At 33.5% G+C, this 72,089-nt stretch overlaps 2 pseudogenes; one reads left to right on the forward strand and one right to left on the reverse strand.

The window, feature by feature from the left end:
* The first annotated feature begins 12,656 nt into the window (after positions 1-12,656).
* On the forward strand, positions 12,657-44,678 carry LOC127858568 (prolactin-releasing peptide receptor-like; annotated as a pseudogene).
* Positions 44,679-69,937: 25,259 nt separating this feature from the next.
* LOC127858569 (neuropeptide Y receptor type 6-like) lies at positions 69,938-70,963 on the reverse strand (annotated as a pseudogene).
* Between the last annotated feature and the right edge of the window lie 1,126 nt (positions 70,964-72,089).

The following is a 72,089-nucleotide window of genomic DNA, read 5'->3' on the forward strand; positions in this document are numbered from 1 at the left end:
AATTCCAGAAGCAATTTTTGCACAAAAGTGGTACCTTTTGGTGATCCTGGTTAAGACGATTTATGTACAATAATGCACATGACCTTCGTAGCGACGTTGTTGGAGTTATAGATCACTAGACATTCAATCTTTAAATTAAAGTTGAACAAGCATAGCAAAGTCGCAACATTGCAATTATTGCAATGAGATACAAAAAACGAACGTTTTGAAATTAAAAATCGCCCTCTGTCATTCATGCCTAAAGTGCATCTTATATATACAATGGGTTGGTGTATGTGGACGTTGTTTTCACATATATAGGCGGTTATGTTATTCAATCATCATGGGTGTTAAAAGAGATATGTGCACTTCAACACATTTTGGGAACACATACGTATGTACGCTACCTAATTCAATTGCAATACGAATATCGCATTCACTAACGTATTATTCTTCTACATTCAATCAGGATTGTTTCAACGTGCAAACGAGCAAAATGCGTGTTAATTGTTTCTCTCTCATTTGCAATAGATGAAGAATATGTCTCCACATTCTTGGCACAAGCTTTATTATCGAGTGGAGTTGGTGCTATCTTTCAATATGACCATAATTATAATATAAAAAAGTGAAACTCCAGCTGATGGAGTAGTATTGAATTATTATTATAAACAATTAGTATGTCCTTTATTTAAGGCAAGTGACCGATTGCCCAAACAGTACAAAACAGCACAATACAGCACAACACAAAACAACATAAACACACATACGAATAAAGCTGGGGTCACCGCCTTGGAACGGTCAATGCAAAGCGTTGGGGGTTTAAACCGGTTTTGGAGCACTCAACCTGCAACTTCGCCCAGCAATATTCATAATACATTTAAGTGTAAATAAAATTTATCCTCATAGCATTGTAACTCAAACAAAACAATATTAAAAGGGAACTAAAACGTATTCAATTTAATTACCAGTAAATTACTCAATGGTATTGAAGATACCAGAGCAACAGAGTTACAACTTTTTGAGGAACGATGGAATGCAACTATGATCAAGTGTCAACTACAGTTATAATGTCATTGTCGCCGTAATGACTTCCCGTAAGCATTTTGTTTAATATATATTTTTAAAATGATTTTACTGTTATTGAATCTGCTTGCATATAGGGACTGAACCCATCTAGAAAAAAGGCATTGGAAAACCGCGCATTATTCGCCGTCTCATCAGGATCTGCGCTGTTTGCTTAAAGGAATTTCTGTAAGAAATATTCTAAATATAGAAATAAATATATTAGACATCCCTTATTTTGGAAATAAATTGATCCAACTTAGAAGGATGGGAGAGTACACTAGGCATACATGGGTTAATGTTGTAGACGAATGATGAAGCTTATGTATTCACGATAGCAATAGCATTAAAGACACCTCAAGTGTAGCGTATACATTATCATTTTAATGTATATATACCTGCAGGTATTTTCTATATTAAATATCGGTTTAACATTTTGTTTTATAAATATTACCAGAGCATGAGAACTTGAGAAAAGTTTGAGTTAGTAGGTGAGTATGGCATTTTTATATGTTCTTAGAGACATGTTAATACCACCGTTGAAATGATAAATCGAGAAATAATTCAGAAGCCCTTGTTATTGCAGGAAGCAGCATAGATGCCCTCTGTTTATTGCCCAATAACATTAACATCAGGATACACATTCGTCACATGTTATTGATACACAACATCAATACTTATGGTACATCTTAGAGAAGGTGAATGCTTCATGGGCTGTCCCAAGTTTATATACAAATACACGAGTTTCAGAAGTTAAATTGATGTGATTACGTTTCGTATTATTCTGGATATAAATTTAATAATAAATGCATTAAAACAAATCACATGCATGTAGTTCATCTCAATCAAAATAAAAACTTAGGATATAATTTTGTTATTGCTCTTTGTATTTAACTTAAAAACACGTTACAATAAATTTGTGCAATACATACACAAATAATCACTGATCTTAAAATATCGACAGTTTATCAGATATGTTGGAAAAACATAATACACTGCAAAATAACTAATAATAATGATTCGATTGTTTTTTTTTTTGAAGAAATTATATTATTAATACTATCAAACATGCTGTAAAAAATAATTGCATCGCAGGTAATCAATTTCACGATAGAAGCAGAACAGGCTCTACATTATATAAACATATGTTTCGAATACAAAATATTGATATTAGTCAAGTATTGAAATATCTGAACGAAGGGTGCACACTGATATAAATGCACATCACATCAGTTTTATAAGTAATGCAGTTCCAGCAAAAACAACAATTCCAAAGTAATGTCACATTCGTGTTGCCTGATAACATATATGGCTAAGATCATTTATTCTTAACATGGCCTGTGGTTCACAAACAGGGGATGATGACAGCTGCTTCCTCCCTCGAGAAATTTTCGCATAATGACAAATGGGTTTGGTGAGTAAATTGTACGAGTAAAGAATTTTATTAGAAAATAAGTATGGGTCGCATTTCAGCTATTTAACGAGTGAGCTATAAATGAGAAAGTCCGTGTTCTGAACTGTTATCCCGTCGTGAATTGGATGTTTGAATTTTCGAATATCGTTTAACAGCCCGAAAAGCACCCTGGTTCCATAAATTCTAAAACGCAAGCTTCTATGACGGTTTGTTTTTATCATTCTTATCGTCGTCTTGTTTTTGAATTGGTTGCATACATCGTGATGCGGAATAAGGCAATGCAGACAAACATAGTTATATCGAATCTAGCTATTTAAGACAGTCTGTTGTGCTTGCTTGCTGTCCCTTTCACTCAATTATGTATCGACAAATTATTTTTATCCTATCTAAATGAGTCTTTGTTGCATGCGAACAGTCTGGGCTCGTTTCGAGTGTCAGTTGCATCACGCCTGAAGCTTGATAAATTGATTGCATCATACGACGGTCAAACAAGCAGCAGCAATGAGGGCTGTATTAAGAGTTGCGAGGAACTCAACAATTCATTACCTGGAGGACGAGATTGATATGGTTTCAGGTTGAATGTCTTACGAGGCTATTAGAAAACAGTTAAAGCGAGTATACATAAAATAAACAAACGTAACTGAGAATTTAACAATAAATACCAACGTAGACGCAGGATGTTTAAATAGTGGTGGTGATATACTAAATTGACGTGGACTCGACTAAATAAATAATCACGAGCCAGCGTATATCAAAAGTTTTGACAGTGTTTTGACATTGTTTGACCCCCCCCCTTGATAGATAAGGAAGTTATTATGTAAATGTGTGCTGTTAAAAAATTACATTTCATTATTGTGCACATACATTTGAAAAGATATGTTAGTTTCAATAGGATAAATCTAAATCGTCTAAATCTAAACTTAGCAATAAGTTGGTACTCTTATATTAAAGTAAATGTATTAGTATGTCTGCTCATTGTATCAACGTTTTTTGTGGTGTTTCAATGTCATATTTTTGTATCAGCAAAGAATTATGTCGTGATATCATCTGTAAAATACGCCGTACACGCTTGTTCTATACCGTAACATGTATACAGTTTCTTTTCATAGTAGGTATTATAAATTTGAGAACAACAGCATGAAATACAGTTCGCGCACGGAATCAATGCAATTCATACTATGCGTTAATTGCGACACTCTTAAATACAGGTGTGTACAAAGGTTATAGTAACAGAAGAAAATCCTTCTTAATGGGAACTGTATTGCTTAATAACATTACAACACTATTTATAGTTCTGTAACTTTTATGGGCACGTTTACGAGAATGATGCATTATAAGTGGAAATCTGTCGTTGTTAAATAAAGTGGTTTCATACTCGAACAAGCTTTCGTGCGGAGAAATCAAACACTTAATGTTGTTTTGAAAGGGAGCAGCACTTGGTGCAGTTAAATATTACCAAAGTGATCCGTAGATCAACAAATATAATGAGTCATACGATAAATGGAACACAAATCCATTATATCAAGATGACGTATTTCGCGAAACAACGCCTCAACATATGGGGGTCTTTTTTACACTTTAAGCTTCCATTAAATAATATTGTAAACGCTCATGTCGGTCAGTCTCATAACTGTATTATTGATGATAGAATAAAAATCATAATGAGAAAACACGATCATCATATCAAGGCATAGCTGGAACTAGACTCTTATGTTCATGGTCCAAGACTTATTCACAGTATGAACAATATACAGACAGAAGAGTTTCCTCGAATATCCATCCTTAAAATGTGCAAGCGCCTAGTAATTAGCCATGGCACTTTAATGCCATTTAGCCATTTAAATAGGTTATTGGACAAATTTTGCAAATTTCAGGCAAAATATGAGTGAGTTTTGTGTATTTCGTGTTTTCAAGCAATGAATTATGTGTATTATGCGTTATCAGCCAGAAGTTTCTGATAAGGGAGCATACTGACAAAATGACTGACAAAATGACAAAAAAGTTTATTTTCATAAGTCATTAAATGAAGCTCGCGATGTTAGCATAATCTAATGCGTACATTAATTAGATGTTACAGGTAGGCAAAATGTTTTTGTAAAGCTAATATGGCGTCCCATCGTAGTTTAATTATTATGGCATTACATATTTGACAGTATTTTTACGTTACTATTACAAATAAGAACGGTGTATCAACTTAACTATCTCATAAGGTATAAGTGATGGTTTCTATTAATTGATTATCGATCTGTTTACCAAACGTTTGTCCAAACAAAATTCATGTAGAAATAATTGAATTTAATAGCATGGTATTCTAAGTTGGATCTTGCATGGATTTGGCAGGATTGTTCAAACAGTGTTTTTCAACTCTGTGTAGTGACAATATAATTTCTTTTTACGAGTTCTGAAAAGTAATTAAACCGTTATTCCAATTCATTCTATTTGTACAAATATATATTTCGCTGGATTGTTAAAAAAAATCAGACACACATATTTAATGTTTTCTAAAGTGTACAGTCATCTATTGTACAGTATATCCACGATGTCACCACACGGTACATGTATATGTTCTTTATAATATGAATACTGTCGGAAATGAAGTAATACACATCTACATTACATGTATCTTAGAAATGTATAATCAATTAAGCTATCAAATGTAAGTAAATCCAAACTGTTGCATACGCAGTAAGTATTGAGAGACGCAATTTGAACATACTTAATATACAGCTATGCATTAACGCTGTAGATATAACATTTACTGACTTAAAACGTACGCCGTAAATCGATCAGATAGAAATTTAAAACACACATCGGTAAATGTAAATTTTACTGAAAATACTGAGATCTTGCTTTAAATTTATCATCGTTCTGGGAAAACTTGTCTTAATGTATATGCTTCAAGCGCCATCACCGAGGAAATATGCTGTCCGCACAGGCTTTTGAAGGATACTACTTTTGGTCTGAACTAAAGTTGCGTTAAGAAGGGACTCACAAAAACGAGGAAAGTATCGTCCCTGATCAGCTTTCAAACAGCACAGGTTTATGTGGTCTGTACATGTACACCCTTGCATAAAGAATAGTTTTCCCAGGCCTTTAATTACAAACGTGAGTGTCTATGCTAATTCTATTTCGCTTATTAGAACTACTACGGTATTAAATGAGGGTCTATACTAATTTTGATGCATTACTAGGGTTTAAAGAGGAATTGATTGTAACATGCAACTTGTCCATTATATTAACTTGAATATTCAAAAATAATATGAACATAAACTATTTAATTATGAATGGGTTTGGCGGTAAAATTATAATGTGTAAAATGAATGAAACGATGAAATATCAATACGCTACATGTTTTAATTGTATATAACTGTTACAGCTAACGACTAAGAATCAGGCAATGTATCATATACGCAAAACATTCATGCGGATTTTTTCTTATTTACGTGCAACATTAACATTTGAAACAAAAAGACAGTTTTTTCATCATATACCGAATAAACGCATACGGAAAACAACCTCAAAAATCACGTTAAGAGCATTTACTCATCGGCAGTGACATAACGCAAAACATCATCGGCATCAGTGCATTTATCGCGCTGCCTACTCTAGTTGACAAGAAATCGATAACGTTATGCTCCAATAATTCACATGGACGTTTTAATGGCCGGAAACACTTAACAGGTGAAACCAGAGGCCGCTGTTATGTAATACATTTCCAAGTAATATCAGACAAAATGAGGTGCACGTTATGGGCACGCCAATAAACTATTTCATTACTGAGTACTTCATCGAATGGCTTCAAAAAAGAAATACCACACAGTTGTGTTCTCATTCATGACACAAAAATGAGTGTTAACATTTTAAGTTTCATATGCGGCCGCAACTGCCAGCGCAACCGCGAAGTCAGGTCATTAGCCACGCTCTCCGCTATAAAATAGCCTAATGGTTCGTTGTTTTATTAACGGACAGGGTAAATCCTAACAAGTCTAAGCATATTGCAAAAGACTTTTTACGACGCGGCTAATATTTAAATAAATTAAATGTTGTTTTACTCAAATAAATACAACGAAGTTTTATTGATTGTATGGAAACCGTTTGACCAAATACTTTTGAAGACCCTATAATGTATAATTCAACTATATCATCTAGACTACCTTGCGTTGAGATCATCTGGTGTTTCATGCCAATTCATTTAGCAAAACTGTCATGCATTGATGTAAATCGTGTACTTATTTTATTAAGCTAGTTCGTCCGCTGCAAATACAGCTTCAATTACAATTTCGGAAGTACTGACACTTCCCTGTTTGTTTTTTAATATACGATCTGACAGGATAGGCGAGTAGACCATACTTTGAATAGAAGTTAAATGAACTCCACTGAACGCTAGTCATAATATTTGTAAACATATACAAACAATCAGCATGCAAATACACAATCTGGGTCCCTGCGTTGGACTGCATTGTAAAGTGTTTCACGATTTAACTAAGGCAATTATAAGGTCATTACACTTCGGTCGTGCTTTCCGGAAATACATATTTTAAAACGTGTAATCCGTTGTCATCAGATATAAATACCTTTCTACGAAGCCGTAATTATGTTTAGCCTAATTCTTTTTAGCCTAATTCATTCACTTTAATCACGTTATGTCAATCGCAATTTACCGTGTCTCTCAAGCAGAAAAGCGACATGGTTCGCAAAAAATACAAATTATACTGTCTTGTTTTTGAGCGCATGCTAACAAAATATATAAGGTACAAGTTTGATTTTATCTGAATAAAAGTACACACAAATTGCGTTTGTTGTCCTTAAAAAGCAAACTAAAACAAACAAGAAAAGTAGACCTTTAACCTTAAATGCATGTTATTTATCACATATTCACCTAAGAACAAGTGTTTTCAGTATTGGCAAATGCGGCTTTTGACAGAGCTCCTATTTAAACATGTTTAACAACAATGCTAGATTTACTTACATAGCTATGTTTGGTTTACATACTGACTGCATAACGATCATAACACGCTTTTATTGTCGTCTGCTTTGTATTTCAAGTTGAAGATAGCATGATTTGTTTAAAAGTTCTGTTAGACATTCCAATCATAAAGTATATTGCAGAATTTCAGAATAAATTGGAATTTATATGCATATCGCTTTCCGAGGAATGTATTAAATCCCATTTCAAAGAGGTTGGTTTGTTAAATTGCTTTTCCATTGTTCATGTGTATCCTACGTGATATTACATCAGCGATATTGCAATCGCATCATAGTTCTTCATGCATTTTATCTACATATTTACAGCGATGGTAATGCAAAACCATCTATAACGACGGTAAAATAAACACAGAAATGTCAGGGAAGATATTTTCCCAAACATCCTGTTCATGTACATGTTAATATAATAACGGCTTGATTAGTTAAATTGTCATTTAATATATATACAAAAATACAGAGCATGATAATAGAGCGTTATGAAATATAATACCTAAAATCTGAAAATCATGCTTGATATTCCACTTTTAAATGTTTCTTTTGTGAATGCTTTTCCGATGCTGTTTGCAAATAAATATTTATAAATAATAAATACAGATCGTTAATTGTAAGTTTCTGGTCAGTTTGATAACGGCTGAGGTCACTTTAAAACAGGATTTATTATTTAGAGTCCGTGTTGTTTTTGTGTTTAGTACACAACGACCATAAAATGCGCATTGGACTTATTTGATCGCTATACATAAAATGCTTTTTTTCTTTAGTAAATTCATAAAACATATAACCACATATAACCAATGTGCGGACAGAGCATGATATAAGTTGTTTCTTTCATTGCGATTATGGATCACAGCTATTATTCTAAGTGCATACACATTAAGATATTGTTTCGATGTAATGTGACAACGCTCGTGGTTTGGATAATGAACTGTAGCTTTTCTGTAAAAGTCTCGTATCAAGTTATATTTTTTTCTGCAAAGTCATATATTGATCGACACTGTATTCTCCCATAAGTTATATGTTACGCCTGTATTTGCAAAAACATACATTCTTTTCGGAACAATGTAGATTGATGTTGTAATTACAATTGACATTTTGTCAATACCAAAAGCAGTTTCTTGCACAAACGGGATGCCTTTAGGTGGCCCTTGTTAAACCGGTTTATGCACAAGAATGCACATGACTTTCGTAGCGACGTTGTTGGTGTGGTAGATCACGGTAAAATTAAAGTTGAACATCGCAACATTGAAATCATTGCCATGAGATAAAAAAAACGAAAGTTTTAAATAAAATATCACCATCTGTCATTCATGCCTATAGTGAATCTTATATATTATATGGGTTAGTGTATGTGGACGTTGTTTTGCACATATATAAGTGGGGATGTTATTTAAGCATCATGGGCGTTAAAAGACATATGCGCACTTCAACACATTTTGGGCACACTGACTTTTTTATGGTACTCAATTCAATCGCAATGCGAATTCGCATTCACAATCGTATTAATCTTCTATATTCTATCAAGGGTGTTTCAACGTGCAAACGCGCAAAACAAATAAGTGTTAATTTAGTCTCTCACATTTGCAATAGATGAAGGATATGTCCGAATTTAGAGTGCCTACCAAGAATAAAATCACACATATGCAGTCAATACATTTAAATGAGTTATGTACTTTGCGACCAATAACAATCTTATATGATTTGATTTTGAGGAAATGAAGTTTACAAAAATGTTATTTCTCCTAGAGGTTAGTGTACGGTTATCTTGTGTTTTCGGCTTACCTGGGTAAAATATGTACTGTTAACAGTAGAAGACTCAATTTGGTGCTTATTTTCAGTAAATAAATGGCAAATTAATAATTTTTAACGAACAATTGATGTTTTCGCCCTAAAAGTGGTTTGAACATTTTGTTAATGTTATTTGTAAGCTGTCAGGTAGACATACAATGATGGACTTCACAAGACCATAAAATTGATACATGTACTTCAAAACGTTAAGTGATCAACTAAGTATCAACTATTGTATAATGTAATTACTTATAGTGTATCAAATTACACGAAGAAAGGTGATACAATTCAGTTCGTGTATTTTAATTTTTTAATAATATACACAATTAAATTACTAAAAAATTGTTTACCCCTGCCACCCAAATTCTGTGAACACGCGTGCTTTTGAAACCTCTTGGAATCACAAGCCATTTAAAAAACAGAACGACACATCGTTGTATTAAAATGATATTAAGCGCAGTTTCACTGTTGAATTGAGCTGAACAGAATTAACCGGTTGAAAGAGTTAGTTAAAATGTGGTTACTGACCAATTATCTACAACTCATCTTGCTTGCTACCAGTTGTTTACAAAAATATATATTATATTCGATATATTACATGACGGTCCAGTCCTCTAAGCCGAAATGATCCGTAAAACAAAATTGTGTCTTTGTGTTGTATAAACGAATCTGCACTAAAACTACATTTAGATTCACATCGTACATCGAATATTTTCTGTCGTCAGTTGTCAAAACGAAAGTATGGTAACCGTTGATATTCAAATGCATTAGTTTTCTCTTTCCGGGATATTGTTTTAGTATATTGATGCTGCATTAACAAATATAAGTGTATATGATTAGAAAACATCAAAAATAAACAAAGGTTGCGATAGAAACCTATAAACATAGCATATACTGTTATATGCGCATAATAACACTTTAAATAAAAACAATGGGCAATATGTATCCAGCATGAATTGTATATGCACAGTATACTGTTTTGCCACTGTTCACGGGCTATGCTTGTATATTGTGTACACGATTTGAGCAAAAACAGAACATTTAACTGTGGACCATTTTACCACATCCGCTGGATATTTTGACTCTTCATATTTTTACTTCAGCGTGACATTGATAGTTGTTGATCCACAATCTCGGCACAAGCTTTATAATCGAGTGGAGTTATTGCTATCTTTCAATATTACCATCATGTCATTGTTGCCGTAATGACTTCTCCTTAGCATTTTGTTAATGGATGTGTTTTAAAGGATTTTGCTGCAATTGAATGTGCATGCATAGTGGGACTTAATGTTGTAGACGAATGATGAAGCCTATGTATTCACGATAGCTTTAGCCTTAAATGCACCTCAAGAGTAGCTTATACATTATCATTTAATGTATATCTACCTGCGGGGTTTTTCTTTATTAAATTTCGGTTTAACTTTCTTTTTTTAAATATTACCAGAACTTGTGAAAAGTTAGAGTAAGTGAGTGAGTATGACATTTTATCCGTTGAAATGATAAATCGAGAAATAATTCAGAAGCCCTTGTTATTGCAGGAAGCAGCATAGATGCCCTCTGTTTATTGCCCAATAACATTAACATCAGGATACACATTCTTCACATGTTATTGATACACAACATCAATACTTATGGTACATCTTAGAGAAGGTGAATGCTTCATGGGCTGTTCCAAGTTTATATACCAATACACGAGTTTCAGAAGTTAAATTGATGTGATTACGTTTCGAATTATTCTGGATATAAATATAATAATAAATGCATTAAAACAAAGCACATGCATATAGTTCATCTTAAGCAAAATAAAGACCGAGGATTTAATTCTATAATTTCTCTTTGTTTTTAAATTAAAAACAAGCGTACTTGAAGTGTATGAAGTTTAATCTTGATGTTTTAGCTAGAGCACTTTCATATGGTAAATGTTGAAATGTTGGTGATTGGAAACTGAACGCTTATTACACTTTGTAACACATGTCGCTATTACACAACTATTTAATATGTAAAAAAAGTTTATAATTGTGGCGATGTATCTTTTTCGTTGTATGATTCAATGAGCTTCCTAAAAGGATGATCCCTAATGTCCGGGAAAAATTAAGAACAAGTGTGTTATGCATTTTATCTCTAAACATTCTCGATTATAAAGCAAAATCTAATGGCTATGGTAATGTTGGCTTTCAAAAATTCGCTTGTGCATAATATATTATAAAACAACGAGGACAAGCACATAATGATATCGCGTAGAAGACGCGTGATAATTTGCACTTTCGCGAAAATCCGATTAGAGATTATGCCATTCCTGTTTTGCGTTACCATAAATTTGTGTAATACATACACAAGTTATTATTGATAATTTATCAGACATATTCGTTCGTATTGTTAAATTGGAAAAAACATGATACACTGTAAAATAACTACATTTACAATACTTTAGTACGAACATTAAATTATGATGAAGCTAAACATGCAAATACTATTTGATTGAATACTTGCTTTTTTCGAAGAAATTATATTATTAATAATATCAATTATGCTTTGAAAAATCATTGCATCACATGTTATCGATTTCACGAAAGAAAAAGAACAAGCTCCACATTATTTGAACATATGTTTCGAATACAAAATATTGATATGTGTCCACTATTGAAATATCTGAACGAAAGATTCACACTTATATACATGTGCATCACATCAGTTTCGTAAGTAACGCCGTTCCGGCAAAAACAACAACTCCAAGGTAATGTCACATTCGTGTTGCCTGATAACATGTATGGGTAAGATCATTTATTCTTAACATGGCCTGTGGTTCACAAAAAGTGGATGATGACACCTGCTTCCTTCCTCGAGAAAAGTTCGCATTATGACAAACGGGTTTGGTGAATAAACTGTACGAGTATAGAATTTAATTAGCAAATATCAGTATGGTGTGCATTACAGCTATTTATTGAAGGAGCTAGAAATGAGAAGCTCCGTGTTATGAACTGTTATCCCGTTGAGAATTGGATGTTTGAATTTTCGAATAAACCATAACTATTTTGCATTCTATTTACCTTCGCTGTGAACATTCAGCTAACGATATGTACGAGTAATAATTCAAATAAATTTAATTCCAATTCGTTTCAATCGGAAGCGAGATATATGTTGTATTACTACTCGACATTGCAACTGATACCATTATAATTCGTTTAAATTTATTCCAGAAAAATAGAATTGTAAGTTCACATCAACATAAAAAATGTAGAAAAGCACAATATTACATGTAAAACAGCACCGTTAGTATTTTGTATGATGGATTCATAGAACGCGTTGTTTGAAACAATTCGTTTTTTAATTTTCTTAGTTTTCGGTTACATAAAACTTCACAATTCGGTACCATAATATCGTTGAACAGCGCAAAAAGCATCATGATTCCAGAAATTCGAAAACGCCAGCTTCAATGACGGTTTGTTTTCATCATTACTTACGTCGTCTTGTTTTTAATTTGGTTGCATACATTGTGATGCGTAACAAGGCAATGCGGACAAACATAGTTATATCAAATCTAGCTATTTCAGACATTCTGTTGTGCTTGCTTGCTGTCCTTTTCACTCAATTATGTATTGGCAAAATTGTGTTAGATCCTATATAAATGAGTTAACGAACAATAGATTACATGCGAACAGTATGGGCTCGTTTCGTGCGAGTGTGTCAGTTGTATTACGCCTGAAGCTTGATTAAATGATTGCATCATGCGACTGTCAAACAATCATCGTAGGAAAATAAGAAAGTTATTATGTAAATGTATGCTATTAAAAAAGGACATTTCATTATTGTGTACATACATTTTAAAAAGTTATGTTAGTTTCAATAGGATATATCTAAATCGTCTAAATATAAACTTAGCAAACATAGCTGGTTATTTATTATAACAGAGAAAAGTTAGCGACAAATACATCTTTTAGTATCACATTGAACTCTTATGCTGCAAATCACAATTTTATTCCGTCTTCTAACATTTTTATTTTCCTTATTAAGGAACTCTTATGTTATAGTAAATGTGTAAGTATATCTGCTCATTGTATACAAACATGTATTTTTTTCAAACTATTAATAGTCGTAATTGTTTTACCATGCATTTTATAAGAAAACTTGTGTATTTTTTTCATTATCAAATAATCCAGGGGTCTTCAATGTCATATTTTTGTATCAGCAAAGTATTATGTCGTGATAACATCTGTTAACTACTCCATACACGCTTGTTCTATATTTTAACATGTATAGACTTTCTTTTCATACTAGATATTACAAAATTAAAAACAACAGCATGCAATACAGGTTCCATGATATGGTTCGCTATTAAATAGGTGAGAATAGTTAATTAATAGTTATAATTACTTTTATATTTACTTTTACGTTATATATACCTCGGTTTTACACTTTTTGTCTTTGAAATCAATCCATGGTCCTTGTCATTCTTGCGTCTATGTGTATATCATTATGTAAATATTTAACATGCTATCAATATAAATTATTTATTTGTTTGCATTAAACTGACATTTTATTCGATTATACATGTTTTATAATAAGATGATAATATGATATAACGGACATTCAGTTTTCACTCGGAATGCAATACATACTATTTGTTTACTGCCACACTCTTCAATTCAATACATGTGTGTACAAAGGTTATAGTAACAGAAGAAAATCCTTCTTAATGGGAACTGTATTGCTTAATAACATTACAACACTATTTATCGTTCTGTAACTTGTATGGGCAGGTTTACGAGAATGATGCATTATCAGTGAAAATCTGTTGCTGGTTAATAAAGTTATTTCTTACTCGAACAAGCATTTGTGCGGAGAAATCAAACACTTAATGTCGATTGTTCCTGAAAGAGAGCAACACTCGGTGTAGTTATTCATTTCCATTGTGATATGTAGATCAACAAATATAATGTGTCGTAAGAGAATTAATGAAACACAAATTCATTGTATCAAGATGACTTATAACGAGAAACAACGCTTTAAAATGTGGAGGTCTTTTTTTGACACTTTCGGCTGCCATTAAATAATATTGTAAACGCACATGTCGGTCAGTCACATAACTGCATTATGGGTGATGGAATAAAATAATGAGAAAACATAAGTACTATATCAAGACCTAGTTGGAACTAGACTCTTATGTTTAAGGTCAAAGACTTATTCACAGTATGAACAATATACAGGCATACGAGTTTCTTCGAATATCGATCCTTTAAAAGTGCATATAACTAGCAATGGCACTTAAATGACATTTAGCCATTTAACTATTGGCCATGCACATTTCAGCCAAATGGTGAGTGAGTTGTGTGTATTTCGTTTTTCAAGCAATAAATGGTGTGTATTATGCGTTATATATCAGAGGTTTCTGATAAGGGAGCATACTGTCAAAGTGACGGAAGAAAAGTTTATGTTCATTAGTCATTAAATGAAGCTCAGGATGTTAGGCAAATCTAATTCGCACATTAAGTAGATGTTTCAGGTACATGTAGGCAAAATGTATCCGTAAAGCTCATATGGCTTCCTAACGTAGTTTAATTATTACGGCAATACATAGTTATTACGTTACTATTACAAATAATAACCGTGTATCAACTAAACTATCTCATAAGGCATAAGTGGTGGTTTATATGAATATCAAACTGTTAATCCAACGTTTGTCCACACAAAAGTCTTGTAGAAATAATGTAATGACCAGCTTGTGAGGAGGCGATAAAATGTACAAAAGAAAGCACATGGCGGACTTTATAATGTGAACGTTTTGGTTTAGATGGATTATTTAGAAGAGCAACATTACGTTTCCCTTTAATACCATTCAGTAGGGTATTCCGAGTTGGAACTTGCCTGGATTTGGCAGGGTTTTTCAACAGTGTATTTAATACTCAGTGTAGTGACAATTAAGATTTCTTAAGACGCATTTTGAAAAGTAAATAAACCGTTATTCCAATACATTATATTTGTACATATATTTATTTCGCGGTCTGAATTGTTTAAAGAAAATCCAACACACATATTTAATGTTTTCCAAAGTTAACAATCAGCATTCAATTTGTACAATATGATCCACGATGTTAATTGCCACACAGGGTACATAAATATTTTTTTATAATACGGAACTGTCGGAAATGTAGTAATACACATCGACATTATCTGAGAAATGTATAAGCAATAAATCTATCAAACTTAAGTAAATCTAAACTTTGGCATACGTAGTTAATATTGAGGGACGCAGTTTGAACATACTTTATATACAGTTATGCATCAAAGCATTAGATATAACATTTAATGAGTTAAAAAGTACGCCGTAATTTGATCAGATAGAAATTTAACACAAACATCGGTACATGTAAATTTTAACAACAATACTGAGATCTTGCTTTAAATTTATTATCTTTTTGGGAAAACTTGGATTTATGTATTTGCTTCAAGCGTCATCACAGAGGCAATATGCTGTCCAGGACTTTTGAATGATACCACTTTTGGTCTAAACAAAAGTTGCGTTTAGACGGGACTAACAAAAACGCGGAAAGTATCGTCCCTGATCAACCTTCAAACAGCACAGGTTTATGTGATTCTCCATGTACACCCTTGCATAAAGCCTAGTTTTCCCAGACCGATTATTACAAACGTTATTGTCTGAACTAATTTTGATGAATTACTAGGGTAATCAGAGGAATTGATTATAACATGCAACTTGTCTATTATATTTGCTTGAAAATTAAAAATAATATGAACATAAACTATCTGTTTATGAATGGTTTCGGCTGTAAAATTATTATGTGAAAAACGAATGAAACGATTAAATATCAATACGCTACATGTTTAAGTTGTGTATAACTGTTACAGCTAACAACTAAGAATCAGGCAATATATGATGTACGCAAAACATTAATACGGATTTTTTTCTTATTTACATGCATCATTCACATTTGAAAGAAAAAGAATTATGTTCATCATATACCGATTAAAAGCATACGGAATACAACTTCAAAAATCACGCTAGGAACATTTACTAATCGGCAGAGACATAACGCCATAAATAATCGGCATCAGTGTATTTCTTGCGCTGCCTCCTCTAGTTGACGAGTAATTGAAAGCATCAGGCGTAAAATAATTCACATGGACGATTTAATGACCAGAAACACTTAACACGTGAAACCAGACGCCGCTGTTATGAAGTAATATAAGATAAAAAATAAGGTGCACGTTATTGGCATGCCGATAAACGATTTCGTTACTGTGTACGTCATCGAATGGCTTCTAGAAAAGTAATAGCACAGAGTTGTGTTATCATTCAGGACACACAATGTGTGTTAAAATTTTAAGACAGTAACTTATGGATGCCAATATGGGGTTCGTATCATATGCGGCCACAACAGCCAGCGCAACCGCGAAGTCGGGTCAGTAGCAACGCTGTCCGCTAAAAAGTAACCTAATGTTTCGTGGTTTTATTAAAGCGAGATTATACGATTTTGTCAAATATTTATGAATTTATATAAAATGTGTCAAAAAAACAACTTATTATACATATATTTTTTTATAAATTAAAATAAAAGTTCAGAAGAACATGTGTCGAAAAAAGCGAAATAAGCCAGGTATTTAATTCAGAAATAGAAAATGTCTGTACAGTCGAATTTGCCAGCATGTAAATCATGCATGTACGATGTGAATCTAAATTTCGTTTATTTTTAAATTCCTGCAACGATATCTATTCATACGACACACGGACACTAATTAAAAAGACGAATGCTTCGGTTATTATATGAAAATATTAACGAAATATCTTCGTCACAATCGGCTCGGGGCGCTAATTTGTCTTTGCTGCATTTAATGATATTCTTCTTCAATATATATTTTTTCTTGTCTATTTATGTTATTGTAACATATTTTTATCAATATATTACAATTTAACACGTATGAAAATCGTATAATCTCGCTTTAACGTTCAAGGTAGATCCTTACAAGTCTTATCATATTGCATAAGACTGTCTCACGACGCGGCTCAAATTTTGCAAATTTTGCTCAATTAATGCATGGAAACTATTTAACCAAAGACGTTTGAAGACCATATCATGTTTAATTATAGTATATTGTCTATACTTCGTTGCGTTGATTCAATCTAGTTTTTGATGTCAATTAATCCAGTAAAACTTGTTTTGATGTAAATCATTTACATATTTTATTAAGTTAGTTTTTCCGTTTCAAATACAGCTTCAATTACAATTTCGGAAGTACTGACACTTCCCTGGCAGTAAATGTATACGTGCTGACAAGAATAGCAAGTACAACAAACTTCGAATATAAGTCTCATAAACTCCCAACACCGCATGTCATTGTATTTGTAAACAAATACCAACAACCATCATCACTGCCTTGTAAAGTGTTTAACGATTGAATAGAAGCTCTTATAAGGTCATTATTCTTGGTTCGTGCTGTCCAGAAAGACACATGCACATATTCCGATGTCATTTGAAATAAATAACTTGCTGCGAAGCTGTACTTCTTTAGTGCCTAATTCATTCACTATAAGTACGTTATGTCAATTGCAATGTACTGTGTCTTTCAAGCAAAAAAGCGACATCGTCCGCAAAAACATTTCAATTATAATGTATGGCTTTTAAAGCGCATGCTAACACAATATTACATCTACAAGTTTGATTTTATCTGAATAAGGATACACACAACTTGCGTGTGTGTCCTAAAAAAGCAAACTAAAACAAATTTGAGAAGTAGACCTTTAACCTAAGTTGCATGTTATGTGTTATATATTCAACTAAGATTATGTGTTTTCAGAATTGGCGATTGGGGCTTTTGACAGAGCTCATAAATACACATTTTGAACAACAATACAAGCTTTACTTATATAGCTATGATACATTTACTGCACACAGGTCATAATACGCACTTAGTTTCGTCTGCTTCCAGTTGAAGATAGCATGATGTGTTTAATAGATTGTTTTAGCATTCCACTCATTAAGTGCATCGTAGATTTTCAGTATCAATTGGAATTTTTATGCATATCCATTTCAGAGAAATTTATTCAATCCCGTGGCACAGCGGTTAATTTGTAAAATTGCTTTTCAATTATACGTGTGTATCCTACGTGATAGCACGATATTGCAATCACATCATGGTTCTTCCTGTATTTTATCTAAATTAAGTAATCTATTTTTAGCGACAGTAATGTAAAACCATCCATAACGACGGTAAAATAAACACAGAGATGTCAGGAAAGTGTAGTTCCTCAAAAGTCCTTTTCATGTACATGTATATATAATGACGGCTTAATTAGAAGGTAAAGGTTGCGTCTATACAGCACATGCTGGGATAATTAACCTTTAAAAGTGTAAAGACTTTACACTACCGGCAAGTCAATTGTAACTGTTTAAATACAATGATTACCATTACATTATTGCATTGATATTGAAACGCAGGCAACAATGACCCTTTTTCAAGAATATATTGTCATCGACTGAACACAATAGCAATGTCGCATAATACATAACAGTTACTTATATGTGCATAAAAACGTAGTAATAAAAGCGCATATGCAATATAGACTGGTCAATATTAAAGAACAACAGCGTACTGCTTGATCGTTATAGTATAACGTTATCTTCTCTTTACACGGATATGGACGTTGTAACCAAATTTTCTGAAAAAAAAAGCATTTCAGTTGAAATGTGAAACAATCAGTCTCCACAATAACGTTCGATAAACTTAAGCTTTTACTGACGTTTAATTTTAATATAGTACTGTTAACTTAAAAACAGAATAAATGCACATGAAAAAAGTTTGGTTTGGTAATGATCAATATTGCAGTCGATGCATTTGGCAATTAACACTTGTAATATATCAGGTAAAACTTAAAGAAAATATTTGCGATGCTTGTCGCGCCTCATGTTTTAATACACGATCAAGCAATAATTTATTTGTTATGTTTATTATACATAACCAAGAGCAAAGCATTGAACATAAAGTAAATTGCATTTGCGTTCACCTCCAGCTGGCGGCAAATGTATGTAAGTTGTACACTTAATACAAAAGAGTGCTAGCGCACTATATCGACCCCGTGTGATTATCAGTCAGTCAAATATCCGGACTGGTTGCCTAGTGATAACTAACACATATCTTCATGTGGAAACCGAAGTAATAAGTTCAACATTTATACTATGATGTTATTAATTATTTGAATTCATATTGGCTTTAAGACAATACGGCTGTCTGTAGCTCAATTACAAAGCCAAAATGAATTCAACTTTAGTTATTAATGACACTTTTATAAATTAACTTTATAATATTATTTAGCAAGAAAGGCTTGAATTTCACTTTTGAATTACAGGTTTTTGCTATTAATTGAAGTATGAAGTTTTGAAAAAAAGCATAATATCTGTTCTATACAACTTTTTACCTGTTTATATTCCCATGCAAAATGATTTAAATTCTTTGAAAAATTATGTACACCAAAATACCTTTTAAGAGATATCTTGTTTATTTAAAACGAAAATTGAATATTGTTGCAAGAGGACACAAATGTGCCATGCATTTAATTTAGAAGAATAATTATTTTTTCATTAATATTGTAATATGAAGGTGATTTTACTAATAAAGCATAGGAACACTAGCATTTATACTTAGTATATGAAGAAAGATGCTTCAAGACATTACATGATGCAGGAACACAATTTGACAGGTCGCGAAATTATGCAAAAATTTACCTGAATAACATTCCAGCCACACCGGATCCACTACCATTGTTTTTAATACAACTCAGAAAGACAATAAGGATTGAAAACTTACTTATTGCCACTAGGAATTGCATTTGTAATGTGTAAATCCTCCATGATTTCGAATTAGTTTTGCTTTCGGCGTTCATTGTAGCTGTTGTTTTTTTATGTACAAATGCTCAAATATTGAACCTTACTGTTGTGGTTAAACTGCACTATGGTAATTGTCGAAAATGGGAGCTGAACAGGGACGCTGAATATATAAGGGGCAGAGTGCTTGAAGTAAACTGCAATAGTATATTTCAACGATTTAAACTTTTGCACCAAAACTAAGCATACAACTTCAAAATGGCGTCCACAATTTTCGAAATTTTAGATTTTCATATAAGGCCGAGTTTTTCCTCGTTACTGATTGGCTGAATTTCGTATTGGCCGACCTTTTCCCGTATTTGGCCGTGTTTTTTCCATATTGGCCGACTTTTTCTCGTATATGGAGAGTTTCGAGCTTTATTGGCGAGGCTCGACTCGTATTGGGCGAACAAATTGAACAAATTTTCGTCAAATATTATAAAGTTAATTAATTATATTGGCTATCGGTCGTCTATGACACCATATTTCGTGGTTTCGTCTTTTGATAATATATGTGACCCAATCATGGAGCTATTATTCTGAATTAATTAAAACATTTTAAGACTCCGATATGTTGAGAAGAAAATGCTTCCTGAATAGAGAAGTAAACCATGTCAAGATTTATTAGAACATATATAATAAAAACGGTATGAAGTATTCCGACGTATATATATTTTGCATCTGTATACCGTACATATTCTAAACCACGATCTAAAAATGCCCTGTAAACGGTTTTCAAAAAACGGTAAAGAATAATAAAGAGTCTCAAATAAAAAAACATCCATAGACCACGCTTAGCGAGTAAGGTATTAATTAGTAGAAATAGTGATGTCCTGTCGTTTTCGGGTTATAGACTGTAAGAATGTAGAAGACTATCGTTCTTGCAGTTTAGGTACTTTAAACCGGAAAGGATTGTTTATCTGATGCTGTATGTTAAAGCTGAAGCTGTGATTTGTCTTTTATAGACATAACGTTAATTTCTTTCTTTTCTAAAATCAGTAATAGTCTGATTGAATGTTTACACCAGGAATAGGGTTTCGTGAGGCATGCTATGCTGTTAAAAACACAAAGTTATAGTTAATAACACTTTACTTGAAAATTGCATTACAACAGAACAATGCAGCATTGGTTTTCAGACCATTCACATTTTCTCTGGTTTGATTTGAAATATCAATGACCGAATTAAATGCATACTGTTATATCAGATTCATAGCCTTCGATTCTTCTTAACTAAAAATAAATTTGGCTTCAGAGGGCTTTACAATGGTATATTTGCACAATTTGCACAGTCCATATGTATTTATGCGAATTTTGCTGGATAATTGCGTCTCAAAGCTAATATTGTTAGTAACATCTACCAAATACAAATACCGAGCGACATAAACCGCAAAGATGATGATATTGATGAAAGTGTATTGCTTGAACCTTGAAATTGTAATTGAGTGTAATATGAAACTGAATAATTGACACTTACGTGTAATGCATCATATTTTATGTAAAAAATAACAACAATAACACACGGCCAGAACACACTCGTGTGCAAATGTGTCTTGTACCATATGCAGCCAACCTAGCTCCAGAAAAGCCTGCGCAAACGCGGACGGATTAGCTCCTGACCAGACTAATCGAATGAAGCTAGCCGAATAAAATAAGACTCATTTTCACATGGAACTGCTCACATTTAATAACGACGCCCTTTCTTAATAGAGTTTTCAAAAAAAATCTTGACAAACGACATACCGATTTATATTCATACAAAGCAAGACAATACTTGTATATACTTTTAAACATATATCGCCATGTAAATATAACGCGGTCAAAACAATATTAAGTATTTAAAAAAAAATCAAAGGACATTTTGGCCATACCGCAGCAATAACTTGCATACAGAAAACATCTTTCTCCGATAGCTTCGAAGCCGACTAAAGGACATTTATGCAAATGACCCTCATACACACGTTTTTGTTGCGAAAGATCACACGATATTAAATCTGTTTTCAGAACTATCGGATTTCGCATAAAAATGTCTCTTCGCGTTTTGCAATATATTTCTTTGAACAACACAAATTTGTTTAATTTAGTCACAAATTGAAATTTGAGTAAACACCAAAGATGTTTTTGAATAATTTTCCATGCATAGTTTTGTTAAGATTGATTAAAATACAGAGCATTCTGTTCGTAAAATAATACGAACGTTTGTAATTATTTCACGTGATTCTTGTTTCAAATTTTGCTTTAGTGAAATATTTGCCAATGCTATTCGAAAATTTACGATATTGTATAATTGTATATAGGAGACAATTACTATAAAATTGTATAATTATGTCTTATTCACCACAATACATTAAAATGACAACTGTTTTTGCAAGTTTCAAAACTATTGTACTTAAACTATGGAACAGATTTAGTTAGCTTAAACATACATGATACATGATATAAAGCTCGAAACGAGCATATACGACGATGATCTATGTTTTCGTTTAAATCACCACTAGGTTATCTTGTATTTCTCAGCCAAAGAAATATCATTTTCCTTTGCAGAATATAATGCTAGAAATGTAATTCCTAAACATTTTCAGAAGATAAATCTGAAATCAGTATTAACTTTTTCATTAAGGACAATTTAATTTCTGCAAAATACAGTATATTACCTTTCACAAAATTAAATACTAAAACATTAGAGGTAATAAAACGTGTGCAACCGTCATTGGATGGTCAAATTAGATTCTAAGTATCACTCGTCTTTGATTAACACCTCCGTTTTTGTGAATACTTTCAAAAGCTTACCACGACGATGTCTAATAAAATATCTTAATTGTAAGTTTTATTTCCGGATAATCGAATGCATTTACAACCAACTAGAGCATAACAATTCGCGTCAAAAATCACAACGTTAATAAAATCTTATTAACGATCGTTCGTGGGATAGTTTTTATTTTTTTTTAAATATCAAAGTACGTGTATTTGTAATATATTATTCACAGCAAGATATGTGTTTTGATGACTTACTATTATGTATTTATAAAGCGTATTCATCATCATATAATAGTTATGTTTCGATTGGCTATGGCATAGTTTATATGATGTCAATCAGGTTAAAATGTTTTGGCATCATATTACCTAATCTGCAGGTGATAAAACGATTTACGTTTGTCAATGTTTCAGGTCTTTTTCAAACAGGAATATGATACTCCTCATTTTTGTTGTAAGCACACACATTCCATAAACTTCGCTTTGACATAATATGATCGCTGCACATATATTTCCATTTTTCTAAGCAAAACTAGGAAACATATGACAACGTTAATTTAAATTTAAACTAAGTATAATATTCAATAGTTTTATCCGCAACTATTGTAAACATAAGTACACCTTAAAAAACTACATGCGCTTGTTTGGATGTTGTTTGACCCCTCTCGTGCTTTGAACAATTATCATGGGGTGTTCTGTGCGTTTGTCGTATCGAGCTTTATACGTTTTGCACAATTATATATTGTTATATTGTGAGCAAAAGAAATCTATTTTATGTTTCACGACACGCATGCATTTGCAATACATACATTTTTTCGAACAAATTAGAATGATCATTTTTTTGTCATTTTGTCAATACCAGAAGCAATTTCATACACAAATGGGTGCCTTTTTTCTGATCCTGGCAAAGCCGCCTTCTGTCATCGTTTGCAAATGAACATTATAGCAGCGCTGTTGTTGTGAAATACCATACAATATTTAATCGAAGCATTATAGTTGAACGGCTCAATGTTTAAATCATGACATGAAATATCAGCGTCTGTAAATCTTGGTTAGAGAGCATATATTTTAGTTTATGATTTGTAGTGTGTGAACGTTATTTTTATAGGTGGTGATGAACTTTAAACTAGTCGGATTTTTCTTTAAAACATGTGCGCACTTAAACACAATGGGGGGCAAATAAGCATACACATACAGTTCAAACGCTTTGCGATTGTCACATCCAATATCTCATCGCCCGTATATATGCCACCAGAGGATATAAGAAATGCGAAAACGCGCAAACAAGGATGCATATAAATTGTCTCAATATATCGCGTGTGTAAGTGTTAAGTATGTTTTCTTAACTAAGAATCCGTACTGATAAGAAAAACAAAATATAACCACCACAGTTTAGATTAATTTCGTATTTGTCGGATTAATTTAAAATAAAATAAACAATAAATTATCTGTAAACATGTCTGACCTAATTCACCAAAATATTGTAAGCAACGTACTCACGAAGAGCCTTTGAGATCAAGTTATGACCGTCTTTCATTGCCGTCTTCCATTGTCCTTACCTGTTTGAACATTCAAACTGAATCTACTTCACTTTACGATTTTCACGGACTTGATCATTACGCAATTTTTGTTGCATACTATTATTGTCAATCGGTATGCCATAAAAAGTATAAATATCAACTTAAAAAGGAATTTTATTTACGAAATCTTCTGCTCTAGAAACACAATTCCTAAAATTGAATATAAGATTTTAAAATCGCATATGGATCATATAAAAGTTTGTTCAAATCATAACAGCGCGCGTCTTTTTTTCGACCATGTTTAGATCAAAGAGAATTGTCGATATAATTTCGGAATATTTGTCACTATACATCCATAATAATTATGGGAATTCCTCGTGTTTCTTAATAAATGTTCTTAAATTTAAAAGTGTTTTGCCGAACTTACTTCCAATTTGAATTTTATGAGTTTAGTAGAAACAAACATATTTGTTCCTTATAGTGTTGCAGTGTGAACCAACTAAACTCAATTAAACCCATTCCGTATAACGTCACAAGTTACTAGGATCTAACCAGACCTTTTTTTAATACAGCGCGATATCATTTTAGGATATAATTTTATGTAATATCTATCTGACCGCATGCGTTTATGTATAATAAAACACACAATAAAATGACGTCCTAAATAATTTTTAATATGACTTATAATAATATATAATTTTGCATTTAAAAATTCAGTCAAAAACGTTGCTTCGGAAATGCGTTTCCTAAAGTAAATCAATGACAAACCAAACTAAAACTGCGACCGATTTGTCTGCAAAAAAACACGTTTTTACAAGATGATTTCTGAACTTAATCGTATAACATGTTATAACAAATTATTAAGGACCTGTTTGATCTTACGTGTGAGTCTCTTCCTCTTCGAATGCGTTATTAATATCTTATTTGAAATCAATATGTGTCAAGTCATATACCAAACAATGAAACTCAATGAATAAAATCAAGAACAAATTGTTGTTCTCATTTACTACTTATGTAAAAGAACGCCAACTATTAATATATAATTTTGATTTCTTTAAAAAGACATCCAAAAAAATACAATACGTTTTACAATTAACACATTCAAAAATACATAAAAGAACAAACAACAAAGGACCTACACTACGTCTATTACTGCCATCCACATCGCATCACCGTGATTCAGCCCAGAGTGGACAATTACTATCTCACCACGATACGTTGAACACGGTGATTTCGCCGTGGCGAATTGCGGTGTCAGTCTCGGCGTTATCGGGAAATTGATCTCACGGTGGACCACCACGGTCTAGGTGGTTTGCGGTGAAATACATGTGCGACAACAACATTATACAAATGTACGGTCTGCGATATCGAAATGTACATGTGCATTCACAATGCAGATCGTATAATGTAGTTTTTTTAAACTTTGTATGTACATGTATTACATGTACATGCTACATGTATTACATGTGCATGCACTTCATAATAAAATCACCGAATGTTCAACTCTTTTCTCTCGTGTTTGCCCTCTTTACAAATTAATTGACATGTCTTACATCGAGCGTGAGTATAGTTTGCGTTTCATGCTTCAGGTTTTGTTTCAATTGTTCATGCATGAAGTTTCCCTTGTTGTTCTTAATTAAAGATTTATTTGTTGTTAACCTATCGAAAACCCTTACTCGTTTGTGTACATATATAGCTCGCCAACAATAACATACATACATGTTACATGTACATGTAATTTGATTCCAGACTATTTTTGTGATTTCCTGTTTCTTTTGTTACATGCATTGGATCGAATAAATGTACATGTACAAATTCGAGACATCCGCAGTAAGTTTTAAATTCCGCGATATTTTAATATCATAGTGATGCGAAAAGATCAGTTGTCATGTTGGTGAGTGACGATTGTATACATGTTCTTTGTTCAATAACAAGTTCATTTTCAAACATACACAGTATGTAAAATAACGTAAAAAAAGAAATCGTAATATTATGGTACATATCGATTTACTTATTGTGTTACAATAATGGTGTACATTGAGCAAATACAATGCATATCAAATTTATAAAGTATCGATAAGAAGTGTTGTTAAGAAATCGCGGTTAATTTAACGAGTCATAATTTCACATTTGGCTTTTTTCAAACTGTTATACTCTTTTATTTCAGATACGACCAAGACTATGGTTTTCGGAAAATAATGAACACAGTCACAACACTGACGAGTTTTTTATTATTAATATTATAAACATGCATTAAAATACTGATTATGTTATAAATATGATTTTGTTATACATGTATATGTATGTCTCTTTATTGTACATGTGCCGTATTACAATACGAATAAAACGCTTGTTTTCTTACGAAATTATGATGGAGAATGTGATGTCTACATCCATTTACTATATCGAATAAAATGGAGAATTTGATGTCTACACGAATTTGCTATATCAAAAAAAAAAAAGAAGAATTTGTAGTTTACATGTATTTACACATAACAGAAGAGATGGTATTTGAAAGCATCTTCTCACTTCTGTCAGTATTTTCTATTACAATTAAAACAAATATTAACACTCTCATCTACTCGATAAGACGGCGATATATTTATATAGAATTAGGTTAATTGGTAAATAACGAAACTCTTATTTGACATTCACAGAAACTAATTACCAATTAACAGATCTTTTATAATAAATAAAGTTATTATCAACAATTTTAACAAAAACAAACAATTCTTTAAATAAACAACAAGTAAATCTTCACGCAGTAACTGTAGAAACAAAACGTAAAGTACATCACGCTCGATGTACGACATGTCAAATGAAACGAGGGTAAACAATAGAAAATAATTACGATTGTTAACAATCAAGTTACAATGTATACAAATGTACATACAAACGTAACAAAACATTCTAGAACTTTGCAGAAATTATACGGTCTGCGATATCGAAATATGCATGTTCATTCACATTTACCTGTATTTCACCGCGAACCACCGAGGCCGCCGTGGTCCACCGCGATCACGGTGGTCCACGGTGAGATCGATTTCCCGATAACGCACGCGGTGTTCAGCTACTGTCGGCGCAATCTATCATGATGGAAACACCTTTCGATCGCGGTGATTTTCCACGCTCACGAAAAATTGTCCACGGTGGGAGTGTGGTGGATGGCAGAAGTCGCGCTAGATGTAGTGTACAATCTGTATCTTAAATTAACATACAATTGGGTATATCAATACAGCATGACAAATATATGCATATAATATGTGTAAATTTAAACATATAATAAATGCATTTTCAGGTTCCCAATATTGAGTTCTGAATGAGCTGCCGTTATAAGTTCTAAAGATTCTCACTCACACACAATTCAATAAATGGTTGCCGATATTAGAGCGAAGACGTGTGTAAATGCATAGTATCGTTTCGACACTATTCACGGTATTTGCTCGTACGTCTTCAAACAAAAACAGACAAATGCACTTTGGACCATTTAGCTACATCCGCTGGATACTTAGATTCAATATATGTTGACATAAGCGTTCTAATTGTAGTTCTTCATTGCGATTTATTGCACCATCTTTATAATTATCGACTGTTATAACTTCTAGCTTAATATATATATGACTATCATGCACTTTTCACCGTAATGACTTCCCGTTAACATTTCGCTTAATGTATACGAGGATTTTACTGCTATTGAATATAAATTCATTTTGAGACTAAATTTTGATGATGTTGACCGAAATGGATTTACGAATCCATTTCCCTAACAGACTTATCAAGTCTAGCGCATACATTAGAATGTTAAATGTATACATACTCGTAGGTATTTTCTATATAAAATATCAGTTTACATTTCTTTAAACGTTACTTCAGAAGAATTAGAACTTTAATATTAAGTGATTGTGGCATTTGAATCTGCTCGTACGGATACGTAAATACCACCGCTGGTTTGATAAATCGAGCAGTATTTCAGAAGTCATCGTGCTTGCATAGTTAAATTTATTGCACACAAACTATAATTGCAGGTAACACATTTTTCAAATTTTACTTGTACATAGCATAACTAATTATGGTTCATCTTGAAAAAAGGGAATGCTTCAGAGGTTGTTTAATGGATATATACCTAGACATGATGACAAGAAGTTTCACTGATGTGATAAGGTTTTTTATCTTCTGTATACAAATTAAAATTAAAAACTTTACATAAATCAAACAAATAAAGTACCTGTAAATTATTATAACGATGTATGATGTTCTTTAAGAATATACCTATGTATTTCGCAAAACATGAAGAAGCGTACATGAAGTGTATAATCTTTAATCTTGATTTGCATGCTAGAGCACTTTCCTTTTATCAATATTGAACTATTTATTATTGAAAATCGCCTTATATTTTCTGATGTACGAAAGATGAATTATAGCTCAAAATAAAAACAAATCCCACGCTTTTACAAATTGTTTCATTACTGGTTTTACATAAAAATTTATGTAACATTTAACAGCAGTATTGTTTTCTTTACAGTTATCTGTTGGGACGATCACGAATGTAGAATGTCGGGAAAGAATTCAGATAAGGTGTGGTATGCATTTAATCTGTTAACACCAGTTATCATAAAACATTAGCTTATTATAATGGCTTTCGATTTGCGCTTCAGTTTCACATTATATAGAACTGCGAAAAAAATATTCATAGATGTCGAATCTTGAATAAGGTATGATAAATGCATAAGCATAAGTTAATTAAGTCGGTTAATGCGTATAACATCGGCTTTGAAAACAACGACGATTAAGCAAATATATCAATTACAAAGTAATGATACAATCTTGTTGCGTGATAAAGTTCATGGGTGAGATAATTGTATCTTAACAAGGCATTTTGTTGAAAAAAGAGGATGATGCCACCTGACTCCTCCATCGAGACCACGTCGTAGCATGACAACGGTGCTTGGTGCATACTAAGTACGAGTATAGATTCATTGAGTAAATATTCGGTTCAATCATTTATTAATTGGGTGAGATTGAAATAAGAAAGTCAATGCTCTCGACTGTTTGACCGCCCTAAATTGGATGTAGGAATATGCAAAGAGACCAGCATAATTGAGAATAATATTACCCCTAAATATATTTATTCTTCAGATTATATGTGCGAGTAATAATTCAAATTGTTTTAATTTTAAGCCAGATATATGTCGCCAGATAAATGGAAATAATAAATAATAATAAACTAACAAAGCCGTATATTTCTAAGTTTGTCCCAATAAAACGAACGAACAAAATGTTCGCTTTACCTGATAAGTATGCCAAGTAAGAACCTTTCAACAAAACTGTTTTGCCTTCAGTCATAACCAGTGCCGATAGAATGAAAAGAACACTTAGGAGAAATTTCTTTCCGCTATCTGCGTAGCTTGACGGTGATATGCTTGTTCCAGTTTGATGTATAATCTGTTATATATAATACATGTTTATTTAATTGAGAATACCATATACTACACTAATGCTGACTATCAAGTGTGCTATTGTTAATTAAAATTGTAATGCAAATAAATTTGACTATAACAAAACACCAATACATGCTTAGTCTATTGCGTAAACCATACACTGCACATATACATATATCTCTTACAGTGTGTTTAGTCCCAGTAGGTTTCTTTATTTTCTAACATTTAGCTACTTGTAATTGTGCTTTCAAACGGATCGCGTGTTGAGCAATGCAACTAGCAACGGTAGGGAAACAGAATCATTGTTGCTATTGCTTTAATAAACGTCAAACATTCGACATTTACATAATTCGTCAAAAACACGTAAAACAGATTCTCATAGACCATGACCGAATTGTTTGCAGCATTACGCAATTTAAAAGATAACTTTGTAATTGATATGTTTTGAAACGTGATATTTCAGACACGTTTATGAAAGAAGAATGCGTCGGAAGATAAAAAACAAGATTTTTTTAGAAGCATATGAACATGTGTATAAGGAAGTTCTGCATTTGTATGGCAGCTTTTGAGCTGTATGTATTACGTTATGAACATGTTAAACGCATTGACAAATAAGCATTTTCTTAACCTTAAGCATACGTGACGATGCAATTGTGGAACTTTTTTCAGAGCATGCATCAGCTTATTATTTTTCAGGTGGTGAATGAGGCAGCTTTCCCAGCTGCCTAAATGCGTTGTTGTTTTGATTAAACTATAGCTTCAACATCCAGTCACACGATGAAGCAGAATCCGCAATTGAGTTGAAATTTTGTAAAAGTCTATCAATGACTACTTAAACTCAAACTTTCTTTTTGCTTTTATTTCAACTTCGGGAAACATTGTGCCAGTGTAACCGTATTACTGTGACTTTAGTGTTAATAGTGATTCAGTTTCATTTTCAACAAGACTTCAAACATATTATGATCATTCTTTTATACTTTCTGCAGAAAGCACATAATTATTGTTTTGGGGATTCCACAGAAATGGGTGAAGAGAGCATTCAAGCTCGATATTCGGATATAGGTTTGTACGCTTATTTTCGAATGTTAAGCTTGCACGGTATTCCAGCTCGACATTCAGTTCGACATTCGGATATAGTTTTGTACACTCATTTTTGAATGTTCTGCTAGAGCGGCATTCCAGCTCGACGTTCGGTTGGACATTCGGAGATAATGTTGTACATTCATTTTTTAATGCTGAGCTGGCACGATATTCCAGCTCGACATTCAGTTCGACATTCGGAGATAATTGTGTACACTTATTTTCGAATGTTAAGCCGGCACGGCATTCCAGCTCGACATTCAGTTCGACATTTGCAGATAATGTTGTACGCTCATTTTTTAATGTTGAGCTGGCACGGCATTCCTGCTCGACATTCAGTTCGACATTCGGAGACAGTGCTTTATTCACATTATCGAATGTTGAGCTGGCTCGGCATTCCAGCTCGATATTCAGTTCGACATTCGGACATCATGTTGTACACTTTTTAAAATGTCGAGTTGGCTGGGCATTCCTGCTCGACATTCAGTTCGACATTTGGGGATAATGTCGTACACTTGTTTATTAATGTTTAACTGGCACGACATTCTAGCTCGACATTCAGTTCGACATTCGGATATAGTACTGTTAACTCCTTTTTGAATGTTGTGCTGGCACGGCATTCCAGCTCGATATTCAGTTCGACACTCGGATATAGTGTTGAACACTCATTTTTGAATGTTGTACTGGCACAGCATATAGCTCGACATTCAGTTCGACATTCGGAGATAATGTTGTACAATTGTTTTTGAATGTTGAGCTGGCACGGCTTTCCAGCTCGACATTCGGTTCAATTTTCGGAGATAATGTTGTACACTTATTTTTGAATGTCGAGCTGGCACGGCATTCCTGCTCGAGATTCAGTTCGACATTCGGAGATAATGTTTTACACTCATGTGTGAATGTTGTGCTGGCACGGCATTCCCGGTCGAAATTCGATTCGGCATTCGGAGATAATGTTGTACGCTTATTTTTGAATGTTGAACTGGCACGGTATTCCAGCTCGACATTCGGTTCAAAATTCGGAGATAATATTGTACACTTACCTTTGAATGCCGTGCTGGCACGGCATTCCAGCCCGACATTCAGTTCGACATTCAGACATAATGTTGTACACTTTTTTGAATGTCGAGCAGGCACGGCATTCCTGCTCGACATTCAGTTCGACATTCGGAGATAATGTTGTACACTTATTTTTGAATGTCGAGCTGGCGTGGCATTCCAGTTTGACATTCAATTCGACATTCGGAGATAATGTTGAACACTTATTTTTGAATGTTGAGCTGGTACGGCATTCCAGCTCGGCATTCAGTTCGACATTCGGACATAATGCTGTACTATTTTTTGAATGTCGAGTCGGCACGGCATTCCAGCTTGGCATTCGGTTCGACATTCGGAGTTATTGTCGTACGCTTATTTATGAAAGTTGACGAGCTGGCACGGCATTCCAGCTCGACATTCAATTCGTCATTCGGAGATAATGTTGTACACTCGTTTTTGAATGTTGTGCTGGCACGGCATTCCAGCTCGAAATTCAGTTCGGCATTCGGAGATAATGTTGTACACTTTATTTCGAAAGTTGAGCCGGCACGGCATTCCAGCTCGATATTCGGTTCGACATTCGGAGATAATATTTTACACACATTTTTGAATGTTGAGCTGGCACGGCATTCCAGCTCGACATTCGGTTTGAAATTCGGAGATAGTGTTGTACACTTTCATGAATGTCGAGCCGGCACGGAATTCCAGCTTGACATTCGGTTCGACATTCGGAGTTATTGTTGTACGCTTATTTATGAAAGTTAACTAGCTGACACGGCATTCCAGCTCGAAATTCAATTCGACTTTCGGGGATAATGTTGTAAATTCTTTTTTTAACGTTGTGCTGGCACGGCATGTAAGTTCGATATTCAGTTCGACATTCGTAAATAATGTTTTGCGCTTATTTTCGAATGTTGTGCCGGCACGGCATTCCAGCTCGCCTATCAGCTCGAAATTCGGAGACAGTAGTTTATTCTCAGAATCGAATGTTGAACTTGCACGTGATTCCAGCTTGACATTCAATTAGACATTCGGAGATAGTGGTGTACACTTAATATTGAATGTTGTATCGTTAATTTGCAGAAGTGACTCTATTTAATCCGCCTGATCATATTAGTATTGTAGGCTATTTTATGTGAAGTTAGTAGTATGACTTGATCATTGAGCATTTGTATTTGATTATTATGGCAGAGTATAACATATAATATGAAATAGATCATTTTAATTGCCATTGGCTTTCATAGTTTGGCATGCATTGGAAACACTTTTTTGCAAATAGTTAAATTCTTAACTTTCTGTTATGATTTTTTTTTTACTTTTTGACGATGCTACTTCAGCATCGTCTAAGTTATGATACAATGGAAAAATTCTTCACAATGGCGACCTATGTAAAAGACCGAGCCGGTCCGATTGAGATAACTCGGTTTTTCTTATCGGCATACCTCGCTGATTTTAATTTATAACATTCTCTGACAGCAGAGTTGTCGTACAACAATGGCCGCGCCCATGAGAAAATGTTGCACTCGTGTCAAAACTTTCTTTTAGCATAAATCGGCTTGTTTGGCTATTTAGAAACTGTAATTTAGGATATATTAGTTATTTATTCACTCAATCTCCGCTAATGACAACAATGGAAGGAATTCGAAGGATATATTCGATGTGAATGAAGGACTTTCTAGATCTTGACATGGCAAAACTGGCATACTGATATTTTTAGTATCAATTTAAGTCACATTTTGCTTTATAAATTCTATTTGAGCATTTTGCGACTTATTGATTGACTATGATACCCGATAGCAAAATATCAAATGGGATTTGCCGATCACCAAGCTGTCCTGAAATTCAACATCGATAACAAACTCTTTACTCAAATTACTGGTTTGTATTCTTTCTTCTTTCTATTTTAGTACTTGATATCATTTTAAAGTTAAATGAACTGTGTCACAGTAAAAGAGACATTAAAGCGATTGAGGCCAGTTTGGTTCCAGATCAGCCTGCAGTCGCTTGAAAGTTGTTTGCTTAAAAGCGGTGTTCTGACAATAACAAATAGTTTAATTGAATACTGATTAGACTGCCCTTTTCCTGTGACCAGGCTCAAATATTAGAATTGCCATTAATCAAATGATTTTATTTCCAACATTAATCCAGTGATTTTTTTTCTGGTCCCTCGGCATGCTCGGGATCAATGATTCCAGCACTTTCGTGTTGAGAATTGAATACTGCTTAAGGCGATGCAAGGGGGCGTGAGAGATGTTGCAACTTCCATTTTCTCTCATGAACAGACTCAATAAAACTGCGTCGGCAATATTTGACTTAATTTTTGGTTTGGTTGCTCTCGAGGCATCAAACAATTTCAGAATCTACCTAGATGCCTATTGGTAGAGTGTCGACTTTGATTGCAGGAGGTTGCGCTGCGAGTTTGATCCCCAGAAGCGGCGTTGAAATCTAGCCAACTTTGTTATCTACAAGGCTGCTAAACCTGATATTCTAAGATAATGTGAATTTTCTCTTACATGATGGTCATCAGTTATATTTTATAAAAACAGCAGTAGCAAACAATGGGACAATAATTTATAAAAACATATTTCATTGTTCTTTGACACTTTGAGTTTGACATGGCCAAGATTTAAATATGTGACTTGTCTTTACCAGCACTCTTGTGACACAGCTAAAATGTAAATGTACCAGTGGAAATCACCTAAATCCAGATTTGCTATTATTGAAGTGTGGAAAGTTTTAAGGTAGTGACAAGTAAGCACAAATGGGTTATTTCCGAGAGGCCACAACTGATATATGACAGTTTTAAAACAAGAAAAATCAGTGCCTGATTTAGATTGCCTTACATAGTTCAATAAAAATTAATTTCAGAAGCCTGGTAACAGTTTAATGTTAATGTTATCAATATGTCAGACCAGGGCCTTGATTTTGAAATCAAGGACATGCATGGTCAGATGATGTGATTAAAGATTATACATTTTTTCAAACACATACAAATGTAAACATGTACCTGTAACTAATTTAGATGTTATAAATAGAAAATACACTAAGTTAGAAGGCATTTGACTTTTCTGCTGGTGCATTGGCACACCAGGTTGCTCAGTTGCAATAGTTTGATGGACTGCTTGGATGTGTAGTAACATTATATACAGTATATCAAACTGCATTTTTTCAAATGTTTGCATCGAGTATACTTTTATTGATAATATTTACAAAATTAATGTATATAAATGATAAACTTGAGTGAAATCATTTAAATGATACTGAAATCATGACAGTAATTTATACTGATAGTTATTTAATATATGCTGCGTGATACAATCATGTACATCTATATCAAATAGGATCATACTGTAAATTCAGTGATGAATTTCAGTGAATTTAATTAAATCCAAAATGTAAGTCACTCCCACCTCTCTCCCACAGCGCGCATACCTTAAGGTGTGTACCTATCCAGATCCAGATACAGATCCAAAAATATTAAACAGAATTATGTATCATGTTGTTTAGAGGGGATAATTTTCCCTCTGTTGTACCAATGTATTGTTTAACTTCTTTAATCAGTGTGTTTAAAGATATATAAACATAGCTCCAGGGTCAAAGCTTCAGGCAATGAATATTTCACCCCCTGATCTTTTTTATGCCCCGGGATCGAAAGATCGGGGGTATATTGTTTTTGGCCTGTCTGTCATTGTATGTGTGTATCCCAAAACTTTAACCAAAACTTTAACCTTGGTCGTAACTTTTGCAATATTCAAGATAGCAACTTGATATTTGACATGCATGTGTATCTCATGGAGCTGCACATTTTGAGTGGTGAAAGATAAAAGTCAAGGTCATCCTTCAAGGTCAAAGGTAAAAAGAAACAAATTCAAAAACTTTAACCAAAACGTTAACCTTCTTCATTACTTTTGCAATATTGAAGATAGAAACTTGATATTTGGCATGCATGTGTATCTCATGGAGCAGCAAATTTTTAGTGGTGAAATGTCAAGGTCAAGGTCATCCTTCAAGGTCAAAGGTCAAATTTATGGCTTCAAAGCGGCGCAATAGGGGGCATTGTGTTTCTGACAAACACATCTCTTGTTTTCTAATGGGTATTTTAACTAGTTCATACATTCAATACAGTCAAATATATGTTAAGTAGTATCTGTACACATTGGTAGATTAAATTTGTACTTTAAATATTATTTTTAGCTCAACTGGCCAAAGGCCAGCTGGGCTAATGGCATTGTGCTGTGTCCGTCGTGCGTGCGTGCGTCCGTGCGTCCGTGCGTGCGTGCATTAACTTTTCCTTTAAACATCTTCTTCTCCTAAACTACTGGTCTAATTCTGATGAAATTTCTCAGGAATGTTCCTGGGGTGAACCTCTTTCAAATTTGTTCAAATTATGCCCCTGGGGTCAAATTTGACCCTGCCCCGGGGTCAAAAAATCGAAATTTGCTTATATAAGGCCTATTTTGTGAAAACTTTAAAAACTTTTCGTCCATAACCATTGGGCCTAGGGCTACCAATTTTGGAATGTTGTGGCATCTTATAGTCCTCTACCAAGTTTGTTAAAATTATGCCCCTGGGGTCAAGTTTGACCCTGCCCCGAGGGTCACAAAATTGAACATATGCTTATATAAGGCCATTTTTGTGAAAACTTTAAAAACTTTTTGTCCATAACAGTATAGCATAGGGCTACCAAATTTGGTATCTAGTAACATGTAATAGTTATCTTCTTAGTTTGTTCAAATTATGCCCCTGGGGGTCAAAGTTAAAACTGCCCTGGGGGTCACAAAATTGAATATATGCTTATAAAGTGCTTATTTTGAGAAAACTTTAAAAACTACTTGTCCATATCCATTGGGCCTAGGGCTACCAAATTTGGTATGTAGTGACATCTTATAGTCCTCTACCAAGTTTGCTCAAATTATGCCCCAAGGGTCAAGTTTGACCCTGCCCCGAGGGTCATTAAATTGAACATAATTATGCTTATATAAGGCCTATTTTGTGGAAACTTTATAAACTTCTTGTCCATAACTGTATGGCATAGGGCTACCAACTTTGGTATGTAGTGACATGTATTAGTTTTCTTCTTAGTTTGTTCAAATTATGCCTCTGGGGTCAAATTTGAAACTGCCCTGGTGGTCACAAAATTAAATATATGCTTATAAAGTGCTTATTTTGAGAAAACTTTAAAAATCTACTTGTCCATAAACATTGGGCCTAGGGCTACCAAATTTGATATTTAGTGAATTCTTATAGTCCTCTACCAAGTTTGTTCAAATTATGCCCCTGGGGTCAAATGTTACCCTGCCCCGGGGGGTCACAAAATTGAACATATGCTTATATAAGGCCTATTGTGGAAAAACTTAAACAAAACTTCTTGTCCATAACCGGATGGCATAGGGCTACCAAATTTGGTATGTAGTTACATGCAATAGTTCTCTTCTTAGTTTGTTCAATCTATGCCCCTGGGGTCAAATTTGAAACTGCCCCGGGGTCACAAAATTGAATATATGCTTATAAAGGGTTATTTTGTGAAAACTTAAAAAATATACTGTCCATAACCATTGGGCCAAGGGCTACCAAATTTGGTATGTTGTGACATCTTATTCTCTACCATGTTTGTTCAAATTATGCCCCTGGGGTCAAATTTGACCCTGCCCCGGGAGGGTCACAAAATTGAACATATGCTTATATAAGGCCTATTTTGTGAAAACTTTCAAAAATCTACTTGTCCACAACCATCCGGCATATGACTATCAAATTTGGTATGTAGATACATCTAATAGTCCTCTACCAAATTTGTTCAAATTTTATCCCTGGGGTCAAATTTGACCCTGCCCCGGGGGGTAGCAAAATTGAACATATGCTCATATAAGGCCTATTTTGTGATAAATTAAAAATAATCTTGTCCATAACGATAAGGCCTAGGGCTACACAATTTGGTATGTAGTAACATTGTATAGTCCTCTTCTTAGTTTGTTCAAATTATGCACCAGGGGTCAGATTTGACCCTGCCCTGGGTGCCACAATATCAATTATTACATAGTGCCTATTTTGTGAAAACTTTAAAGATCTACTTGTCCTTAACCATAAGGCATAGGGCTAGCCAATTTTCTATGTAGTGACATCTAATAGTGCTCTACCAAGTTTGTTAAAATTTGACCCTGCGTGGGTGTCACAAAACTGAACATACGCTCATATGGGGCCTATTTTGTGAAAACTTTAAAAATAAATTGTCCATAACCATTGGGTCTAGGGCTTCCAAATTTTGTATGTAGTGACATCTAATAAACCTCTTCCAAATTTGTTCAAATGATGCCTCTGGGATCAACATTGACCCTGCCCCGGGGGTCACACAATTGAATAAACACTTATAAAGCGCCTATTTTGTGAAATCTTTAAAAAATCTTCTTGTCGAAAACCATTCGGACTATGGCTAAAAAATTTGGTATGCAGTAACATCTTATAGTTCTCTACCAAGTTTATTCAAATTATGCCCTTTGGATCATATTGGACCCTGACCCGCGGGTCATCAAATTGAACATTATATACGCTTATATCTTGCTTATTTTGTGAAAACTTTTCAAATATTCTTGTCCTTAACTCTAGGGCCTAGGGCTACCACATTTTGTATGTAGTGAGATATAGCAGTCCTCTACAAAGTTTTGCCCCTGGGATTAAATTTGACCCATCCCAGGGGGTCACAAAAGTGTACATGTGCTTAAACAGGGCCTATATTTAAGTATTTGCACATGCCGAGAGTATTTGTTTCAGCCTTTTTTTCAGCAGTGGAGCGATACAGGGCCATCATGACCCTTTTGTTTAGTGTTAAAAAGATATAGTACACATGTAAATGCTTGATAAATTAAGAGCCTTAGTCAAGCGATATTTAAACATTTTTAAATGGTTAAATTTTCGGAAATATATGTCCATTTCTCTTCAGCACTGGCCATATATAAAATGAATTCCATTTAACCACTTTTATATGGAGCCCTAACCTGATCTAAAATGTATATCCCTATTCTCTAGCACCCTGGTCATCTCCTGTAGATCACCTAATAAACACCTATCAAAATGGCAAATTAAATGCAGAACAGCTCATTATATGCAATGGTTGAATGAAATGCTTCAGAAAAAAATTGGCATCCTTTTCACATAAAAATTTAACTTTCACAGTCATGAAAAAAGAGCCTGCACAACACAGATACTTTGTATTTGTCGATCACGCCATATCTTAATACGCTATGTGCATAAATAGCTCAAGTCTTCATGAAATGTGGACAAATAATTGTATTTTAAGTCCTTAGTTGACCTGGCTTTAGTTATCAGATTATAATTAGCTAAATCAGTTATTTATATCATTAAATTTATCATTATCATTATCATTATCATTATTAATGCTTTGTGTATTGTAAACATATACACAATCATGCAGTTACATGATAGCAATAAATAATTACAAAGCCACCCATACTATAAAGGTCATTGGCAAAGCCAATGGTAAAAATGTGAACACACTGAGTGTAATCGCCCTCTCTTGCCAGCAAAACCAAAACGTTGACAGGTTGTCATTTTTGACAGTTCTACTTTCACTTTCATTTTGTGATATCAAACTATGAACAATTATGTGGCTGAGAAAAATATCGCCGTTGCTGATTTCACATATTTTCTGTACATTTCTTCAATTAACTAAGATCGATACACGATTTTCTACGTTATTTTAAACATTCCTGACAGGCTACCGCTTTGTTCACATATTTCGCAAACATTTTGACGCTTGTAGGTAGGAGCTCATTACCGCTTCCAAAAAGTGTATTCATACTATTGCCTTCGAGGTACTCATCCGTTGTTTGACGGAAAGGGCCGAGAATGTGCGATTGTGGGTCAAGTTCCCCACGGGTTCTACTTCCCCGTACCCCCAATTTTTTCCGTACCCAAACTTGTTGTACCCAAAATTTGTTCGTAGCCAAATTTTTTGTTCGTACCCAATTTTTTTTCGTAACCATTTTTTGTTCGTACCCAAATTTGTTTTTCCCAATTTTTTCGTACGTATTTTTTGGCATAATTTTTTAGTAACCAAATTTCTTTGTATCCGCAAACACAATTGATGTGATGTAGATAAACTTAAATTTATGCTTTAATATCCATCCTCATCAAAAGCATCGTCACACCAGTACTGTCAGTACTTTGATTAATGACTTGTATTTAAACTCATTGCCTTTCATTCAATTATGTTAATATTTCAGTGTTACTGAAGGAAACTTTCAAACTATACAAGAACTTATAGACATTTGAATGCTGAGTTTGAATGCTGAGTTACACAAATTGTGATAAGGATGCTCATTCAAATGACCGGTAAGTTTTGTATTGTTTTTTTGCAGAATTTAACATAAAGGTTTGACTTATTGGTCAGTCATTTGACTGATCAGTCAATGCTGCTCAATTCCAAAATTATCTGATCAATATTGGTCATTACTGGTCAATTCTGTAACGCATGCAGACAGTAAATGTTTTAACTTTACTGTTTTGGTTTAATATTGAATTATTATATGAACAAATGTGTAAGAAAATGATTAAGACATGTAAAAAATGTTTTAATTAACCGCAATCAATTAAAATTTAGCCTGTCAATAGTGTCCGTCCATCATGTTGAGGCATAATGTGCACACTTCAGAATGATGCTTTATTTCCAAAAACATGTGTTTATAGAAGCATACAGCAACATTTTATAAAATGTTTTCCATAATTTAGACTAAGAAATAATAACATAAATGGTTAGAAAAGGGCTAGATCTTGTCAACTATTGACTACAAATTATTCACAAAACCAACGTTACTCGAACATGTTGGTAGTGGCGTCATTTTGGTTTAAAAACATAAATGTCCCTCATTATTTGTTAATTAAGGATACATGTTGAAGTCTAACAATACATTTACTGACCATATAATTTTGGATTTTTGAAGCAATTAGTCAATTTGAATTAACTTCCATGTGTAAACCTAAGAAAAAATATTTGTACCTAGAGTATAAGCAAATAAATCAAGCGCTTGCTATTGTTCCTACTTTTGTGATAAATATTGTGAATAAATGTAACTCTCATCGATAGTTAACTTTATGATCAGCTTGTTAAGTATTATGTCACCTGTCTTACTTATGTGTTGGTATTTTTTAGATGCACTGAAAAACGCACAAATCTGAAAACCAAAACAAGTTATTCACCTATTGCTGTTGTCTGCTTATACGAACACGTATTGTTGGGACGAATCAAACTAGAGGATGTTCTGAATACACCTAATATACAATTACAGAAGAATACATATTATTTGGCTGGTGTTACTATGTATCAAAACAATCATTATTGTCATTCGGGAATGAATTTTGGTGGTATGATGGACTGGTTGAAAACTTTCGGGTTTGCCTAGAAATATTGACTCTTGGTTCCCATCTCATGCAATATTCTGTGTTACATAAACGTGTAGTGTCTCCTATAATAGACGTTAACAGAACACTACAAGAAAATAAATGTTGCATTATTCTAAATCTGCAAGTGCATTATTTATTTTGATGTTTAATCAAACTTAATTTATGCTTGTTAAAACCTTCACGTAAGTTAATAATTCATTTATTTTGTTATAAATTTGTCTCATATTTTTGTTTGCATTACTGTGCTAACGAACAATATTGTTAAGAGTTTGTTAATGTTTCACTCACCTGAGATGACAAATATCACCTTGTGTCAGTCGTCAACAATTTCTTTACTGACATTGTTGTCACAAACGGTTAGGTCTGCAATGCTCAAAATTGGTAGGTGTAGCACAATGCATACTTTTATTAATTCAAAAAAACCAAAGGCAAAGTCTAAGAAAGCTGCTCCAGTGTCTTTAAAGTATTTTATACCTTCTGTGCTAAACAGAAATCTAGAGGCTTGGCCATCATGTGCAAACTTGGTCCACTTCAGCACTGAGTCTAAAGCCTCTGATGATGAAACTGACCCGTCTCAACTATGCTGTGTTTTAAGCCGAGTGATTTGGCACAGGGTGTTTCCCTCACATTCACAAAATGGGCACAGTGTGATGTCAAGAAGAACGGTCGTCCCTGCTTGCATTGGTGCCATCTGATCGAATGTTCCGAAGTAAGAGTCACCAGGAGGTGGTGCAATCTTGTGCCCTCATTGTATTCCGGAGGAATAATTAAAAAAATTCTAACAATTAAATTTTTAGTGTTAAACAAAGTATGAGGGTTAAAAATATTAAAAGTTTGAAAAGTTTATGTTAGTATTAACACTGGACAATGTTTGCCTGGCCTAATTGGAACTACTTTTATTAACCTTGACATTCATCCGCGATTTAACGTTGTATTCAAAATGGCCGACACTGGACATGTGTTGTGTTTATATTGAATTGGGCCAAGTACATTCACAAGGGATTTCTTACTGTTATATCCACTAAATACTGTAAGATAAGCATCTTGTTTGAAAGACGACAATTTCAATTATTATTTACATTATTTACATAAAATCGCTGCTTTTCTAAAACCCTAAAATTGTAACGCAAGTCATACTCTTACTTATCGAACATTTCCTAGAATGTACTATACATTTGATCTTATCTGACAACAAAATCTGTAACATGGAATATGATAAGACAGACTCACTTTAATGTAGAAGAAATTAATGGATACTAAAATAAACAATAGATCTTAGAACGCATATATCAAACATGTAATTCAAATGACGACACACTATAACATTTGAACTGTTACGTCTAGACAATTGTGTACAACCATATTGTATTTTCTTATTAAGGAAACGCGATTGTTCATCAAGCTTTGTGAGTCGGTGCTACCAATTTCGTAATGAGATACAATATTTGATTGGTTTTAGACTGATACTTCATTCTATAAGTTTTTGTTCGTTTAATATGTTTTAACCTATATCGGTATAATGTGTATGTTCAGCAAGCAAGCTATACGAAGTACTACTGTTAAACCAAGTATAATTTGAACACTTTGCTTAGTAAGACACCCTTCTCTACACTCGTATGTCCCAAATTAAAAGTACACTCTATAGTAATAGAGGTTTCGGATTTCCAACTTAGATTTTCCGAAACATCTCAGGAGTCTTTGAAGCCATTAAGCTGATTATGTAACAAACATTCATCGGAATTTCGGATCTATGTGGATGGTTATTTTGCATTCAGATATTATTAGTTTCATTTATGTTTGAAATACAGAGGAAATTGCTGGTGAAAATAAGCATATAAAAATGTTTTGGTAACAGTAAATTCGCCGTACTTCAATCACTGCTTGCAAAAGAAATACAGTTATTCCTTATTTTCGATTTGCGTTTTGCAAATTTCCATTTACTTAACATTTCCCTTATTGTCGAGATCTAAACAATAAAAATGGCACCATAAACTTAGAGGACATCCTCTTTGTTTTAAAAAGGATGTCGATTCATTATAGATGATATCAATAGCTATATTTCATAAGCAATTAAAGGCCTTCTGGATTTATTGTTTAATAAACTTTTTGTGGTGAAAATACGCATTTGTTTTTTTATCACCGATGCAATTGGAGACATTTTAAATTTGATTAATACATAGGCAATTACACCAATGTCCTAGACAAACACTCATCTACGTCGTCTAAAAATCGAAAACATGGATACAAACGATCGATTTTGCTTATCAAAACATGAAAGACATTTCAACCAACCTATAATCGTCATATGCTGTAAACGTAATTTGACACAACACATTTGGCGCATAACAGCAATACTAAGGAATAATTGATGAAGGCATTTTAATCAAGCGTTATCGTTAGGAGGAAACGACGAACACTCTTAGTGTCAAAAAGGAACAATATGACATGTTAAAACGGCCTCGTTTAAAATTATTATAATGGATTCGTGGAACCTGTTTTTATTACACGATTTATGTGTTTTTTTTTGTATTATATTACGTAACACTTTCTTATTCTGTTACCTTATGTTGTCAAACTGCGCAACCATCACCCGGGGTCCTGCCAATTCAATAGAATCCGCTTGAATGCCGGTTGTTTTCATCATACATTACGTCGTATAGTTTGTAAATGGCTTCAGTTGAACCTCGTGAACATTGTGAAGCGAAACAAGGCAATTCAGAAAATAACAAACATTGTTATAACAAATCTAGCTCCATTTGTGTTTCAGACATCATGATGTTAGTGTGTTATTTCCCTTGTATTCTCCTCTGGTGCTTCATGAACTCGTGGGTGTTAGGCGACGGCCTATGTCACATAGTGTCTATGTCGTTGTGCATATGCATGTATGTATCGACCCTGAAATCAAGCAACATTGCGTTTGACATTTATTTAGTCATCGTTTACACCTTCAAGCCACGGATGAATACATGCGCATGTATACTGATGATTATTGCCATCTGGATAATCTCAATATCCAGTGCACTTCCACTGGGTATATATCAAGTTGTGCAAACTTAATGGAACGAAGACTTTCAAGTAGCCTTGCCTAAGGACCAGGCAAGACAGTTCTTTACCGCCACGAGTTTGGTATTTCAGTATAATCGTGCCTTGTAGCAAAACTATATAGTGTTATTCAAAAGTATAACACGCCCTTCGGACAAGGTCAAAGCCGAACATATGATCTGGAAGCGCATAAAGGGAACGCGATGATATGTAGATACGCTGTAATCGGAGAACTAATTAAATATCGATTGTCATGGTGACAATATTTGTGACAATTGTTGACTGTACACACGGTTGAATCAATACACTCAAGCCTATTTTAACAAAGAAACTAAGAAGGTTCATCTAAACACGGACGACCACGATTGTGGGTACTTGGAGACTCATTTGTCATGGGAATAAACATTTATTTTGATATTTGAATTATGCTTGACTTGTTGTTTGAGATGACTTATCTCCGACTGAATAATCATCCTCAGAGTTTATTGTTTGTTGCTTGTTAGACAGTGGATGATTAAGAACTATATAAAGTCCGTACACCAAATGCAAATTAGATTATGGTATATTATGAACATCTAAAAGAGTAATATTGGAAGTTGTGTCGATAAATAAGTTTCCGTATAAATGGTTATATGCAAACAGTCTGGGGGCGTTCAGAGCGGATTTGTCAGTTTTATTAAGCCTGATGCTTGATTAAATGATTTCCTCAGACGAGTGTCAAACAAGTATGTGACGGGGTGTTCAGAGTTGCGTTTGGAACAGGAGAGGTGCTGAAAACAATTTGAGCAGTTATACATTAACAAATGCAACTTTGTTTTTCTATTTATATTTCATTAAATGTATTTTGAACAGAGACCAATCCAGTTTAAAAGGTGTGATGCTGATAAAGTAAATAGACTTGGAATTGACAAAATTAAAAACACACTTGCTAGTGTACATTTCATGAAATATGTGTTCAGTGTTGGCAGTTACCTTTGTAAAAACATTTGTGTGGTCAAAAAAGGAAGTTCTTTGTAAGAATATGCTGGTAAAGATTTAAAAATTACATTTTTAACTGTTCACATTGTAATCCATTTGAAAAATATATGCATAGTTCAATATATTAAAAATCAATCGTCTTAATCGAAACTAAAGCAGTAAGTGTTGTTTTAAAGCCACACACCTTATTTGGCATGGTAAATTTAAGTATAAATAAGAAACATATTTTATCTATGCCAATTAGAATATATATGATGGTTAAAAGGTATAAATCCGTCTTTTTTTCCGCTTTAAAACTATAATCGCTTTTGTCGAAATCGACGTATACTTCTAGAAATCCTATTTCGGTTTTAAAAGCGGTACTGTTTGAAAAATAATAAATTTCTTGCTTAAAAGGCTATAGATTTAATTTCATCTGTGCCAATTAGAATATATCTAGCAGTAACAAGGTGGTAATCCGCCTTTTTGAGCTTTAAAACTTAAAAATAATCGCGTTTGTCGAAATGAATAGAGATATAGGTCTAGAATTCCTACTTTCGGTTTTAAAAGCAGTACCGTTTGAAAAATAATAAATTACTTGCTAAATAGCTATAGATTTAATGACAATTTTGCACATTTTCATATCGCATCTATATGAATTGATTTTTCATGTATTTTATTTCAAAGTCAGAGGCAATGTGTGTGGCTTTAAAATTGAGAATAGTGAGTGAAAAAATACAATGTTCTTAACGATATCACATTGAACATAATGATATAAATCCCCATTCCGTTGTCTTTTAAAAGTTTCTGACAGTTTAATTGTCTTTACTTAGGTATTCATTACCATTCTTTATCTATGTCATATTGCAAATAAACTACTCTAGTAATGCCATGGTTAATGCTTTGGTACGTATAATTTTTTGATGCCAGAATATTTTTTTAATAATTTTACAAGGCATAGTTGTCATTGTTTTACCATGTGTACAAAAATCTGGAGCTTCATGATCAAAACGACCAGGGGTGTTTGAATGTCATATTTTTTTAGCAATATCTGATGTCATGATATAAGCTGCAAAATGGTACATTAAAGATTGCTATTGAACTAAAATGTATACATTAATAACTGTATATAATTGAGTGATTGCGCTTATTTACGTTCAACTTACTTTACGTAGTAGATGTTAAGTGCATAAAAAGCACAACAATATGCATTTCACGCCCCATGGTATTATTGGCTATTTAAAAAATAAGAACAGTGAATTCATAGTGATAACCTTTGATCTGTTTACTTTTACGTGACAACAACACTATTTGACACGTGTATTCTGTTGGAAATCTGAAATCCTTGGTCCTTGTCATTCTTGCGTTGTTTATTGTACGTAAATATCTGGCATACGGAATTAAGGAAATGGGTCATACCCTTTAATAATATTTGTTGAGTGCGACAGTCTACATGTACTCATTTGGAGTTTTATGAAGACAATGAAACTAAAACTATTTAAATCATGTCGTTGTAAATTGACATTGAACAATTCATGAAGCATTCAAGTTCTGCAACTTCTGCAATATGTACCACACTTAGTAATGCTATGTCCCAATATTATAAGAAGAACGTTTTTCATGGTGTTATAGTTACTTGGCAATAAATAAAATGCAACAATGCTGCTTCCTGCAAATACATAGTAATTATTACCCGAATGATCATTTCAGCGGTGTTATTGACATGTCTGTAAGAACAAATAAAATTGGTAATATTTAAACAAGTTTAACTTGTATTTCAATAGAAAATGCATACGGGTATATATGCATTTAGAATTATAATGTATTAGCTGGACTTGAAATGCCTTTAAGGGGAATAATATCAAAAATACATAAGCTTCAACAAAAACATTCACATAGAGTCTTGGTATGCATGTACACTTAATTGTAGTAAATTGCGCTTAAGAACATCCATTAGACGAAATGTTAACAGGAAGTCGTTACGGCGACAATTGCATGAGCGCCATAGTTCAAGCTAGCAGTTACAACGTAGCAGTTTTAGCATTGGCATCAGCCCATTAGCTTTTTTGGAAAGGGTATCGTTAGTTCTACTTGAGACAACTCCTACATACCTCGGAAGGGTATATTCAATGTTTTAATCTAAATTTATAATTTGAATATAATATTCATGTTGTTTTCATATTCATTGTTTCTAATATAATCATACGATTTGTCCTTCCTGTGATGACTTACGTTAAGATGTATTTTCATTTGTCATTTTGAAGTGTGTCACTTTGTATTTATTTGTATGTTTTCTCAATTTATGAAACGCTCCAGTATTACATCATAAATCGCCAATCCTAAGGTATATTTACCAAAAAATATCACGGAACATCACAATTAATTCAGTGCTTTAACCGTTCTTCGGCGGATGTTACCAGTTTATCTTTATACATTTTTTCTGCAATACAAATTGTGCATAAAACAAGACTTTGCTCCTGATATAGTTTCTGGAGTTGCACTTTTCCAACATTACTTCACACAAATATAGTTCCAATTAGCTTTGAACAATACATTTACGCATTTGCACATTCTGAACTCAAACTTATCGTGCTTTAAAATTAATACATATCTATAGGTATGTTGATATACATAAGGACAATAGACGAAATCGAATGACGGCAAAAAGGTGGTCCCAAATGCTCTTCATAAGTACTTTTTGACAGTACTTGGGTGAAAGAGGGCAGACATGATTTCAGTTACTTAATTGTTATTTTCAGCTACGTCTCTTCACTTTCCTTTTGTTACTTGTCGTTACACTGCTTTGCGCTGTTTAGCCTCGTTCTCGTTTCGTTACATCGCATGGCGATTACTCGACAATAACCACAATTGTATTTCGTTTATCGTATAGTCTTGGCCTATTATGGTGTAAATTTTGGTCGTTTTCATTTTGTTGTGTAATTCCCCACATGTTTACAATAGTATATGTTGGTGTCATCATTCCTACTGTGTACAATCCCGTCATTTAGTTTGGGCGAATCATTGACTCTCTGTCATTCTTATACCTAGCTTTGTTAGAATTTCTTGTTTATTAATATTGCTTTAGTACAGATTTAATATAGAACGTTGTATACTTTTTCTAAGTAACAGCAATTATTTCATTTTAATTACTGTCTTCGTAAGCCCTTATATTTAATATTTTTCCGACACGATAAGCATGTATATGTCTAGTCATGAAGTGTTTAAGAGTTTAATTTGATATAGTTCTCGGTCATGATAAGTATTCTGTCTAGTCACGTTCAGTATTATACATTAATTGTTTGATTTATTGTCAGTATTTTACCATCAAGATGGAGCGAAAAAAGAAGTAAATTTCAAATAAGAAATCGTCTTGTTCTGCTATCGTCCTAGCCCTGGTTAGCTATCTGAAGGCTTTCGTATGCAAAATCCAGCATAGAGATAGCATGGTCGTCCTTATATGTTTAAATAAACCTTTCAGTTTCTGATTGCGAATAGGCTGAAGTGTTCTTCGCATTTTCATTACCGTTACTCTCCTTCTGTAGTGTTTTATTTATCACGACAGACGGGTCGGTTTCTATGTGCATATACGGCGTGATGTTTCAGTTTGAATGCCGATCACTATTTTGTCGATAAAGACATGGTGACACAAGTTTGAATTCTTTAAAAAAAATAATCGCTCATCCATGCTAACAGAAGAGGATTATAAATAATTGACATTATAGCAATAACTTGAGATAAAATAAAGATCGAATGAAAATATGGCATCTCATGAAATGTGTTAAAACATCACCGACTAATAGAAACATATTAAACGGTTGCCAGCAGTAAACACACATGGTCACAATGAAAATCAACATTTTATTAATTCTCCGCTTACAGCGTATCTACATTTTGTCGCGTGTCTTGGACTACGCTACCGGCGGGCGATTAATACTTTTGAATTAAAGTATGATTCAAGGCACGATGAACTGAAGTACCAACTTCGTGATGGTAGAGAACTGTCTTGCCTGGTCATTGGTCCAATACTATTTGCAAGACTTTGTTCCATTTGCGTATGATGTATAGCTAGATTTTTTATTAATCTGTTAAAGATGTCTGGCACCATGATGTCGTTTGTGCTGTTCGACGACATTGTGTGACCGAATAATGAATTGTTATGTTAGAGTAAACTAATATAATTAAAACACATTTTTTTTTCTGTTAAACACGTTCTTTGAATCCATGATACAAATAACTAACAATGCTGTTTGTCAATGCAATATTGTACTTTTTACACTAAAAGGTTTGGTCGTTTCATCTTCAGATTGATTATTACTGCCTTCATCAATTATTCACAATCGTTGATGTAATGTGCCATGTATTTTGGGTCGAATTATGATGACAGAAGTTATAGATTGTTGGCAATGTCTTTGCTGTTTAGAACGGCGATATCGATCTTTTGTTACTATGTTCTCAATTTTCAAAGACGTATATGAGATTCTGGTATTATTGCCTGGATAAACATCCAATGTATAATTTCTCACATTTATCTGTGGTGTCCAATTATCAATTCCGACACGCTGGAGCGTTGTCGCGAAATCAAAATTTAGCGTCAGATACTGTTTCAGTATTCTGTGAGGCATTTTGGCACACTTTGGCACATTTCTCATTTTTGTATTCTTCACATTTAAATTGCATTACATTTTACTGGCTTATGATACAAGAAAACAGACCCTTCAATGAAATGCATCATTCATGCATAATTGTATTATTCAGCGTCAGACACAGTTGTCGATTGTATATTGCTAAAACTATTACAATTAAAATTTAATATAACATTTAAACATTAATTATATATTTTTATATGCGGAAAAAGATGTTAAGTTTGCCACAATAATGTTAAAACGCTTACCTGTGATGCCGCTAAATTGTGAGGATGGTTACTTATGATAATGTTTTAATTTTCTTCATTATATTAATGTTTATTGTGAACCGGCCAATCTAGATTTGATTGGTTTGATTTAAAAATCAATGCAATCCTTAAATAAATTTAATCATTCACGTAAAAAAATATAAGGATTGAAACCGGTTTCCTCTTATATCTCACAAATACGTGGAAATCTTTATGAAAACACACAAACAAAACGGCCAAGAACACTCAGACATTGTCAACGAATGAAAAAACGAAATACAAGATCTCAAATGCCGCAGTATGCGGGACAATCTCTTATTCCATAATTTGCCCAAGGAAAAGGAGGAACACTGTGAGCAAAACGTGTTTACATTTATTTAATAAAAACTTAATATTGAGGAACGCGAGGTCCGGTTACAAAGAGCCCATCGTATAAGCCCGTTCAATCCCAGCAAGACAAGGTCGATTGTCGCCAAATTCAGCGACTATCCAGTGCGGGAAAATGTTCGACGAGCTGCGAGAAAATTAAAGGGAACACACTTTGGGATCTCAGGACAATACCCAAAAGAGGTCGTCGAAAAACGCAGGCAGCTGGTTCCAATAATGCTTCAGGCGCGGAAGGACGGGAAGGAGGCGTATCTCAATGTTGATAAACTGTACATTAACAAACAACTCTACCGTGGACCGTTTTAGGACACAAGTGAGAGTGTCATTAAATGCCTTTCATGGAACGTAGAAGGACTTACATCCGACAAAAAGCAGTCTATCGATTTTGTTAACTTTCTCTGTGAGTACGATATTATATGCCTTGGTGAATCATGGATAACAGTAACTCTAACATTGATATTATTGGATACGCTAACCCTATTCATTCCTTCCGAAAATATCAAAATCGCCGCGCTCAACGATCAAGAAGTGGCCTTATTGTTTATATTAAAAATAATATTAGAAAGGGTGTAACTTTAGTCAGAAACACAATCGATTGTATTATCTGGGTTAAACTCGACAAGATCTTTTTTAATATGGATGATAATGTATATATTTGTTTTACATATATTGCCCCCAAAACGTCCCCTGTCCATAACATGTATAATATAGATATTTTCATCCAACTGGAGCAAGATATTCTTTCTTTCAACGATCGTGGGAAATTTTTTGTAGCTGGTGACCTTAATTGTAGAACCGGTAGTAAACCGAATTATATTCAATATGATCGGAATATAGGTGTCGATGAAGTAATTACCGTCGATACTCCCACGCCTCGTACTTCTCGAGATTCTACTTCAAATCGCTTTGGTGATTGTTTACTCGATATATGTAAAGCGATAAATCAACTGATTTAATGGTAAATGGGCGGTGGCCGGGCGATGGGGGCATTTTTTACATGCATGACCCATAACGGCACAAGCGTGGTGGACTATTTAATAACACATCGTAGTAACTTTGATTTACTTGCCATTTTTTCCGTTGGCGAGTTTCAACCTTTTTCAAATCATGCGCCGCAATCATTCTCACTAAAAGCGAACACTGTGTGTCGGAACGTCAATGGAAATGTTAAACCTAAGTATTACAAATTTGATAACAAATATAAAGAAGTGTTTACTGCCGATATAACAACTAATTTAGATTCTCTAATCTATGATTTAAACATTGAAATCAGCGGAAATGGAGATGTTTATTGTCTAACGTCGACTTTTACCAACTTTCTATGTAAATACGGTAAAAATATTTCGAAAGAACCTGTGGTATTCGGAAATCATGTTTTCAAGAGGGAAATAATTCGAAAGAGTGGTTTGACGATGAATGCAAAAATAAAAATAACCTATATAAACAAGCGGTTAGAAAATTTACCAATACATTGGCGGACGCGGACAGAGCGGATCTATATAATAAAAAAAAAGATTACAAATATCAATGTCGAAAGTCAAAAAATTCATATAATAATGCCCGCTGTCGTAAGATGAATGATCCAAGGCGAAAGTCACCGAAAGAATTTTGGAAAATATTTAAATCGCGAAAACAATCGGCAACCGGAGATGATATTTCAAATGAAGAATTTAAAAACTATTTTAATACACTCATGTCTAGTGGCGACACGCAAACGAATGATGATTATTCAAACTTTATTAGCCAGTTTGATAATGACCAAGATATTGGATCGATATTTGAATGCCTAGATAGCCCAATCTCGGACACTTAAATTTTAAAAGCAATTAAAAAACTTGGTGTTAATAAATCATCATCGATTGACAATGTTCTGTATGAATATTTTAAGGTATGCGCACCACAAATAGTCCGCCCGCTTAACACATTTTTTAATCACATATTGAACTCAAAGTCATTTCCCCGTGCTTGGGCCTCGGGCATGATTATCCCCATTCATAAGGTGACCAATCCGACCCAAATAATTATAGGGGGATTACACTAACAAGCTGTTTTTCTAAATTGTTTACTATAGTATTGAACGAGCGACTTAAATTATGGGCTGACGAAAACTCGGTTTTAACGGACACTCAATTTGGATTTAAAACCAATTATGGCTGTATAGACCCAGTGTTTATTTTAAACTCGCTGATACAGAGACAAATATGTTATAAAAAAAATTGTATTGCTGTTTTGTGGATCATCGTAAAGCATATGACTGCATAGATATGAATAGACTGTGGTACAAACTTATACATTTAGGAATCGACGGAAAATTATTATCCGTGCTCCGTTCTATTTACAGTGAAGTTAAACTTTGCGTAAAACATTTAGGAACATTGTCAAATTTTTTCAATAGCAACATTGGGCTATTCCAGGGGAAGATCACCTCTCCGATCTGCTTTTCTTTCTTTCTAAATGATATTGAGATGCACTTACAGGAAAATATAGATGCAGGTATAAATATTGACCAAATCGCTTTTTTCTTATTACTATTCGCTGACGACGCAGTGCTCGTATCTGATTCCAAAGATGGACTACACAATTATCTCATTAGTCTTTATTCATATTGTCAAAAATGGAATTTAACAGTAAACATCGAAAAAACTAAAGTAATGATCTTTCGAAAAGGGGGAGGGTAGGTGCTACCGATAAATGGTTTTATAATAATCAAGAGGTAGAAATTGTTAACTCCTTCAACTACTTAGGGGTTGTGTTTACCAGCGGCGGGTCATTCGCTCTAGCAATGAAAACACTTGCGGGGAAAGGATTGCGATCTTTACATGCGCTTATGTCTTTAATTAACAAAAACAAAGTCCCAATAAATATAATGTTTAACCTATTTGACGCCTATGTCCTATCAGTATTAAATTACTTCTCGGAAGTTTGGGGTTACGATCAAGGTGAAACTTTAGAAAGAGTACACAAAACGTTTTGTAAATGGGTCCTTAATGTAAAACCCTCTACAAATACTCTTGCATTGTATAGCGAACTGGGTGGATTTCCACTGTATATCGAAAGATACATTAGAATTGTTAAGTACTTTTTAAAGATACACACAGTCAATTAAGTAAATTGTATTTTAAATACCGTTTTAAACGAACAATTAAATAACATAAATGCTAACAATTTCCGTTAAAACTGGGCATCAAAAGTGCGTCTGATACTTCAATCTTCGGGCTTACATGAAATACGGATGTATCTGAACTCTGTTAAAATTCAAACATTCATCCCAAAGCTAAGAGTCCGACTTCGCGATATCTATATTAGCGATTGGCGATCAGGAGTAGAAAACTCAACGTCTCTAGATGTATATAGAGAAATAAAACTTAATTTTGAAAAGTCAGCATATATTAGCAAGTTGGAAAATCCAAAATACAGAAATGTATTGGCCAAATTATATTTATCATCCCACAAATTAAATATTGAAATCGGTCGTCATAATAATGTGACTAGACAAGATAGAAAATGCACCTTCTGTAAGCTAAATGATATAGAAGACGAGTTTCATTTTGTCCTAAAGTGCCCCATATATATCCATATTCGGAAAGAATATATTTCAAAATATTTCTATGCTAACACGAGTATGCTTAAATATGTTCTACTAATGCAAAGCGAAAATAAAACTACTTTAAAAAAGCTAGCAACATACTGCCAAAAAGCTTTCCAACTAAGAGAAACGTTAATATCTACAGTTTAATTATAAAATCGGTGATTTACACATCACCCAAAGCTTTTATACACCCAAATCGTTTTGAATATTCAGGTTTATGTATGCTTTTTGCTGTATGTGTTTTTATTTGCTTTTCAAATACTTAATGTAGTGTATGATTGGTATGAAAGTAAGTTTGACGCATACAAACCCTTGGATCATTTTTGTGTATTTTTTGTGCTGCTTCTCCTTTTTTTTATTTTTCAAATACTTAATGTATTGTATAATTGTTACGAAAGTAATCTTGCCGCATACATACCCCTTTTATCATGTTTGTGTATGTTTGTGTGCTGTTTGTATTTTTATTTGTTTATCAAATATTTAAAGTTTTGTGTAACTGCTACGAAAGTAATTTTGTCGCATACATACTCCTAGATCATCTATATTTCTTTTTTCGCATAGATGGTCGACGCTGGGGTATGATACAATTTAAATTAAATTGACTAGTGTATATAGATGGAGATTTTACTTTTAAAACTAAGATTGCCTGCAAACTTATACTATTTTAACACTTACTAAGGAGCAATATCCCTATAGACCAACTATAGTTTCGTTTTTCGTATAGGTGGTCAACAAAGGGGAAAGAACTATTATTAACACTAATACATTACTTGACTACAAGTAAGCGTATCACATTTCGACATATGATTTTCATTACAAACAGCTTTAAAGTTATCAGCATTTCTATCCGATAACTATAAATTTCACTTAACTACGAAAGAAAAATAACAATCAAATATAAAGTTGGATTATGCGGTCATATATGCCCATCATACGAATTCATATTCATGTATTTTACCGTGTTAAAAAGACTCAAAGGTTTAAATGCATACAAAAATACGAGTAATATCTTCCATATGAAGATTGAAACAATAATTCTATTCCCTAGTGCAACTTGTTGAAGAATAATACAATTAGTGCTGCAATTATTAAACTACGTTTGAAATTATGTTATAACATTCTCACGAAAACACATTAACATGTTTACTCCTTATATTGTAAATTGATCTTTCTTCGAAATGAGTATATTTTTGTTTGTATTTACTTCATGCTGTTATTGTATACGTTTGTAAATGACGATGAGCTTGTAATGCTTAAGTCTGAATAAACGATTCTGATTCTGATTCTATATCGTTCTGGGTGTAATTACACAGTCTGCTTCAAACATGTTATTTGCTTTCAAATTTTGGATGGAACATCGCAAGTTATATCATCTTAAATAGAACGACATTTAATTCTTAACATAGCTGATGGCATTCGTGTTCAATTTACCATATGCATGCTCGGAATCTAATTTTTTTTAAGTGAAATGCTCATTTAAATGAAATTGTGAAACGCAAATCGCAAATGAGGAATAGTCGTATTTCTACAACAAGCAGTAATTTATATAATTAAACCAGAATCTTCTCTTACCAGGGTGTTGTTTCTCATGTACATATTTATTTTTGTAAGTTGCAATTATTTCTGAATGTCGTATACATGTAGTTATGAAAACTAATTAGTTCTTGGTGTTAAAAACGACCATCAAAATAGATTCCAAAACCAAATCAGTCTTTACATACATGTATTCATGTTTTAAAGGCTACACATGATCTGAACATGTTTTATACAAATATACGTGTTGAATGCCAGGTTTCTACCAGTGAACAGTGAGGTGACATACGAGTGACAGTTATGGTGTCTTACAAACACAGTATGTGAATCTCAGTGGTATAACGGCAATATTCGTATTGTATGCTTGTAACAAAAAAATTGTTCTGGGATATGGTAATAAGTATGAGAAAGAAAAAAGTATAGGGCACATTTTCAGCCCATAGCCAATCACATAATGTATCTGATAACGGAATTGTTGACACATGCTCGTTTTACTTCAAAAAACGGTTTTCCTTAACTTTATAGACAAAAACAAAAATAAAAAATGGTTTTAAACTTTTGCCGAGACGCAACAGTAATAATCCTGTCATTTGAATAATAATCTAATACATTATTTGTAAGATTTATTGCATATGTCGGCATACATAAACATTTTCTAGATTAATGTCAGATCTCGGTCTAAATTTAAATGGTACAGATTATTTTGTCAGATGTGATAACATTTATACACCGTTCCAGGAAAGTGCAAAAAGTGCGTTCTGAGAAAACTGGGCATAATGCAGTCCGCACAAGCTAATCAGGGACGACACTTACCACCTAATTTGGATTTTCGTGTAGAAGAGACTTCCTTTTAACGAAAAATACCATAAAAGCGGAAAGTGTCGTCCCTGATTAGCCTGTGCGGACTGCACAGGCTCATCATGGATGACACTATACGCACATACATTAAGCCCCGTTTTCTCAGAACGCGTCTCATGTATCGTCATTAACTATGTACACAACATAATGTCTACATCAATATGACATGTGTCGCTTAAAGTATATGTCTGAGTGAATAGTTTTGCATTTATTAATACATTCGAACACAATAGTCTATAAGTATTGTTCGTTATTTGAAAAAGCCATGGAAATAATTTAACTTGTTCAATAATTAAACCTAGTGATGGATGTCGAATCACCTTTACCTAATTCGTACATGTTCGTAACTACAAATTTTTACTGAGCGTGCGCATGAAACTATGAACATTCCGTAACAAATATAAACACGATTTCCCCAGTAAAATGTGCCATGTTCCTTTTGATTATTAACAACTCATGTTGTGGAAAACGTGAAGCTGTGACTGTGAAGGTGGGGATAAACGTTCGATGCGTTGACACTGAAATATTTTTATGATATTCTATCTAGGAAAAATGATACAAAACTTATATATCCAAATTATTTATATTAGTTTTCTGTCAACATTTTATGATTTGTCGCTGGGAGATTGTGAACATAAATGATCTTTATTTCACTTGTTATTAACTCTTATGTACATATGATGCATGTATGCACTTTCACATACAATATAAAACTCACTTGGTCTATATTAGTTTAATAACAGTGGAATTTGTAAAAACATGGTTCAGAAATTAAATTAAGGATGGAATCTCGGAATGTTGCAGAATCAGTGTTTTACATGTTTTCTTAAACTTAAGTTTTGGATGCACAATTCTAGAGCTCTTTGAAGTATGCGAAGAATAAACTATAAAAAAAAGAGGTATAACGGTTTCAAATACGTACGATACCAGTGCCATATAGGAGGTAATACGAATATAAATGCCCATGTCTTATTAGTTTTATCGAGCTTTGACCTTAAGGGGATGTTCCCCTTTTTTAAAAAGATTAGTGTTGACTGTCATGAAGCCGCCATTTACAAAATGTACGATAAAAAAACACTGACAAATTTGCAAAATATTGTGTGTTTCTTTAATACAATTAGTCTACTATTTAATACATTTAAACATAAAATAATTCGTAATTACTACATATGCAACACGTGTCTTCTCATCGAGTTTAAGAGCAAAAACTTAGTTGTTTTGCATAGCATATGAAACAGTTTGTTGACCTCCATTTTCTTTCTAAAAAAATACTTTTAAGGACTGTACCGAACGATAACATTACTACATAGGGCCATCAAGATGTACACATGAAACAAACACAAAACGGTTATGGTTAGTGTATTTGAAGTTATAGTCGTCAGCCAACTGCTTGGATTATGTGTCTCTTGAACATAGCGGAACATTCTTCGTGGTAGAACCCCAATAGAACCCCAATACATATTTAAAAATATCATTATACAATGACGGTTAAACCATGATATGTTAATAAGTTTTTCAATTTTCAGGTTTTCAGGAACTCAGTTAAATTTCGATTGCATTTTTACTGAAACTGTAAACATGATACACATTTGAGCCGCGTTCTGAGAAAACTGGTATTAATGCATGTGCGTAAAGTGTCATTCCAGATTAGCATGTGCAATCCGCACAGGCTAATCAGGGACGCCACTTTCCGCTTTAATGTATTTTTAGTTTAAAGGAAGGCCCTTTTTACCGAAAATCTTGTTTAAGCGTACTGCACAGGCTAATCTGGGACGACACTTTACGCACATGCATTATGCCAAGATTTCTCAGAACACGACACATTTTATTAGATATCCAGCGAGTGACAGATCCTCCTTTTCCCATCATGTAAAATTGTCAATAGCCCAGACTCCGACAGACTTTTCAAACAAATTAGAAAGCATAATCAAATAAGCTTATATTGCATACTGGTATTACATTCTATCAAATTAATGTAAGCAAACTGGATTAGCTTTAGCCTTGAAGGCATACCAAGCAAGCATGAGTATGTTCAATTTATGTCTGTTTATGTACATTTGGGAGTCGGGATAAAATAGCTACGGTGTGTTTAGATGATGTCGGTGACGTCATTAGACACATATTATTGCATTTAAGCTTTGAAAATAATATTAAAGATAATATTGAAGATAATATTTAAATTGAAGTGAATGTGATCGAGTCGATATGTATACGATCTGTTCGTGACAAAAAAAAACACTTAACAAATATATATAACACTTTAAGTTGTTGCTATATACATTCTTGTGAATGTAAAATTAATTTACTTCACGCAATTGCATTGGCACGTATGCTTATTGATCGGGCATGCTGTGATTGTATCTGCACTGTTAATGTTCACAAAAATCATTAAGTCTGTCGAATATTTACCCGGCGGTAACGTTATACATATTTGCGCAACTAACAGAGGTCTCTTATAGGTGAAGAGCTTTATGGTGAATGTTTTCGTAAGCATCTTAATGAATTATATATTTTATCTTGCCACGCCAACGTGTTTCTTCAACGTGTTGTCCAAAATGTGCACGAATTAAATTCTCTTAATTGCATACGGATATTTCCCATTGACTAAAGTTGCAACAAATACCTCGGTGGTCTAGATGAGTATAGCGTGCAGGTCTTGGACGGAATGTATATGTAAAACAGTGCGGTTATCAAAGCAATAACAATTGTGATTTCGTTATGATTAATTTATATATATGTGAAAAACGCCGAGTTTTTTCAAATTGATGTAAATTTATGTAATTTAATATTTCTTAACGTCAATTTATCTTGTTTAATATTTTCTTTTAAATATAATTTGAATTATTGATCGCACATATCGTCTGCTGAATGTTTACAGCAAGAGGCGATAACTGTCATAACTAGTCTGATTTCTTCGCATACTCCACATCCTATTCACGACGGTCAAATAGTTCACGACATGGGCGTCCTCATTTCAAGCTTACGCAATACATAGCTGAATTTAACATCATACCGATATATGCTGATTTAATTCTATACTCGAGCATTGTATGCAGCAAACACAACGGTCATGATGGGACGCGGTCTCGAGGGAGAAGCAGGTGGCATCATCCTCTTTTTGTCAAGCCATGTTTTGATAAAAGTATTGTGCGCATACATTTTGTCAGGCAATAAGACTGTATTATTTCTTTGTAGTTGCTGCATTTGCTGAAGCAGCGTTACTTACACAATTAATGTGCTGCCCTTTTACTTATTCAAATTATTTAAATGAGTGCATGCCTTGTGTCACACCATTCAATACTCGACATATAAGCATATTTTGTTTTCGGATCATATGTCCATATAATGACGAGCTTTATTTTATATTGCTATCGCGAATCTAACCTGCGATGCAATAATAATTTCTAGCATGATTGATATTATATGTAAAATAATTTCGTCGTATAAAGCAAGGATTCAATCAATTTTATTTTCCATCTATAGGTGTCTCACATTATGGTAATAAAGTATCGTAAATGTGTTGATTTTGCACTGTATATGTTTTTCAAACATAACAATAGAAATGGATTATGTATTGTTTAACAAACTGCTATCAACGCAAAACAAGAATGTGTATTATCCACACAATGGCCCATTACTGAGCGTTATCAATACGGGAAATCCTACTGCGCTCGTTCTCGATTGTGTCAGTGTATAGTATACATATGATGTATGTGAAAGCTATAATTAAAAGATGTTGCTTTATGAACGCAAATGATTAGAGTTAAACAGCATAACACACTTAATCGTAATTTGCCTTATTATTACTCGCTTGGAGTTGTATGATGACAATGAAACAAAAACTATTTTAATCATTTCTTAGTAAATTATGCAATATGTACCAAACTAATTAAAGGAACCGTCAACCACGAATGACGAAAAAAGAAAAGTTCTAAAATGCCGTATTCTTTTACAATTAATAGTTTATATTGATTGAAATATCACAAGTTGTATATAACATTACTTGACAAAAAGTTATTATGTTTTCATATTTTCGGTATACTCGGTAATAAAATTTACTGGGTACAGATACCAGGTAACTTCCAGTTGACTATAAATAACGCATGTAGATTGATCATCATCGTCACGTGGTAAACCCAGGATTGCAAATTGTGCATGCGTAGTGAGTTGTGTATATTTTATTTATTAAATGATCAATCCACTTGCGTTATTAATAGTGTGTATATCGCTATGTCACCTATTTTCGCGATGTACTTTCGATTTCATATCGCGAAATTGTATTACCGAATATACTGAAAATATGAACTTTTTTTTCAAGTTATGTAAAATATAAATCGTGATATTTAAATCAATATAAAATAATAATTAAAAGAAAATCGGTATTTTAGGACTTTTCTTTTTTCGTCATTCGTGGTTGACGGTCCCTTTAATGCTATGTCCCAATATTATAAGAAGAACTGTTTCATTGTGTTATATTTATTTGGTAATAAATGTAATGAAACAATGCTGCTTCCTGCAAACACATAGTAATTATAAATTATTACCCGAATGATCATTTCAGCGGTGTTATTGACATGTCTGTAAGAACCAATAAAATTGCCACAATCAGTTGTATCGTGATTCTAATGTTTTTGAATCACTGGTATATTTAAAAAAGTGTAACTTGTATTTCAATAGAAAATACCTACGGGTATATATACATTTAAAAGTCTAATGTATCAGTTTGACTTAAAATGCCTTTAAGGGGAATAATATCGAAAATACATAAGCTTCAAAAAAATCATCCACATCGAGTCTTGGTATGCATGTACACCCAAATGTAGTTAATTACGTTTAAGAACAACCATTAGACGAAATGTTAACAGGAAGTCGTTACGGCGACAATTGCATGAGCGCCATAGTTCAAGCTAGCAGTTACAACAGTCGATAATCATATAGCTTGTCTAAGAATCGGGATCGAGAACAATTATTAATAACATGGAGTCAAAATATAAATTGCCTGAGTATTTAGCGGATGTGATTGGATTGTCCTAAGTGCATTATTCTGTTTGTACCTTAATCTTAAGAAGACGTAGTCAGTTCATAGTGGCTTTACAAGATCAAACGTAGCAGTTTTAGCAATGACATCAGTCCATTTGCCTTTTTGGAGAGGGCATCTTTAGTTCTACTTGAGACAACTCCTTCAGACATCGGAAGGGTATATTTAATGTTTGAATCTAAATTTTATAAGTTTAATATAATATGCATGTTGTATTCATATTCATTGTTTCTAATATAATCATACGATTTGTCCTTCCTATGATGACTTACGCTTAGATGTATGTTCATTTGTCCTTTTGAAGTGTCTCACTATGTATTTATTTGTATGTTTTCTCAATTTATGAAACGCTCCAACATTACAGCATAAGTCACCAAGCCAAAGATACATTTACAAAAAATATAAAGGCACTTCACAATTAATTCAGTGCTTTAACCGTTCTTCGGCGGTTTTTCCAGTTTTTTACCAGTTTATGTTTATACATTTTTTTCTGCTATATAAATTGGGTTTTGAGGTCAGACATGTATTCAGTTACTTTATTGTTATTTTCATGAGATCATAAGAATTCATCAGTCCTACTTGAAAGCTCAAAAACAACACATATTGACAAATGTTTGCCGATTGTCAGTTTATTCAAAAAAAAAATCTGAAAATATTCACACATTGGAGTTTGCTTCTTTTTCAATTGTAAGTATGACACTCATATAAGCCAAATCACACGAGAAGACGGTCATTTGTTCACTCGCAGAAATCAAATTAATATAATAAGTTAATTCCTTTTAAACACAGGTGATACGAATATATTTGGTCAGCGAACCAATAATTTATCCAGCTACCGTTTACTGTATATTTGTTTTATATTTATGGGTAGAGACTCAAAAAAAGATCAGACAAAACCTTTGCCAATAAAATAATGCGAGAGATAGATACCATTAATTTAGTTTTGTCTGTGCGTTTCAGCATTATGTAATAAACGACCAGCTTAGCTCGGCCCATCCTGGGCATTTTTGCAGTCTTGTCAGGGGCTATCTCTTCGCAGATGGACAGGCTGGTTTGCAGCTGGGCTGGCGTTATATTGCATAAGACACATGTCGATACACCGCTAGATATATGAGAACATACTCGTATAATTTATACATGCGCTCAGCGAATGAAAGTGCGAACTAACAGCGCACAAAAAGCAAGATGTTTAGTTATACCTCTGGAATTGATTGAACACTTTGATTTCCATTTCTGTTAAATACTTAAACTAAACTAAAAAAAAACTAAAAGAGGATAATTGCATCGGCATTTGTCAATTGTACGTCTATTAGATGATACATACAACGTATTTGCCATTATCCATTTGTAAATAATCCCTAACTCTGGGTTGTATGGTCCGAAAACTATTAAATATGGAAATAAAATCGTGCGAATGAGTTTATTTAAATTTCATCACCGAGTCTTCGGGACTACCGTATGCGCTGACCTGCCTGTGTGATGTGTCAGGTTGCCAAAGTTAGTCATATTTACCCCGGCTGCCCAGGTTTAAGCATCATCCTTGCACCAGCATCATCGCAAAGGCGTATATCGCTGGGTATCGATTCTATATGGTAGCTGATACACTTGACAAGATGAGCCTTGAGGAGCCATTGTCCAGAAAAAATGTGTGTTTATAAATAATTTGACAATCAAAATGTAAAATATTGTCTTTAGCAGCCGTTAGGCAATTTTAATCAAACAATAATTTAATGGCTTCAAATGCTGAGAGATTGATATTACGGTAATTAAATCGATCTTTAACATAGCGAAAGAACCAGATAAAATGTATTTTTGCTTTCACAAACTTTTATATGTTAAAGCGTGAGAAAAATAAGTTATTGAAATGTGAGCAACGTCTTACAAAAAGGAGTCTGATACTAGGTGCGGCCAGCGTAGCACAAGACCATCCTTCGGAATCGTCGATAATGGTCAGGATTCACCCTGTCCGGTAGAAGACCACATCACCTTTCGTGACTGTCTATTGAACAGGGTAGCCTTTTACCAGAATGCGCGATTTTATATGGCATGAAATCCATATAAATCCGTTAATGTCAAAAAATTTCAAAACTCATTTTAAGTCATGAAGGACATTAAAACAATGAATACGGCAAGCATCATGCTCGTTTGATGATATCCAAAATGACAACGTAAACAACACAATACGTTTCAATAGACAACTGCTAGTGTAACCAAATATGTAAAGTTTCATATTTACTGGTATAGCATAACCTTTAACTTAAACGATGTCAGATCTGTATAAGCATAGTCGATATATATAGTGCAAAAAAGGCAGAACGCTTCAATTTGTTATTTCATTGTAACTATAATTCAAGGTAGTCTCAGCGTGAACCTCGGTGCGTTCAGTGAGCATAACGGTCATGAACATGGATTTTGCATATTTGAGCAAGCTGCTGGGTCTCACGCTAAAGATCCCAATTAGGTCTGACAGTCGTAATAAATATTTATATATACATGTATATAAAGTTTAATGCTACAAAGGGCTTTGTGTTGTGTTATAAAAGCAAATGTGAATGACAGGTTTGAGCACAAACGATTATTCTTGGATATGCGGCTGAGCAATTACATTAACATTACTACTCAAAATCAACGAAAATGTCGTACAACACTTCGTTAAAAAAAGCTAAACAATTAAAAATCATTGATTTCAACGCCAAATGTGAACTGGTAAAATAGATGTTTGTAGATACAAAATGCCCGTTTATATTATTATTTTGCATATTTAATTTCCCGCAACGATATCTTTTCATACGACATATGAACACTAACATGGTACCATTTTAGTGTTCGTGTGTCGTATGAATAGATATATTCGCGGAAAATTGACATGGAATTAATTGTGTCACAAAATAATAAAAACGAGCATTTTGTATCTACACAAATCTATGTAATCATACCACATCTATCGTTGAAATTGTGGCTATATCTGTAAGGAAAATTAATTTTTTAGGTGTTTACTTTATTTTACGAAATACATAACGACATTTTCGTTGGTTTTGAACGTTATAGAGAATTTAAACAAAATATGCAATACTGTTGGAGAGCCAAATCATAAAATTGTGTTTGTTGGAGATTATGAGATTTCACCGTGCCGAGGTTGCCCTATATAGACGCCTTTTCCAGCACCCCCGCCTGTAAAGTCTTATAAAGAAAGGAAAGGAAAACATCATCCAAATCTTGACTAAACATGTAAAACACGACACTTTACTCAGACTAAGTATAGATACATGTATATTGATTACACGAGTTAATTAAATAGCTGTTATTTGTTTGCGTATTATATTTCTCAATATTGGAGAGCTTTCCAGTCAAACATTACAAATTACACGCATAACCTTTATCAGTGGGTGCAGTCCTAAATTCATAGTAATAAATCGCGGAACTCAAAGTGCAGAAACTTTGATTTTGCTACAGACCACTCCAATTATCGTAACCGAGTTTTTTTCTTATTGTATGCATGGTTGTTAAACATTGTGTGCGTTCGTGCCTAAGATATCTGTTTCTCTTAAATACAAACTGTCAAATGGTGTATGGTTGCTGTCATGCTTGTGTAATCATTTCAGCAGAATATAACGCGATGTGATGGAATATCCAATTAATACTGCCAATATTGTGTCAATACATAACATGCGTTACGAAAAATGCTAGGGGGCACAATTAATATAATTTCCTTTCATTTGCTATCAACACTTATTTGCCAGGCAAGAATAAATATTAATCCATCGAGATAATTAATCTTTGGCATGAATGTATTGTCTTCTATTTACATAAATATAACAATAAATCAGGAAATATGCTTAACACTTTTCAGATTCAATTGTATCGTTATTAGAACCGATAATTTTGCTTTACACCGACTGATTTAAAAACAACTACACACTTTTGTTCTTATATGATATAAAACCTGAACTTTAATTCTGAACTGGTGAATCAAATACATATGAAAATTATATACTCATACTCATACGTATTAATGGCATTTCATTTAAAAGCCCGTAAACGCTCAAAATATGTATGGTAACATAGATTACACAATATACAACATGCACTTCATATGTTTGTGTGGGACAATGTATTAAACACATGTTTATGTACCATGTTAGTTTTTACAAAGATGAAAACAAGCATTTTATATCTCGTTCAATATGTGTTACCATAACACAGCTAGCGTAGAAATTGTGGCTATTGCTATAAGAAACAATGATTATATTGGTTAACTTTATTTCACGACATATTTTGAGAACTTTTCGATGATTTTGCGTATTTATGTTACTTTAAGCATTAACAGTATTCTGTGCGTTTTGAGAGTTTCCACTGTAAGACTATTTCATGGAATTATTACGAATGTCTGTATTTTCCAATTTAAAATAAAGCAGTCCGTTAAAGAGTTGGTGTGTATGTGGAATAATAAACTGGTGATATTCAGGATTTATTTGCATTTCACAAATTCAATATTAAAACTTTAATGACAGGCGTGAATTTGTTTATCTAATTAAAATACAATATCAGTCACGTTAAATGATCGTCAGGCATTTTGGGGATATCTAAAAGGATTTTAATAAAATCGGAATCTTGTTTTTTATGCATTGTTGTTATGAAACTTCTGATTCATGATTATCTTATGTTAACAGCTAATTTGTCAATGCCCAATGTCCCCTCAAATATTGACAGAAAACGTAACAGATTAAAGTGTTACAGTAACACAATTTAAATCTCCTTCCTACATCTTTATGTTTTATAATGTGCTCAGTTGTTTATCTCATGAGGTTGTTAAGACATTAATGCGTGGCCAACTTGTTCTCAGTATGAAGTATCAGTTCATATAATATAATAACATGTTTTGCTCTCGTATGTTTAAATATTTCCTCCATACACCCGGTGAGTTAATCATACCAAATCATGGTCATAAATCAACTCAAGTCGTTTCTGTTTTGATAAAATACGATTTCCCATGTTAAAATGGTCGAACTAATTCTTAGAAATATGCACAGTATAAGTTTGACGGAAAAAATATATAGGATATATGTATATGTATCGTTTTGCAGGCGTTCTTTCGGAATATCCTGTACAAGTGTTTCAACTATTCTATCATCATATAATCACTATTCTTATGCTGCCAGTTTTTAAACTCAGTAGATATTTACTCTTTTTTTTCTTGGAAATGGTAAAATAAATACAACTGTCAACTATGAAAAATCATTATAATTAAACTACGTTCGGACAAATTGATTTGACGCCATATAATCATTTCTGATACATTTTGCCTTCCTGATACATTTAGTACATGTGCGGATAGGGACTGCCTTGTGAGTTTCAGATTATAACTTACGGAATCGGCATCTTGTTAGACAAATTTACTCTCTGAAATATCTGACATATTATGCAAAATAAACATCGTTTATTTTTCGCACACATATAAAACTCCCAAAAGACGTATTCCTAATATGACGGATTGTTCCAAGGTTAATAGACGATCAAACTAAATTTCCCATTTAGTGCAATGGTTAATTACTATCCCTATACATGAGAACATGTAAAGGAAACTATGCGAGGTAAGTTTGTATAAATGTTAAAACGGTAAATTAGATCTAAGTTTTACAACTAAAGAAACTTGATCAGCGAGTGCTGCTGAGGTGTTATTTGTTTTTCAAGATACAAGACTTTAAGTTGCTTGCACCTGGTAGGATTAATGTGAAAAGGACTAGGGGTAGGGACAGATAGTATACGCAATTGTGCTCCATTTACAAAACGTTACGTTGACTTCGAAGCTTACATTGTCCTTTCAACTGATGACCTCAAACCGGCTCCTGACACGTTGTTCTAAAATGGTGAATATGTGTGTCAAATAAAGCTAAAATTTCTCTGTAGCTATCGAAATATTGAAGAACTACTCCGGACACGACCTATGGCGTTTGAGCTCCACGGGAGACAATGAAGTAACATATAGCTGTCAGGTTCTCGATTACAATACATCGTCTATATATCATGATTTCTCATTAATGTTTAATATTCCATAACGCACAATTAAGGTATTGGTCATACAGCCATGTACGTGCACAGTATGTATTTATCGTATATGCAAGTGTCTAATACGACGTCCTTTAATCGATGTTTTGTGCAATAGGTCCTCATAGTCTTGATTATTGTATTTCTGTACCCTTAATTTCGATATCCCATCATAAATAACAATGGTATGTGCAAGATTTTTCATTTGGAGAGACTAACCAAATAACCAACCGACCAACAAACATCAGCACAACAATAGGTCTGTCCTCCATTCTATAATTATGTTTATTTTTACTTTTTTTATTTCTTCAAACCACGAAATAAATAATCACATAAAGCATTTTATGTATTTGACGAACTCACGTTCAGAAACGAAACAATACTGGGGGGGTTTCTGGGAACAAATGCTTGTTTGATTCAGAAAGGGCTTTATTAACCAACAACATGTATTCCCTAACACTGCATTATCCTCGTATATGCATTCATAACGGCAACATAACTATAAAAACGACAAGCTTGATTGAAGTGTTGCCTTAATCCCGTGTGCTACCTTATTTTATTTTATCGCTTACTAAATATTATAGTAAAATATATATGATTAAATAAAATCTTTCTTCTTTTTTGATAGAAGTATTAACAAACAAATAAATAATATTTATATGAATAACATGTTACATATGTACAGTCGTACGATGTACATGAAAGCAAGAATGAATGACAAGGACCAAGGAGTTTAGATTTCAACGACGAAACAAGTGCAAAATACATGATTATATACCATGAAAGTAAAACTGAAATTCGTTTTAACAAAAAATCCACCGTTCTCACCTGTTTAATATCCAATCATACAAGGAACGTGTATATATTTTTTAGTATATTGTTTAATATCTACAATGTAAAGTTAGTTAATGGTAAATCATCGCAATCAGTATACAGTTGTGAATGTACACATATTTAGTTTAAGAACGAGCTTACATATAGGATTTTATAGGTGATTTTACCGCATAGGATTTTGCTCAAAGAAAAATATGAAATTGAAACTCCCCTGGTCCCTTTTATCATGAATTTACCGATTTTATTACACATGGTAAAACAACAACGGCGAGAAAGGTTTAAATCAAACATAAGGTAGCATTCAATAAGCATACCTCTTAAAACATTTACTATAACATAACAAAAGTAGTTCAAAACTTGTGCAAATAATGGAATTATTTTTCGGACGCATTCCACAATGAAATTGAAATGCAATATAACATAGATAAAGAACGGCCAAGAATACATTAGAAGAGACAATAAACATTTTTGAAAACAATGAAATAAAATTGTGATTCGCATCATAAATGTTAAATGTGGTATTTTAGGAAAACTGAATATTCCACAAACTTTTATCAATTATAATTTACCATTTATTACTTCAGTTTAGATGTAGGCGATTAAGAGTTGTGATATAGCAATTAACATACCATTTCAAATGGATTATGATGTTAACACCATAATAAAATGTCCTTGAATAATCTTTACCAGCATAAAGAAAAAATAATAACATCTTTATTTTCCAAGTGGTTTAACAAAAATATTTTCCAAAAACTGTCCAAACTAAACACGTTTTTGATGAAATACACTGACTCGTGTGTTCCACGTCTTTTTACAGTATCCTCATTACACTACTTAAACATCTTTAGTCTATTTATTGTTTTTATGGTAAGACACCGTCACATCTGTTCTTGTTAAACCGCTTTTATTGTTCTCCTACATACTCGTAAGACATTCCATCTGAAAAAATCAGTCCCTTGTTCCACATTGTTAATTGTTGAGTCCCTCGAACCCCATAACACATTAATCATGTAACATCGATGATGCGTGTTTGACGATCCTTTGAGGCAAACGTTTCATCACGCTTCAGGTATAATACAACTGAAAAACAAGCTCTAAAAAGTTTGTATTTTTTCATGTAATCAATTGTTCGGAGACTCATTAAGATAGGAACCAACACAGTTTTGTCAAAACTTTACTGACACAGCTGATTTTTATACGTGTCTAAAATATCATAATTTGACTAGTAATTGATACATGGACTTTATTTAGTTCGAAATCGCTAACTGTCGAAACAGCAAAACCTTCATCTCTTAGGGTACTCATTCAGTCGGAGATTTACCATCTCAAAACAAAACTCAGTCATAATTCAAGAATCCAAATACATATTTTATTCCTTTCCAAATACCTATTTTATTCCTATCACAAATGATTCTCCAGGTACCCTCAATCGGAGTTATCATGATCATCCGCAACGTTTAAATGTACCCTCTTAGTTTCTGCTTCAAAATATGCTTTCGTGTTCTTCACATTTTCATTACCGTTACTCTCCTTTTGTGGGGATTTATTCATCACGACAGACTGGTTGGTTTCCACGTTTGTGTACTGCGTGAAGTTCCCGTTTGCATTCCGATCACTACTCCGTCGATAAAGACATGGTTACACCAGTTTGAATTCCTTTTTAAAATTATCGTTCATCCATGCGTACAGATAATTGAGCTCATAGCAATAACGTGGGATAAAAGAAAGATTAAAGGAAAATATGGCATCGAATGAAATATGTTATAATATTCGCCGACTAATAAAACCATATTTAATGGTAGCCAACAGCAAACAATAATTGCCACCATGGCAATCAACATTTTATTAGTTCTCCGCTTACGGCGTATCTCCATTTCATCGCGCTCCCTGGATACGCTTCCGGATCCTATTCTCGACACTGACCTTTTCCGATGGGCGAGTGATACTTTTGAATAGCAGTATGTTATAATGCTACAAGGCACTATATATTGAAGTACCAAACTCGTGACGGTAACGAACTGTCTTGTCTTGTCCTTGGGCCAATGCTCTTTGTAAGTCTTCGTTCCATTTCTGTCTTCAATGACTTGATATATACCAAGCGGAAGTGAAATGGATATTGAGATTATCCAGATGGCAATAATCATTAGTATGCTTACGCATGTTTTCACATAGACCGTCGCCAAAAACCCCCGAGTTCATGAAGTATGATAGGGGAGTGAATGGGACTGCAAGCAAGCATATCATGATGTCTGAAATAGCTAGATTTGTTATAAATATGTTCGTAATGGTCTGCATTGCCTTGTTACGCATCACAATGTATACAACCAACGAGTTTCCGCTGAAGCCAATGAAAAACAAGACGACGTAGAGTATGATGAAAACAACCGTCAGTGAAGCGGTCTCTTTCAAAATGTCATGCACCTGAGTGCTATTTGTGCTGTTTGGCGACATTTTGTTTCCGAAAAATGAAGTGCTACGTTACAGAATAGTACTAGAATTGAAACAGGAATACTTTTAAACAAACACGTTTCATGAATCCATTATGAAATCTACTGACGCAGCTGTTTTTACAATATATTGTACCTTTTAACACTTTAAAGGTTGGTCCTCACGATACAATTTGATTAATAATGCCGTCTTCAATTATTCACAATGATTGCTGGTATGTGCCATGTCTGAGGCGACAAATTGTGTTGACGGCATTTGACGATTATGGGTTGGTGGGAAGGTCTTTGATGATTACATCGGCGATATCGATCGTTTGTAACAGTTTTCCCGATTTTCAGACGAGGTAAAGGAGATTCTGTCTTTAACATTGGTGTTATTGCCTGAATATAAATCCGATGTATAATGTCTAACATTTCGTCTGTGGTGAACTATCAGCAATTCCGTCACGCTGGCAGTTTTTCAGACAGTCACAATACTTTGTCTGATTCGGTAACTGAAAATAATGATAAACGGGAGTTAACATCATTCATTTTGAGGCGTTTCCAGACACAATTCAAACAATGAATAAATATGTGGGCTAGTTCCTTTTCAGAATATAGTAACCGAGTTATATCTTCTACCTGAAATGCAGTCATGTATATTATGGATGTTCTTAACAAACATTCATAATATCAATGTGCATAGTCATGCGCGACACATTGGGAATCTAAGCATAACTTTATTACAAACAAATTATCAAATTGGCGTTGTTTGTTTTCAAAAATCACATTACTGTTAATGAAAACCTTAAGTAGTATTGCATTTTTTTTTCAATAAATAGCATTAAAATGCTTCTTTGTAGTTGTAACTTGAGATTCAGAGAAATGGAAATACAACGAATCATGTGGATCAACACGATCGGGTTTAATTTTACGTATAGCAAGACTCTAAATAACGGGAGCGAAGGGGCCTTTTAGAGACAAATACACCTTTGTTCTTCATAAAATTCTATGTCGTTTGTACTCGATAGAATCGCATCATCAAAATGATACTAATGTGTATCTACACAATTAATAAGATAATCGAAAACTCCCTTTATATTGAGCTCTACTCATAGGGAGCACTGACTTTTACGCAATGATAACGTACG

Source organism: Dreissena polymorpha, chromosome 14, assembly GCF_020536995.1.
Source record: "Dreissena polymorpha isolate Duluth1 chromosome 14, UMN_Dpol_1.0, whole genome shotgun sequence".
NCBI lineage: Eukaryota > Metazoa > Mollusca > Bivalvia > Myida > Dreissenidae > Dreissena > Dreissena polymorpha.